The sequence below is a fragment of the Diospyros lotus genome, chromosome 14 (genome assembly GCF_014633365.1).
Source record: "Diospyros lotus cultivar Yz01 chromosome 14, ASM1463336v1, whole genome shotgun sequence".
NCBI classification, from domain to species: Eukaryota; Viridiplantae; Streptophyta; class Magnoliopsida; order Ericales; family Ebenaceae; genus Diospyros; species Diospyros lotus.
Window position 1 is genome coordinate 3,262,163 of NC_068351.1, and position 67,716 is coordinate 3,329,878.

Sequence of the window (67,716 nt, forward strand, 5' to 3'; positions counted from 1 at the left end):
AATTCTTTATTTTGATATTAGAAAACTCTATTAATAAACTTAATTTTTAAAATACCACTTTGCGTATTTTATTTAAAAAGAAATATTGGGCACGATTGTCATTAACAAAGAACACGACAAGCTAAGAACACAAAGTCTGATGCTCAAGAAGATTTTTCTTACGATTTTACGTCATGAGCACAATTAGATACTCATATAGGTAAATTGGACTTTTTATTTCTTAAAAAACACTCACTATGCACAATCGTTGGTAACGAAGAATATGACTAAATCAACAAACAAAAGCTTTTATTCTCGCATTCAAGAAAATCTTTTCACACAATTTTATGCCGCGAGTACAATAAAAGAGGTTGACATGTAAATTTAGCATCTTATACATCCACATACTCTCAATATATATTAATTTTGTATAGGGATTATACATATCCATCATGCATGGGTGCCCAAAATGGTCCTGAAGTTCATTCACAAAGGGCCTTCATATCACCTAAATTGTCTCTAGTAGGTACAATAAATGTTCAGTATTGGGCATTAATATCTTCCCGAAATATGTTACATTAGGGCCAAACGGTTGCCAAACAAGGCCTAATCGCATAAAACGGCGTCGTTCAGGACTAGCCTGGAAAATCAACAAAATTTTATCGGGGAAAAAATTGGGCCACCTGGCATCATAAATTTTAGCGAGCGCAGAAAGAAGGGGAAGAGTTAGAGAGAGAAAGTGGGCAGTAGGGCGATGAAGGAAGGGAGAGAAAGTGTGTGAATTAGCTTCGAGGAGGGGAAATATAAATGGAAAAACAGAGCCTTTTCTACTGGGCTTTTGTTATCTCCTTTTCTCCCCCTGCAGGAAGGCTTGAAGAAAGTTTTCTCTTTTAGAAAGAAATACATACATATATATAGGCATGGATGTACTTGCCATCTCTCTCTTCAGTAGCAGCTGAGAACTCGTTCTCTCACTAGAAATCAATTAAAGTTTGGTGCTTTAAAGACCCTCTGTCTGATCCACTGTGAGAGCAGAGAGATTGCTATAGGCTGGGAATGGAAATACCCTGAAAAAGGAAGGTAACTGCAATATTTTGGGAACCCTAGTTTTAGGCATATAGCATAGGTTATAAGGTACGCACGCATATCTAATACATATATATTTCAGATCCATCAATTCCTTGCGATGGTGGCGGTTGTTTCTGATCTTTTTCAGCAATGGGTCCTTCCCTCTGTTTCTAGGCTTTTGACTCTGTTTCCTTCTGTTTTGGAATGGAACTTTTTTTGTTCTGGGAATTGTTCTCCTGTTGATTTTGTGATGAGATAGCACAGTGTAAGTTCTAGGAGGTGCTTTCTCGCTCACCCCTCTTCAATCTGTGTCCGTCGTTTTCAAGTTTCTGGGTGTTAGTATTTGATAATTTCTGGGTTTTTTTGGGCTGTTTGTTGTAACCATACTGGGTGCTGAATTTCATCTTGTTAGGCTGCTGTTTTAATTTAGTTTCTGGAAGTGAATTTGTAAATTCTTCTGCTGTTGTTTTGTGATGTGAATAGTTCAGTAAAGTCCAAACAGATCTCTCTCTCTCTCTCTCTCTCTCTCTCTCTCTCTCTCTCTCTCTCTCCAGTTTTCTAATTCATATCTGTATAAACATGGTGGCAAAGATTTTTTTTGGCTAATTAAGCAAAGATTGTTTTTAATCTGTAATTATTCATTTTCCTTAGGATAATTGGCAATGCCTTTGTATTTGCATATAAGCCTTTCAAAATTTGACTCTTGTATGCAACTTACTGGACTACTTCTCCATTGTTGACAAAGTCATGAATATGGTGAAATTGGTTGAGTTTGTAATAGCATTGATGAAATTAGTACTGATTTATTTGGGCCTGTTCAATATGTGATGTTTTTAGGTCGGGAATGTATTTCAGTTTGCATTCTACCTGTATGTCAGCATGTTCTGTCTTAAATTCTTTTGGATCTCCTGTGTGCATTTATTGTTGATCATATTACTTTTAGTATTTGACTTGGATTTCCGAGTTTATTTTCTTTATTGTTTGATATGTTTTGTGATCTGTCTTATTGTAGCTGGTATAAGAGTTCAAACTGCAGTTCAATGAGAGTGTTTCACTAACATTTGGCTGTGCGGACCCTGTTTCGTGTTAAACAAATGATTTCCCAGCTGGAGCTACCCTAAAGGAGGCTTGTGCTCTGCATGTTAAAGGAACATTGAGAGTTGCTTTCAAGCCGAACTGTTCTTGAAGTTTTTCCGCGTCAGTAATTACTGTTTACCGAGCAGTAAGTTATTACTAGCCTGTTGGACGTCATTTACCTGAGCAGTTGATTTGTTTATAATCTCCGAAGATGATCAGCATTGTGGCAACATTCTCAAATTTCTGTGTGATTCTGGGTGACTGAAGAATATTGCCATTTCAGCACTGGAAATACATTTGTTATATGCGGCTATGTAATTTTATTGTCCTTGACAAGTGTTACAAGGTGCTTCTGTTATTTGAAGACTTGATTAACTATCAACCATAGTGCTGAATTCCGATCTATTCAACCTGTTTGACAACAACATGGACACTGAAATTCACATATCTAATCATCGGCCAAGCATTGCCCAGCGCTTGCTTCCTGCTATTGTGCCTGTGCTGTTGGTTGCAGTAGGATATGTTGATCCTGGGAAATGGGCTGCAGTTGTTGAAGCAGGAGCTCATTTTGGGTCTGATTTGGCTCTACTAATGTTTGTTTTCAATTTAGCTGCTATACTATGCCAGTACCTTTCGGCTCGTATTGCTCTAGTCACTGGAAGAGATCTGTCCCAGGTAATTCTTTCTTATTTATTTCATTTTTCTGAAGTCCACTTGCTTTTTGCCATTACCAAATAATTATTATGGTTTTCAACTTTAGCATAGGTGTGGTAAAAATTTTGTGTTTCCCCTTATCGAGGGAGAGAGAGGGAAGGGGGGGGGGAGGGGGGTTGTGTAAATTGGGGATGACTTTATTTTTGTAAGGTGATGGCTTGACAGCAGTTCGAAAAACCAACATTTTTCTCAATGAACCCCTATTATTTTCTTTGTAATTAAGCACACATTGTTTTGTTGAGAATTTATATAAATTGTCAATGCATTTATTTGTTAATTGTATAATAGCGTGATATTGGTTAGAAAAACTAGCAAGCTTCTTAATGAACCCCATGTATTTTCTCTTTAGTGAACAACACATTGTTTTGTTGGGTTTGAAGTTTGACAACTTACTATCCATTTGAAGTGATGTTCCTATTTGTTCAGTCCAAGTCTGTAATTTCAACATAGGATATTCATGTTAGATTGCAAAACTATGGCCTAAGTTGTATGGTCTTCGTGTAGCATCAAACACTCTTATGCCTATGCATTGCCACCTTCTTCTATGTGCATTGCCCTGTTGCTATGGATTGCTGAAATATTGTTGCTAGGTGCTTCTGATTTACTTATGTATGTTTGTGCCTGGCTAACTTGTCCTATTGTTTTGCTTCCCCCCTTGTGATGGCAAAGATTTGCAGTGAAGAGTATGACAAGGCTACATGCATCTCCTTGGGAGTTCTAACTGAGATTTCAATGATTGCTTTGGACCTTTCTATGGTAGTTTCTCCCTTCTCTGATGCTATTGTTTATAACTGGTTGATATGCGTGTGCGTGCACACATATATATACATATTTATTGGAATTGAAATCTGTCTGTAATTGCTTTTTTATGATAGGTTCTTGGTACTGCACATGGCCTCAATCTACTTTTTGCTGTGGACCTATTATCTGGTGTCTTTCTAGCTGCTGTTGGTGCAATTCTGTATCCATTTTTTGCCACCCTTCTCGTGAGCCTGCTTATTAATTTCTTTATAATCATTCAACTGCATTGTGACCTGATATTTATAGTATTATACTTATAGGAAAATACATTTTCAGGATAATGGCAAGGCAAAATTTGTGTGCATATTGACAACGAGTTTTATATTGCTGTTTTATGTCCTGGGGGTGCTCTTTAGTCAGCCAGAAATTTCATTCACCACAAGTGGGACTCTAGCAAAGTTAAGTGGGGAAAGTGCATTTGCATTGATGAGCCTTCTTGGAGCAAATATTATGCCTCACAACTTTTATCTCCATTCTTCCATTGTACAGGTCTCTCTCTCTCCCTCTCAATATGTCTACTGCGATGTGTCTGATTTTGGCTGCTTATGATATATCTTGTGTGAGAACGTGCATCCTACTTTGCCTTGAAACTTGCATTATGCATGTAAGTTGGGACTTGCCAACATTTAGATATCAAACTAAGTAGGGGAGAAGACCTTTGGCATAATCAATCTTACACATTTCAAATTGTGCTATATATTGCAAACCAACACATTCTCTCCTCCCCCCACCCCCCCCCCCCCCCCCCCCGCGACCTGTGTCTGCTATCATTTCCATTGGGATAATATTTATGGGCTGTTTATGTTAAACATGCTGTTTTGTGTATTTTTCATAACTTGCTGTTTTGTTTTGGCTTAGCTTCTTCCTCTTTCTTTTTATCTTTCTGCAAATGTCCACTGTCCCAGACTATCTTTCTGCAAATACCATGCCTGACATATTGCTAGGCAGGCATAATGCATTATTTTCAGTACGTAAGTTGAGTCTTCCATCTAGTTTATACCAAATTTTGTTTCACCATTGCAAACACTTACCAAATGTAATATTTTAGCACTGGATATACCATTTACCCGGGGGGGAAGGACAGGAGGAGAAGATCTTCTGAAGGTTCCTTTAGAATCCTAATTGGATTGGGATTATAACTACTAGAATCCTAATTAGAGTAGAATTTCATTTATTAGTTGCTTATATAGTTGTTTAGGATGCAATTCGAAGTAAAGTATTATTGATATTGGTTTGAGAATTTATTTGAGTTCAGGTTTTAGTTAGTTCTTGTGTTCTTGTTCTTGATTCTGCATCAGCAGGTCTGCTGGCTTGAGTTTTTGGCTAAGCAAGGAACATTGCTACCGTAATTGTTACTTGTCCAAGAAAGAAAAAAATTATTGTAGCCGTTGTCTTTGGTTGTTGGCATCATTAAAACCATAACGCAAAATGATGTATTTGTTCATATGCTGTGACGGCCAAGTCATGTGGCTGTTAACATGGTTGAACTCTGTTTGGATCACTGCACAGGGCACAACACTACTTGAATTTGTTATTATCTGTGTTAATTCTACTGAAATTAGGCTCCTAGAAGATACAAATGATCTAGCTTGGTCTTGACTTATAATGGCCCTGGTCAACTTTGATTATGTGCCTCACGATATTGGAAAAAGAAGAAAGAAAGTGAAGAGTGCATGAAGGAACTTTCAGGTTATGTCTAAGATGAGGATTATAAACAATGTTATAAGAGCATAGATAAAGGCTCTCACTAGTACTCATTACCCCTTCTCTCACAAACGAAATAGATTAGGGAATAGCTTGCAAAGTGGTCCATGGTTGCATGAAATATACAACCAAAGCCTGACATTGTCTGCTCCTTCACCTTTGAAGATGAATGCATGAAAGTCATCCCACATCTATAATCCAACCTCATTTGAAGCCCTAAACCTTTATTAATGTTTCAAATCTATTCAAAACGATTGTTCAAAAGCACTTTTAACCAACAGTCTTATGTGTCATTCTTCCACTTCTTTCCCCACCTGCAAGACTGCCACACATTTCTGAAAGATTACTTTTGTCCTATCCATATTTTTGACAAGGCTGGGGAACTTTTATGCCATGTTTGGTGCTGCTATATTTAAAAAGACACCATATGGATGACTACCAAAGGTTTAAGAAGTGGGATTCTTCATGGTGGATAGTTCTTCACATGGTTATAACTAAGGTTATAGGATGCCATCTCATAATTCCATGTAAGAAATGTCTCACCTTATTCGGAGTGGATGCCTTTGTTCTATGAGTTAGAGGAATAAGGGGTGCATTTATATTGATGTGGTGTGGTACTTAAAAAGCTTTGTTGTGTAATCATATATTTTTGGGTAATCTTCATATTATTTTAAGTTAATTTGTTAAAGTATTTTAACTCAAAAAGTTTGATCAGCTATATGCTCGTCAGAAAAAGAAAAATGACATTCAGTCAGATATTTACACACTTAATAGCACAAGCTCAATAAACATGATGTGAGATATTGCATCCTAAGAAGCAAGACAATGTGAATTGCCTGTGGGAAGCTAAGAGTTAGCTTATCCTTCTCATATGCAGTATATGTGTTAGTAAATTTTGAGTGTTAAGCTTGTCCTGCATTTTCTTGCCATACCAAAAGGGGGGAATTTTGTCATTGCGGCTATTTTCAGCTCGCGAATCTAACATTAGTCATCTTTTACTTTCTTTCAGAAAGAACATGGATCCCATAATGTTTCCAAGGGACTCTTGTGCCATGACCACTTTTTTGCCATCCTTTGCATTTTCAGCGGTATTTTCCTGGTGAATTACGTGCTGATGAATGCTGCAGCAGATGTGTTTTATAGTAGAGGCCTTGTTTTGCTTACTTTTCAGGATGCATTGTCTCTAATGGATCAGGTTTGGGTTTCATAAGCGGTTCATTGTGCCATAACTAATTGAATACGTGGTGCCCACAGGGCCATACTGAGTTTGATATGTGCTAAAATACTCCGCAATCCAAATTGTGCAGGTATTTAGGAGTTCGATAGTGCCTTTTGCTTTTCTGCTGGTTCTGTTCATTTCCAATCAAATCACCGCCTTAACTTGGAATCTTGGTAGACAAGCAGTCCTGCATGATTTCTTTGGCTTAGAAATTCCTGGTTGGCTTCGTCATGTAACAATCAGAATTATTGCCATTATCCCGGCCCTCTACTGTGTTTGGAATTCAGGAGCTGAAGGTATATATCAGCTGCTAATATTTATGCAGGTAGTGGTTGCACTTATGCTGCCTTCTTCTGTGATTCCCCTCTTCCGGATTGCCTCTTCAAGATCGGTGATGGGCACCTACAAGATTTCTCAGTTTGTGGAGTTCTTAGCCTTGATCGTATTTTTCGGAATGTTGGGCTTAAAGATTATATTCCTGGTGGAGATGGTATTTGGGAACAGCGAGTGGGTGGGAAATATGAAGTGGACCTTGGGAAGTAGCATGTCTTTGTCTTATGTTGTTCTTCTCGTCGCTGGTTCTGCTTCACTTTGTTTGATGCTTTGGCTTGCAGCCACACCATTGAAATCTGCTAGTTCGGGATTAGATGATCAGGTATGGTATTGCGATGTGAATGATGCTAACCCAGAGTTAGCTGAAGAGAAAGATGAAAGTGATACTGGTGAAACATATGCAAGGGAGGAATCCCTACAAAAAGAAGATGCCCTAGGAGAGCCCATTGAGAGTCATTCTAATATGTCAGTTAAAGGTACTGATCTAAATTTGCCCGAAACACTTCTGGACTCTGATGCCATGCCTCATTTGAAAACTATAGAGGACAGCATTCCTGAAATTGCATATGTTAGTCCCTCTAAGTTCCACCCAGAGGAATCAACTACCACAGTTGAACCAGATTTGGTCACAACTGTTTACAGTGAAGTCCCTGTGAGTGAGTCAGTGGACAGCATGACCTTGAAGAAAGAATCATCTGACATGGTAGAAAAAGCTGAGAGAACGGAGGGGGATTTACAGACTGGGAAGGATGATGAGGGAGATACTTGGGAGCCCGAAGAATCATTTAATGGGGCACCTGCAATTAGCCCGTCTTTAACATCTGATGGCCCTGGATCATATAAGAGCCTCAGTGGGAGAAGTGAGGAAGGTGGCAGTGGTACAGGAAGTCTCTCGAGATTATCTGGATTGGGCCGTGGTGCAAGACGTCAATTAACTACCATTCTGGATGAATTCTGGGTGCAGTTGTTTGATTTCCATGGGAACCCAGTACAGGAAGCGAAAGCTAAAAAACTGGATGTGCTGCTGGGTCTAGATTCAAAAGTTGATTCAAAGCCTACCACTCGTCTGAAAATGGAGGTAAATGCAAAGGAACTCACTGGATATTTTCCATCTGTGGGCGGAAGATCTGATTCACTAATGAAGCCAAGTGTTTACGACTCTCATAGTCTGCTGGGTATGCAAGGCAACATAGAGGCATCTTCCCGCCTCCCAAGGGGGCCATCTTCATCATGGTCCAGCCAATCACAGTTGCTGGATGCATATGCATCAAATTCTAGTTACAGTGCTCTTGACTCTTTTGGTAGGCGTTATTCTAGTGTGCGATATCCACCAGCTTCTGAAGGCAATGACTATCAGCCAGCCACTATTCATGGCTATCAGATGGCATCATATCTCAGTCGGATTGCTAAAGAAAAGAATTCTGAATACTTGAATGGACAAATGGAGGCACTAACTCCAAAATCCCCATCTTTGGGTGCGTCAAACTACAGAAATCCACCCGCTTTTACTTCAGTTCGGAAACCACAGAATGGGTTAAGCACGCCCCCCCCTGGTTTCTCGAAACCTGTTATATCTAGAAATATTTCATTGCAATCTGAAAGATCACTTGACAATGATCTTTGCACTCCTGGTCCTGGACCTGCTGAGAACGTCAATAGTTCAGTCCATGCTAAGAAATTCCATAGTTCACCTGACATATCAAGTCTCTCTCTTCCTTATCGGAACTTATATCTCTCTGACAGAAGTGCTCAATTGGACGGTTCCATTGGATATGGATCATCCTTGCATGCAACTGGTTCACTGAAGGCAGGAGTGCCTTATCCATTTGATCATCTCTCGCCTTCAAAACCATACAGAGACCTGTATGCCTCACGGTTCAGCTTGGGCTTAGACACTGGATCTCTGTGGTCTACACAGCCTTTTGAACAGTTTGGCGTAGCCAATAATACAAATACCGCTGGGAGTGAGGAAGTTCAGAGTAAGCAAAGTTCAATTACGCCAGAAACTGAACCTTTTATGGATGTGGAAGCGAAACTACTTCAGTCTTTCAGACTTGCCATTGTGAAGCTTTTGAAACTGGAAGGATCTGATTGGTTATTTAGACAGAATGATGGTGCTGATGAGGATCTGATAGGTCGTGTTGCTGCAAGGGAGAGATACGTTTATGAACCTGAAACCAGGGAGATGAATCGGGTAGCTCAAATTGGTGAACCTCTGTATTCATTTGACAGGAAACAAGGTTCTGCACTGAAAAATGATGAAATAGATCATGCCAAGTTTTTAGTTTCCTCATTTCCTAATTGTGGAGAGGGCTGTGTTTGGAGACTCAAATTGATAATAAGCTTTGGGGTATGGTGCATTCACCGGATTCTAGAGCTCTCACTTATGGAGAGTAGGCCGGAGTTGTGGGGGAAATACACATATGTGCTCAATCGCCTTCAGGTAAAGTTTTCGGTTTCTGTGCTCTCTCTCTCTCTCTCTCTATTTATTTTTTTAGTCCGTTACATGTAACTAGAGGATATATGGACATATATGGTACATTCTATTTCTTTTGAGCTATGTGTTTTTTCCTTGTTGGCCAAATCGAAAGACAAGTTTTATGCTCCTTTTTATTTCCAGAACCAAAATAGGACTATCGATATGTTTGGTATTGGTCATGGTTTATAAGAATATTACTCTGTAGTATTTGAAGATGAGGAGAGAGAGGTTAGGAATTTACTTGGGGGAGACATCACATTATTTGAGAATCCTTAGATGATGTTGCAGTTGAAGGATTGTCAACTCGTCTCTGAAGATGAATACTTTTTCATCCAAAGGGAAGAACTTGTGAGCAAGAGTATTTTGATTTCTGTCAATACCATATGGCTTAAAATGTTGGGCATTTTGATACTAACATGTGCAAAATATCGGAGTAACTGAGAGATAAGGAGTGCGGACATGTGGTCATACAATACAAGAAAGAAAAAACAAAAGAAGAAAATTATACATAATTTGGTTGGAGCAGCACCTTTCGAAGATAAGATATAGAAGATACAATTAAGATGGTTTGTGAAAAGAAAGCTGATAAACAATGCACACCTATGGATGAACTGGAGGATGTTTGTTGTAGAAGAAAGGGAGAGAAAGACCCAATAAAACTTAGTGGAAAACTCTTAAACATAACAGAGGATATATTTGCCTTATAGAGAATGTGATCATGAATAGAGATGGTTAGAACTCTACAATTCTTGTAGCTAACCCCACTTAGTGGAATTAAAGGGCTTATGATTGTTGTTTGAACGATGAAAGATGATGATTTCTTTGTCTAGAAAAATGTGGTAGAAAGAGACAAATGTGGCACAAACACAAAATATGACATAAAATATCCTCACATGACAAATTTTAAAGAAGTTAGGACATGACATGTGAATAGAAATAAATTCTTAATTATCATTTGTAGAAAACTCCATTATAAACTAGGAAAGTTTTGGTACATCGAATTCTTGGAACCGAAAAGGCTAGGGGATAAAATGACTAATAGATTAAACCTACTTCTCGAAACTTATAATGGCTTTAATTTGTTGACCTTTTAACAACAACAACATATCCAGCCGTTAATTTGTTGACCTTTTATGGACATATTTAATGTTTAGGACATAATATGCTAAGAAACGCTCCTTATTGGGCAATATTTTTGGTTCTTCCCATCTACGTGTCTTCATCGTTTTGCCGTTCGTAGTCCGGTTGTGATCATAGATTGATGCGCACTTTACAAAATGAATGCATGAATGACAGGGAATCATCAATCCGGGTCTTGTGAAGCCCCGCACGCCAATGACCCCCTGCTTGTGCCTGCACATCCCCGCGACACAGCTGAAGTCAAGCCCGCCACCTATTCCAGAAGGAGGATTGCCGCCACCAGCAAAGCAGGGCAGGGGAAAATGCACGACCGCAGCCATGCTCTTCGAGAAAGTCAAGGATGTGGAGACCGCAATATCTTGTCGAAAGGGTAGGTCAGGCACGACAGCAGGAGACGTGGCATTCCCGAAAGGGAAAGAGAATCTGGCGTCTGTTCTCAAGCGCTACAAGCGCCGCCTGTCCGGCAAGCCGGTTGGCGCCCATGAAGGTGGACCAGCCGGATCGCGAAAGGCTCCTTCCTCGGCGCCCTATGGCTCGTAGGGCTGCCCCATGTGGACGACTTCGTGAGTTGCTTGGTTTTGGGAAGCAGCAGCTCATTGTCCATGCTTGCAGTACATCTGGAAGAAGAAGAAATCTCCCTCTCCCTCTCTCTCTCTCTGTATGAAATCTTTTCTGCATAGGATGATAAAGTATATGAACTTGCAGTAGGTTGCGATGCATAATAGGATAAACAACATGAACTTGCAGTAGATTTGCAAGGAAATGCTAGGAAAAAAATTGGCAAGAAATTATCATAATTTTGCATATGGGTTGCTGGCAATTCTCATGCTCTCCCTTCTCTCTTCTCTCTTTTCTAGGCTTTAGACAGCAGTTGATACCAGCTGATCTATTATACATACATACATATTGTGTATAATAATAAAGATAAAAATGGGTGGTATTGCATGGATGCTCATCTTGAGGCAGCTGTTTTCTTTCTCAGTCATAGAAAATTATATGATGAGATAACAAATGGAAGAAAAGTAAATAAACTGTCAGGCACCATTACAGCACTTTTCTTGGGTACCGGGATTTAGGTGTCATAACAAGGGGGCCTCTCTCTAAGAAATGCCCTTTAGTTTTTATAATTTGATTGTTCCAGGGGTTACCCTGGCGGCTCCTTTGGGTATTCTAGAATTGCCCTTTGAATAATCCGATCGTTGGTTCATAGAGAAACAGTTGGATTTGCTCTGAAATGGACCTCACTTACTGTTGCCCTTGCTTATTTACATAAGCCATAATGAGAAGAACAAGAAAAACTTTCATTTTTGTCAAACTATGGAAATTTTTCATGTTAAGGAACGATATATATATATATATGTGTGTGTGTGTGTGTGTGTATATTTTTTACTTCATGATTGATTAATGTACCTGTTCAAAACAAAGGTTCTCATTCCTTGGATAATTGACGCTTGACATTGTAATGTGTGTGTGTGTGTAGATAAAGATAAGTTAAGAGATTAATTTAATATTTTGTTGTGAGAAACAAACTCCAAGTCTTACTCGAAGACTCTTCCAGAGGAAATAGACTTTTACTCGAAGTGACCTTCCACCTATATAAATAGTTATTCTTTATTACCCTTTCTTATATTTTCCTAAGACAACTCAGAAGCAACGCTTAAAGTTATTGGCGGTTGATCCAGGTCAGCTACATTAATTAACTATTAATGATATTTACTAGCATTAATTATTGATTGTTAACTATTAATGATATTTTACATTATCACAAACAATAATTCTTGAAAAGGCGATGAATATTGAAGTCATGCAAAGTTAGCAGCGGGTAACTAACCGGAAGAAAAGAATGCTATCGTCAATGAATCAGTGACTTTAACCATTATTTCTGGTTCTGTGCTCTCTCTCTCTCTCTCTCTCTCTCTCTCTCAATCAATAGCTTTGGGGTAACACAGAACAACCAGGTCATTAAGCGTTGCTTCTTAATTTGTTCCTCTTTCTATATTGAAGCTCTCGCGAGCACTGTATATCAAAGCTAGTAATTAAAAATTGTTGCTTTGCTTGGCGTACGTTGTGTTCTTCGAATTTCTTCTTTGCGACTGAAATCACGGAGTCTCCGGCACTGAACCCGTCTGTTTGGTTACATATATGATGCAGGGGTGGGTGGTCCGGCTGAATTCAAGCTATGATGCACTATTATATGGTAGTATCGCTGCCGGCAATCTTGTTGCTGTTGATCTTGATTTTGGCATGCTACCTCTTCGGAAGAGCAAGGGGCCGGACGGAAGCGGCCAGAGTTCCCCAGTATTACGGGCCTCCGGCGCCGCCGTATGGGACTCAACCTCCTCATCCTCTTGAGAAATAGAGACAGGTTGGATCATAACGCAAACGTATTATTAGTTAAGAGGTAATTTTCGTAAATTTTATCTAGGTAAGTAGTAACATAGTCGATGACTTATTTTGTTTTGAGTATCGAATGTGAGAACAAGTCGTCAGTGGCATGAATTAATACCTTTGGTACAGACATACATACATATATACATGAATACTGTCCTCTTGTGGCATTGAATGTCTTTTGAGGTTTGCATAATGAGTAGTTCGTCCGGGAGGCTGACTGATTGGTTGATAAGATCTAGCCAAAATAATAAAAATGTTCCTAGCCAAAATAATCTCCTCTCTCTCTCCTTCCCATGACCGTCTCTAGCAACCCCTTTCGCCTCGTCGCCTAACCTCGCACCGATTGCGGAGAAGAAGGATATGGTGGCAGTCAGCACAAGGTAAAGAGACGGCAAGGCAAAAGAGATTATTAGAGGCAATCATGAAAAGAAAAGGAACGCAATCTTACAAATAAGTGATATATTTTTATTATTTTAGTCAAATTTTATCAACCCATCAATAACAAAATAGCATTCTCCTTGCATAATTGTGTACTGGGTAGCAAATCCCAATGCCCTGCTATAGCTCTGTGATGAGCAAACTTGAGCCAAGTCTTTTCTAGCAAAGGTAGGTAGGTAGGTGGGTAATTAATAAATCTCACAAATAAACATTAAGATTTATTATGTTGTCACGCACACATTTATATGTCCATGACATGATTGTAGAAACGGCCGAATTAATTTGTTATTAATTAGAATGATGCAACTATGACCGGTTAATGATATTATTTAATATGGTATTAGGTGCAATTTATATAATTGTTTTTTTTTTTTTTTAGATATGTACTTCTTATGGTTGTCTTTATTTAAACCTACGTCACCTCAAATTTTATTTATTGTATGAATTGACCATCTTCCGTATATTAACATTATTTAGTCTTGAAAATTAGAAATAACTTTAAAATTAACTCTTTTAGGTAAAATTTTTAAAATATTCTATGAAACCTACCTTAATACAACAATAATATTTAGAGTCTTTAGCAATTTATCTTCAAACTTACAAATTCCTAAAAGGAAAAACACCGTCAGAGAATTAAATTACTAAATGGCAAGTTGTTGAAAAATTTACAGAGTTCTTGGTCAATTAAGTCTTTATCTATTGTAAATTTTTTCAAATAAACATTGGAGATATATTAAATTGTACTTTTCTTTGTGGAATGTGCCACGACCAGTCACCCAAGGGATTTAGTCGAAAAAGATTTTTTTTTTTTTTTTACTCTTATTGGGATTAAAGATGAAATCTCTCATCTTAAGAGTTTTCTATAACTCAATTCTATAATTTTTGCAAAAGAGATAAATTACGAAACTCAGGGCAAGATTCGAACACTGAACCTGTTATCGACTATATAGCAGTTAAAGTCTCAGCCTCTTGGGACTAACTCGTATACGATCTTAACCGTTAGATTATGCTCGTGGGGACTTAGAGGGCCAATGTTAGGGGTTTTTCTAGAGGCTCTCCCTTACTTGGGAGAGTCTATCACATCTGTTGACATTATATTTTAGTTCTTTTAATTTATTTATTATTTTTGTTCAATTTTTAGCTAAAATGATTAAATCTGAAAGTTGAGCTTTTCTAGAACAAGCTCAAGCCTAAAATCCAAGGCTATTCAAGCCATAAATACAAAATGGGCTCGGGCTTGAGTTCGAGCTCGAGCACGCACCTATATTGTGTAGCCAACTCATCAAGTTCACCTAAGGGATTAGATTTGACCATTTTTGTGGCATAATTTTAATTCTTTAGAAACTCCTCAACACACTATATAAAAGAACAATTTTTCAAAAATCATGTATCTCATTAATTACGCATTGATTATATCATTATTGTATTATTATGTCATATCATTATTGTATTATTATGTCGACTAATTTGAGTCTAAGAAAATCTATATGGGATTGGGCCACTTCTTCCTTCTACTACAAGTAGAGTAATTCCAAACAATTTTGAGCTTGAGATTTACTAGTGGAAAGCAAGACTATTATTTGAATTGGGTGATCATCTATTCTGAAACCCTCACCAAACCCAAATAATTAAAGATAAAATGAAACTTCACAATACTAGCCTTAAATAATGTGAAATATTAGAAATTATCATTACATATATTTCCAAATTAATTATGCACATTAATTATTTGGATTGGGTGATAATTACTTAAAATTTTGTCTTTTGTGATTTTTCATAGTCTTTTGCTTAATTTAGATTCATGGTGATTAACCTTTGTAATGCTTTTATAATTAATATATTAATTTACCAAAAATATATAATTTCTCATTTAATCTTTAGCTATTCTTAAACTAATTAACAATAACTTATCAAAACGTTATTTTTTGAAAAAACATTAAACTTCAAACAAAACATATTAAAGTTTAAACAAAATATAAGGGCATATATGTTTAGTTATATCTCTAATTTTTATTGAATAATTGAATTTTTCATTGGAATATAAAATTTTAATTTTTCTAATTTCTGAACTTAATACTATGAATTAAAAAACATCATTTTTTATATTTAATAAAAATTTTAAGAATAAATGTTATGAATTTTTGAAACATAAAATATTACAACATCTTTAATTATAAAATTGAAGTAAAAAATTAGAAAATATTTTCTAAAACTGAATAAAATTTTAAAAATTTTGAATTTTTCTTAAAAAAACTAAATATGATTGCAACTGTCGACTGTTACCTTGTTTTGGGATGATCGTCATTATGTAATTTTTTGTGTTTGTGTCTTTAATTATATAAGAGGATAAATCGTAAGTTGGGTCTTTGACTCTTGAATAGAGATGAAATCGAGCTCATAATTCATTGGATTACACTAACATATCGCTTATTTTTTTACAATCCTACCTATGCTGTAAGAATTACTGTTACCCTGTCTTACTCTAAGGTATGGTGTGTTGTGGTGCTATGTATTTAATCATTGTATAAGTGTTTCATGAATAATTGAGTTGAGGTGAATTAAAATGACTAAAATATAGGGAAAAATGCGGACTAATGTATTGCTTTTTAGTTATTTTATAAAATATAAAATTATAATTTGATAAAAATGACATTTCATTTGAATCGTCGAAGTGCAAATGGTGGGTTCCACTTGGGGGTGGATTGGGGCAGATGGGCTGTTACCAAACACCTCAATGTGGGCCCAACTAAGTTGTTGCAAACTTGGGTTAAGGATGGAAAGTTTCCCAGTTCCAACCAAATTTATTAAAAAATATTTTTTTTCTATTTTTTCGTAAATTTATTTTCAAGCTTAATTAATAATAACCCTTAAAAATAATACATCTTTACCCCGTAGAAATCGCACTCTTGTTATTTAGTCTTATAAACCCATAAATAATATTAAGCTAATATATATTTTAGAATGAAAATCCGTAGCAGCATTAGATAATTAGAAATAATTTTCTAAATAATGACATATTTATCAAGTATGCATGAATAATGAGCAGCCAACTGTGAATTAGTCAAATGCGTGCAGATTTGATTTTAATGTCCCAAAACACATGCTCCTGGCGAGGTATGTATAGGACAGATTTAAGTGCACCTACCAACGAAGAGTTAAGGGGCGGGTAGTAGTTGGCATGCAAATGTGTGTTGTGGACCTCGTGGTCATCCCCAGGAATGGCTACCAGTCCTCGTTGGGCCTCCCTTGATGACGACGAAGATGGGCTAGCTTAGTAGAATGACAGGCTTCCTATGCCTTATGATAGAGGCACACGCAAATGTGCATATATTGCGTGACAACAAAATAAATAACTCTTATGTCAAACGTCACTATTAAGTGTCAATTAGCAATGTCTAAATAATATCTTCACATTTATAGTCCGAACTTATCAAAATGACATTATTTGGATTATTCTCCTCTTCTTCTAATCTATTTTCTTCTTTACTCTTCTTCTCTTTTTGCAATCTAGAATGGGAAGATGAAGCACCAACAATGTCGATAAGTAGAACAAGTGACATAGGCGATGGCAAAATATATAGTCGATGGGAAGAAATGACCCAAGTGTTGGCGCAAGCATATATAGTTTGCACATTTGCAAATAAATAGAGAAAGATGATCCATTAACAGCGAATGAAGGACGTCGACACAAAATCCAAATATGTAAACTGTGACTGTGTAGTTTGTATTTTGGTAATTTAGTTAAAATTATTAATGAGTTCTATTGTTGTTATTGGAAATATAATTGAATACATTTTTATAGCAATAATTCTCTAGATAAATTGTATTAAACGTACAATTATGTTAAATAATTAGAAACATGATTATCATTATTATAATTTATCGAATAAGAAATAAAAGGGAAGAAAATTACAAGAAAACCCATTTGGAAACTTTGTTTATTTTTGTTAAAGTAAAGAATGAAAACTACAAGGATCTTTAGAGACAAAAATGAGATTTCCAAAACAAACGGGTCTAAAGGCAATTTGCACTAAATTATATAACAACTATATTTATTTGTTATTTTTAATTTTGCAAAATTTCTTTTTATTGATGAAAATCCACAACCAATATTACTTTTTCTTGTGTTGCCATAAATAATCAGTGAGAGTATTCGAACACAATCAATAATTTATATTAAATTAATTGTTCATAGATGAACACGTGTAAATATATGAGTAGGATAGTTTCAAAACTATTATAATCATTTATTAATTAAACCAAATATCTTAGGGTAATTAAGTTCTGCAAATCTTAGGGCAACTATACTCGATCTTAGTCTCAAAATATTTCTAATTCTAGAGATTTTGTTTTATTTTAGAATGAGAAACAATGTTACTTCTTGCATAAGCATGCCCCACAAGTGATTGCATTTTTTATAATAGTACGTATAATTGACACAATTAATCTCAGCTGCCATTGATTATGCAATATCCACCGGTCCATATTGCTCTAGCACCAATACCAACCCCCCTATCCCCGCCACCAACACCACCAGCACCCTTGTGCCCACCTACCCAACCCCCAATCTACATATCCATCCACTCTCCAAACCTCAACTCTCTATATAAACCACAAGCTTCGGCCGGCCATCTCTACAGCCAAAATTAGTCAATTAGCCACCAGCATTTCTGGCTTCCTTCTTTTGTCTGCTTTTTCTCGGCGTCTGACGATGGGTGAAATCGGGCACGCAAACGGCGTCCACGTCTCGGGTTTCTGCGTGAAGGACCCACTGAACTGGGGCGTGGCGGCGGAGGCGGTGAAGGGGAGCCATTTGGACGAGGTGAAGGAGATGGTGGCGGAGTTCCGGCAGCCGGTGGTGAAGCTGGGTGGGGAGAACCTCACGATTGCTCAGGTGGCGGCGGTGGCGGCGCGCGGCAGCGACGTGGAGGTGGAACTCGCGGAGGCTGCTAGGGAAAGGGTGAGGGCCAGCAGTGAGTGGGTGATGGAGAGCATGAACAAAGGGACTGATAGCTACGGCGTCACCACTGGTTTTGGGGCCACCTCCCATAGGAGGACCAAGCAAGGTGGCGCCCTTCAGAATGAGCTTATTAGGTAATTTTGTGTTTTTGAAAAATAAAAAAAGACATTGTTAAATATCAATAAATACACTTTCTTTTTAAATAAAATATATTTATTATATTTTATTTTTAATATTTAAATATTTTTTAATTAATTAAATAGTCGATCGTCAAATTCTATTAATCAAAATTAGCTTGATATACATTAATATAAATTAAATAATTAATATTAAAATTAACATAAATTTAATTAATAAAATTTGACAAAAACTCAAAACAGAAACTAAATTGTAATAAGCTTTAAAATTTAATAATTATGGTAATAAAAATTAAAATATAATAATTAATTTATTAGGAAAAACTAAAGAGTAAATTTCCCCAACTGACCATTAATTGCAAATTCTTGCAGGTTCTTGAACGCGGGAATATTTGGTAATGGATCATCGGAGTCTTGCCACACGCTGCCGCCGTCGGCCACAAGGGCCGCCATGCTTGTAAGAATCAACACTCTCCTTCAAGGCTACTCCGGCATCAGATTCCAAGTCCTGGAAGCCATCGCCAAATTCCTCAACCACAACATCACCCCATGCCTGCCCCTTCGAGGCACCATCACCGCCTCCGGCGACCTTGTCCCCCTATCCTACGTCGCCGGCCTTCTCACAGGTCGTCCCAATTCCACCGCCACCGGGCCCGCCGGCGAAACCCTCACCCCCGACCAAGCCTTCCGCCTGGCCGGAATAGATTCCGGGTTCTTCGAGCTGCAACCCAAGGAAGGCCTCGCGCTTGTCAATGGCACTGCCGTCGGCTCCGGCCTTGCCTCCATGGCCCTCTTTGAGGCCAACATTCTTGCTGTTTTGGCTGAGGTTTTGTCGGCGGTCTTCGCCGAGGTTATGCAAGGAAAGCCTGAATTTACCGACCATTTGACCCACAAATTGAAGCACCATCCTGGCCAGATTGAGGCCGCAGCCATTATGGAACACATACTGGATGGAAGCTCTTACGTTAAAGCTGCACAAAAACTCCATGAAATGGATCCGCTGCAGAAGCCAAAGCAAGATCGATACGCCCTTAGAACATCGCCCCAGTGGCTCGGCCCATTGGTTGAAGTAATTCGATTTTCGAAGAAATCCATCGAAAGGGAGATAAATTCCGTAAACGACAACCCTTTGATCGATGTTTCAAGAAACAAAGCCCTACATGGCGGCAATTTTCAGGGTACCCCAATCGGAACCTCCATGGACAATACCCGACTAGCAATCGCGTCGATCGGGAAGCTCATGTTCGCCCAATTTTCAGAGCTCGTAAATGACTTCTACAACAATGGGTTGCCGTCAAATCTCTCCGGTGGGCGGAATCCAAGCTTGGACTATGGCTTCAAGGGCGCCGAGATCGCCATGGCAGCCTACTGCTCGGAACTCCAATTTCTGGCCAACCCGGTGACCAACCACGTCCAAAGCGCCGAGCAACACAACCAAGATATCAACTCCTTGGGCCTCATTTCATCAAGAAAAACGGCAGAAGCCATAGATATCTTGAAGCTCATGAGCTCTACTTATTTGGTGGCATTATGCCAAGCCATAGATTTGAGGCATTTGGAGGAGAATTTAAAGAGCGCCGTCAAGAACACGGTCAGCCAAGTAGCAAAGAAAATTCTGGTCATCGGCGTTGATGGGTACGTATTTTTCTCTTCAATCTGTTCATTATTACGTATTTATATTAGCCACATAACCTATATATATATATTAAAGTCCTGCTTCTTCTACCAGGAAGCTTCACCCGGCGAGATTCTGCGAGAAGGACTTGATCCGAGTGGTGGACCGGGAGTTCGTCTTCGCCTACGTCGACGATCCCTGCAACTCCGTCTACCCATTGATGCAGAAGCTGCGGCAAGTCCTCGTCGATCACGCCCTGAAAAACGGCGAAAACGAGAGGAATTCAAACGCTTCAATCTTCCACAAGATTGAAGCTTTTGAGGAGGAGCTGAGGGCCGTTCTGCCGAAAGAGGTGGAGGCTGCGAGAGCGGCGGTTGAGAGTGGGAATCCGGCGATTCCTAACAGGATCAAAGAGTGCCGGTCCTACCCATTGTATAAGTTTGTGAGGGAGGAACTCGGAACCGGGCTGCTGACAGGAGAAATGGTCCGGTCGCCGGGGGAGGAGTTCGAGAAGGTGTTCGCCGCCATCTGCAAGGGGCAGATGATTGATCCCTTGTTGGATTGCCTCAGAGATTGGAATGGAGCTCCTCTTCCAATCTGCTAGGTCTCTGTTTATTCTCTCTGTCATCTTCTTCTTAATTGAGATTAATTGTCTTTTATTAATCTCATTACATACATATATATATATATATAAAGTTGTATTTGGCGCAAGATTTTCTACCTGTGTATCAGGCAATAAAATTTCAAATTTGGCATTTTAAATTATTTTATTTGCTTTTTTTAAATTATCAAATAAACTAATAATATACTTAATTAGATTTTTATTGCAATATATATATATATATATATTCCTTGTGTCTAAAAATAAGTCCAATGTCAAATTAAATCTAAGATGAAGAGGTTTGCAAAGGGAAGCTTCGAAAGCCTTCTCGATAGAATTGTCCTCACGAGACTCTTGTGGAGACTTTTCTTATGTACTCTTGGAATACACTCTTATAGATCTCGCTTAAAAGTCTTTCTAAGATCTAAAAATGTGTCAAACCCACATTTGAGATCTCTAAGAGTGTTCAAAAATATTGCTAAATAATGAAAACCTACCACACCACGCGATTTTATTGGGGGAATGGTTTGAGAAATTCACAAACCGTGCGGTTTGCGATTTGATAAAAAAAAATTAGTTTTTAATCGAATCTCTTGCATCGTACCATAATATATAAAAATTAAAAAAATAAAATCTTAACTTTTCAGTTGAATCTAGCAATTTTTTATTTACTCATCAAACATGTTTATTATTTTATTTATATTAACTTTAATATTTTAATTTTTTAACTTTATTGCTTCTCTTAATATTGCAGATAAGTCTACTATAACAACAGATTTTGTAAACTTTTATTAGTTATGAAGTTAAAGTTGGAGCATGCTTGTTTGACCATAAATTATATTGTGGACTTTTGTGTTATTTTTATGTTATGAATTTCTGATGGTGTTGTAAATTTTGAACTTTTAATTTGCATTTTGATTGAATTGTAACTTGAAGGCACATTTGTTTACCATCATGTATCTAACCGTTGACTATTGTCAATAATGATTGATTTAAAGGCACACTTGTTTTGCCTTACAATCACAAACTCCTCATCATTTGTCTCACACTCCTCAAATTAGCTGTCATCACTTTTAGGTTCATCTCCATTGTATCAATATTGAAATCTTATCCCTTTTGTTATCCTCATCACTTGTGTCAAGAGCATTAGGTGTATCTTTTGTTATTACCTCAATTGGTGATTTGTAATTAACACCAATCTCATAATTCGAATCTACTTTATCAACATGAATATCGTATCCTTCGAGGTCCACACCTACCTCCCATACCCTATTGTCGCATACCTCGTTTATTCTCTCATTCACACTGATCTCACATACATTCTTTTTACTTGACTCATCTCTTTACTTTTAATGTAAATTTCCAGAAAACCAAACTCTATTCCATCTTCTTACATCTTGAAGACTTCAACATCAATATAGCCTAAGGTTAGATAATCCCACTCTCTTATCAATTTGTAGTACCCTAATTTATATAATTTATCATAATATTCTTCCTTACACTTCATCACAATATTCTTATAAGACATTTGAATACAATTCTTTCACCCATCCAATAAATAGGTATCGCCAACGTACTTATGCCATAAAAATTTAGTGAATTTTCCATCAATCCATATTTTTACATAACAATTGCTAACAAATTAAATTAAACCATAATTTAATTCAATTTTACTTAAAGAAAATATCCTAATTAAATGAGTCTCATAATTTCAATAACACCATAATACATATCATTGAAACCCTAATTACTATTTTTCCAAATATTATGGCCACAATCCTCAATCATTGAAATCTTTATGCATAATGATGAAAACATACAAGAGTATTATAATTAAATTTAATTTAATTTAAATATCCACCTAATGCATTTCAATGAAACTCTAATTACTATTTCCTCCATTCCTGTTTCCCCAATTTCAATATAACAATTTTATGTCCAAATAACAAAAGGATTAAAAAAAAGGGGCATATTCTGAGAAAGGAATTTTGTATCCGAAAAAAATAATAAAATAATGAAAGAAGAGTCCACTCCCTCTCATATTATGTTTTCCCATTTCTCTGTAAGAATTTTCCGGTTAGGGCTCGGCAAATCGTACTTCTATGGCTTCCAAATTCGGGAGACGTCTCCTTGGGAGCCGTCCGGCCGAGCTTGTCTCGGCGACGAACCTTGCTACCCCGGCGGCGACTGTTTTCTCCCGTTTCTTCGACCGGGGCTTCTCCTCCTCCACCGCCGCCGGCTCCGAGCTGATCCGAGCCACTCTCTTCCCCGGCGACGGCATCGGTCCCGAGATTGCCGAATCCGTCAAAGAGGTGCTCCTCTCCCTATCTGTGATTAAAGTCTTGAATTCTTTTGAATCGTAGCAAGGTTTTCCGGATTGTTGGTTTTGTTTCCCGAATTGAATTTGACTTTGGTGTTTTTGTGTCGAAATTTTGGCCTTTTCAGTATTGTTTACTTTGCAGCTGTTTTTAGTTAGAGCTAGGTTTGTTTGCTTTTGATTTGAGTTGGAAAATGCTAAAATTTATGTACCTTTTATTGAGTTATGAAATGAGAAGCAACTGAATCTCTCAAAATGATCTCTCTCTCAGCTCTCTCGTGCGCGCTATTTTATCCATGAAGACATGTATCGACATGTGATATGATTAGGGATATCTTGGGGGAACTGGCAAAAGGAGAAGAAATGATGTTTAGATTGATTTCATAGTTGCGGATTCACTTAATTATTCTTAAAAACGGTCATATACGGGTGCATGTTACTACGATAATCCTGAATTTTAACTAGTGTTAGTGTCAGGGCTTCTGAAATAATCATATCTACTTAGAATTTCTATACCGATGTGGCACTGTAGAAGTTGTGGTGAATAAATGCGGAGATATTTGGTTCTTGTAAACCAAGTCAATTTTCCTAACTGTCATCACCAATATCTTTTGGTCCTTTTTGAATCTGTTGCTGATACTTATTTTAATTACACCATTTTAGCAACAGACAGTGTAACTATTTTCTTCATTGCAGGTATTCAAAGCAGCTGAAGTGCCGATTGAATGGGAGGAGCACTATGTTGGGCAGGAAATTGATCCTAGAACACAGAGTTTTCTGACATGGGAAAGCTTGGAATCAGTAAGACGAAACAAGGTTGGCTTGAAAGGGCCAATGGCTACACCCATTGGAAAGGGTCACAGATCACTGAACCTTACTTTAAGGAAAGAACTTAATTTGTATGCGAATGTGAGACCTTGCTACAGTCTTCCTGGCTACAAAACTCGGTATGATGATGTTAATCTCATTACTATCCGTGAAAACACAGAAGGGGAGTACAGTGGCCTTGAACATCAAGTAAGTTTATTTAACAATGTATAATTGCATACTGAAAATTTTTCCCTTCATGTCAACTCGATGTAGTTCCTCTATTTGTTATTAGGTGGTAAGGGGTGTAGTTGAAAGTCTGAAGATCATCACTCGACATGCTAGTCTTAGAGTGGCTGAATATGCCTTTCACTATGCCAAGACCCATGGGAGAGGGAGAGTATCCGCAATACACAAAGCCAACATCATGCAGAAAACTGATGGTCTTTTCCTTAAGGTCTGACTGTTGAAAATTTGAACTGTATAAAGTATATTGTTTATCTATATGGCACCTGATCAACTCCCAGTCTTGTGTTCTGAATACAGCAGAAACAGGTTTCCGAAGTTTGTTTTATTCCTATATGAATCTCTTTGATGGGTTTGTTTGTTCTTGTGCAGTGTTGTCGTGAGGTTGCAGAGAAGTACCCTGAAATAAACTACGAGGAAGTCATCATAGATAACTGCTGTATGATGGTATGCCCAATTCTCAAATTATATGTATATTTATCATTTGTTTATGGGAATGATATAGGCATACACATCTGTTAATTAATCCATACTGCCCTGGTGGTATTAGTATATATTCCACCGTGCTTGTTTGTGTTTTCTTTCTTGTAATATTGTTAAGCAGTATATTATCATTGTAAAGGCCACAATGTTTTGTTCTTGAAACAACAGGATGCCATAACGAAGATGTGTTGGCTAACAGTCATTAATGTCCTTTCTTCATACAGCTTGTGAAGAATCCAAATCTTTTTGATGTTCTAGTGATGCCCAATCTTTATGGTGACATTGTCAGTGACCTTTGTGCTGGGTTGATTGGGGGCTTGGGCTTAACACCGAGGTATCCTTCTTTCATCATACATAACTTTTAATGTATGCTTATATTTTGTAGGCTTAATACCAGTGTTCTAAAACGTGGCCTAAGTGGCCGCCTAGGCGTTTGGCGGACCTTTGCCGCCCTGAATATATGCAAATCGGCATCCTAGGCGTCGGGCCTGATTAATCGGGTCTAGGCGGCCAAAACGCCAAAATACAAAACAATACCTTGGCACCATTTATATATATATAAATATATTGTTTCTTATTTATATATATATAAATCTCTCTGTCAACCAGTACATCTAATCTGTTTATATAAGTTTCATTTGTCTTTAACTTTGGTTTATCTAAAACTAACATGAAATTACATCAAAAACCAAAAAAAAAAAAAAAATAGTCTGCCTAGGCGTCCTAGGCACTAGGCCCCGCCCCAGTCTGGCGCCTGACTAGTGCCTAGCATGTTTTAGAACACTGCTTAATACTTACGATGGTCCCTCAATAATTAAAAAATATGGCGTTTGGTCCTTGAAGTGCAAAATGTCAAGATTCGATATCTCAATTATTAAAAATTATTTTTTTAAGTTCTTACCGTGACTAAGAGTAAATAAAGCCATTATCTACACCACGTAGGATGTCACGTCACATAAAAAAAATCACATCAATGTGACACATCAGATTATGCTTAATACATAAATACGATATTTGGTCCCTAATATGAAAAAAAGATCGAATTTGATAAAAAAAAAAAAAAATCCTAAATTTCATAAGAAAAACTTAAAATTTTCATAAAAAGACCTAAAAATATTTAAAAAAAAAACCTAAATTTCATAAAAAAAAAATACGTAAAATAAAATATTTAGGTCTTTTTTTATGAAATTTAGGTTTTTTTAAAAATATTTTTAGGTCTTTTTTATTAAATTTTTAGGTCTTTTATGAAATTTAGGTGTTTTTTGGATTTTTTAGGTCTTTTTAATGAAATTTTTAGTTCTTTTTATAAAATTTAGATAAATTTTTATTATTTTTAGGTCTTTATGAAATTTAGGTCTTTTTTTGGATTATTTTAGGTATTTTTTTATGAAATTTAAGTTTTTTTGGAATATTTTAGGTCTTTTTTATGAAAACTTTGTCTTTTATGAAATTTAGATTTTTTTTATTATCAAATTTAGTTTTTTTTTTTTTTCATATCAGAGACCAAATGTCAAATTTTTTAATAGTTGAAGGACCAAATGTCAAATTTTTTAATAGTTGAAGGACCAAATGTCATATTTGTGTATTAAGTTTAATCTAATATGTCTCGTTGACGTAGCTTTTGTATGTGATGTGATAACTTACATGGCGTAAATAATGGCTCGATTTAGTCTCAGTCACGGTAAGAATTTAAAACAATAATTTTTAATAGTTGAGATATTAAATCTTGATATTTTGCACTTCAAGGACCAAATGCCATATTTTTTAATTGTTGATAGGGCGTGTTATGTATTAAGCCTGTTTTGTATTTACCAAAAAAGTATCTATCCCAATATACATTCATCTTCAATGTTCAACACAAATTTTTATCTTGTCACCTCATTTAACCTCTTGGACAGCTGCAATATTGGTGAAGGAGGCATTGCTCTTGCTGAGGCTGTACATGGTTCAGCGCCTGATATTGCTGGAAAGGTTTGTGATCATAACCATGTGATTCTTCTGCTTTTTCATTAGATGATTGTCCTATATGAATCAATATTTGAGGTATGTTTTTAGATTATCTGAAACTTCCATTTCTCCCAGCATTTTGTTATGCATATATGTAAATTGTACTTGTTAAGCTTTTCTACATGCTGGCCAGACCTGGGATGAGAATTAGAGTGATGGAACTACCTTCCTTTCTAAGGTCCAAGTTCCTTTTTTAATGTAAAGCACATCCTGGTGTGCCAGAACGTAGACATGGCTGCAAGTAGATATCTAAGAAGAAATATTTTGTCTCTAACTGTGGATGACCTTGGAGGGAAAGATTGCTCCATTAATCTGGTGTGAACTCGTAGGTCAAGTTTGTATCACTAAACCATACATTAACACTACGGGGGGCCCAGCAACATTGTGCACTAGGTTCCTTTTTTTTTTTTTCCTTATATGTTGTCAGCAATTGACTTGTATCTGTAGGGAACCTGCAATTTTGGCTCTCATGCTAATTGACCAAGGGCTGTTCTTTCTGAAATTTTCTGACCCAACAGAGTCTCTTGGATGATTGTGTATGATTCACTTGCTATGTCTGAATTCTTGCTTTTGTTTCCTGTTATGCCACTTTCTTTGTTTTTTCCCTCCCTTTTGAGGAATTCATGTTTCTCTTAAGTTGCATGACCTAACAATAACTTGTTAATGAGTTCTTTTTTCTGCTGGTGGATGTTTGCAGAATCTGGCAAATCCAACAGCATTGTTGTTGAGTGCTGTCACAATGCTTCACCACCTGGAGATGCATGATAAGGCTGAAAGGATCCAAGAGGCTATCCTCAAAACAATTGCCGAAGGAAAGTACCGAACTGCTGACCTTGGTGGCAGTTCATCAACTTCTGACTTTACAAAGGCAATTATTGGTCATCTTTGAAGAATGCACTTGGCACATATGACTCTGATTCTGGAAGAAGCCGTTCCTTGTTATATTCTTTTGCAAACATCTTAAGTATTCTCTTGTACTTTCTTGAGGGAATAAGGCCACCTGCACTTGTGGAGAAACCGGATATGGCTTCACGCACACGCTCAGTGGCCTTCGCCATGCTAAGCAAGCAACAGAAACTTCCAAAGAGCATGGTAGAGAGGATAAATTTGTCCCTCTATGTCCCGATTTGGTTTGTTATTTGATATCACCTTTCTAGCTTACCTTGGATGAACTAAAGCATCCAGATGTTTCTTTTTCCATCGTCATATGTTCTCCTTGTATTCATCTATGTAGGAGGGCTAGATCTCTGCGATTTGTTTTTTCTTCCCCCTGTTTTAACTATTTAGTAATATAGCCACAAGGTTATTCTTCTTTTGAGCTAAATACAAGTTTTGAGCTGACAAAGTCTCTGTTTCAGGTCCTAGCATTTGCAGCCTAAGGAGTTAAATTGTTTATCGCTGCATGATTCATGTATTAGTTTCTGCCCAGGGAACTAACTGTGCATATTTAGACAAAGACAAAAGAAGAGGCAAGTTAAATTGATGATTCGTAACTTGGCAGGCAGCATGAGGTATTCTTTCTTTATCTTCCATCAATGAGATTTTGGTCCAAACAAACTGTGAAATGGTTGTTGTTTCTTTCTGTTGGAACGTTTGGGCAATTTTTCTTGGCTTTATTCAAGTGTCTATTCCATTGTATACATACTTTAGCAAGTGTGGGGCACTGTTTGTCAGGACTCAGGGTCTCAAGTGCGTTTCATTTAGTATTGTCACATGAGTAGTATACAATGTTGTTGGGGTTGGGGCGGCCTTTAATTGAAATATCTAAATTCTTGCCTCGTTCTTTTCAATAACCGACCAAATGATTTGGTATTATTTTATCAAGTTAAGTGTGGGTTGGGTCAGTTCATGTTGTACAAGCAAAATTTCTAACGAAAAATAAAAGATATAATAGTTATTCATAAGTATAAAACTATCATGATATTATTTTTAGATATATAGGATTATGTTTAAAGGTCTTTTTTAAGGGGGGAAAGAGGCACAAGCTCTCATTGATTTGTCATTCGAAGGAATAAAGAGAAATCTTTATATAGATTTAGTGTATTTAGTGAAAGATAAGATAAATCGAGTCAATTAAAAATGTTTTATATTTATTTTTATTTTCTTCACCTGGTAAATGGAGTCCATGGGGAGGGAGGGCGTAGTGGTGTTTTTTGTTTTTTTTATTTGAAAATAATAAACTGAATATTGAATTGTATAAAATATAAGTTGTTGGTTGGCCAAGGGACTGGTCAAGGTGGCGGGGTGGATCCAATTGGTGGTCAAGACGTATCTATATGATTTGTCCAAGCTGAGGTATTTCCGCGACTTTTTGGTTTATATTTTCAAAATTTTGGTTCTTTGATTTGATTCGGATAGTGCAAGCTTTCACAGATTAACCTTAACTTAATTCTTAAAAAAAAAAAAACCCTAAAATTTGACTGGTTAGTTGGGTGGTTTACTAAAATTGCACGCCACCTTAAAATACATAAACCATATTTAGCTCCATTCTTGTTCGGTTGCTTTAAAATTTGACTAAAAAAAAAACAATCCTAAAATGCTTAATAATATTATATTTGAGTTTAATTGTGTTCCAAACTCATCATTTTAAACACTTGTTTTTCGTTTTTCAATAAAACAAAATTACCAAGCATCCCAATATATATATAGGGACAGTTGTACCTAAGCTACAAACATCAAATAATTATACCAATTTTTGTATACAAATTTGAGCTTATACATTTTGATAAGATTATAATCTCTTGTTATTAATTAATAAAAAATGATAATTTTTATTTAATTTAAAAGATATATGATAAATCTAGCATATGTCATGTGTTCTTAGAAGTTATTAGTAGTAATGACTTCTAATATTATTTTATAAGTATATGAATAAATATATATATATTAATATACTTAGTCAATAAATACATAAATATTAATAATGGAATGTTCAAAATGTGTGATATGATAGCTGACAAGGGATCGGCTCCGTCTAAACCCTATCATTATTCGACTAGACGACACTAATTTGGAATTAACGGAAGGGTTGCAAAAAAGAATAAGGTAGAAAATAGGATCCGCCACTCTGTAGTTGGAAGGGGAGAATAGAAAGAAAGAATTGGTAGGGGACAGCGACCAGCAACAACCACAAACCACCGCCACCGCCTCCGCTTTCCCCGCCTCTCTATATATACTCACTCTCACAGGCACCTCTCTCTCTCTCTCTCTCTCGGATCTGAATCTGGTAGCCATCGCCAATCCCTCTCTCTATCTCTCTCTCTCTCTCTCCCAGTGCTTCCAATCGTCTGCACAACGGCCAAATGGAGTGCGAAGGCATCCTCTTGGGCATGGGCAACCCGCTCCTCGACATCTCCGCCGTCGTCGACCAGGACTTCTTGAGCAAGTATATCCTCCTTTCTCTGTCTCTTGTTTTCCGTCCTTATTCTTGTTTCGGCTCGGATCTGGATCCTCGATCTGTTGTCGGTGTGTACTCGTCTGTTTGTCGAATTGCCTCTGTGCTGAAGTGTCTTCGATTTGGAGGTATTTACGTGATTTTGGAAAGTCCTTATGTTCAGCTTATCTTGTTCTGCTGTTTGTTTCTGGAGATCTGATTTGAGTGGTGATGTGTGGGTGGAATTTCTGAATCCGTTCTGTTTTCGGATCTTAGAGATTTGCACTGTTTTGGAACTTGCATCTGCGCCAGGGAGAACAAAATAACTAGATATGTAACTTGAAGAAAATGAAGGGATGTTTTGTTTAAAGATTCATGAGATTTATATGTCTATTTATGAGATTTTGCTTTCCTTGATTTTGAAGATAGCAGTAATGGAATCGTGTGAACGTATATTGTTAATTTGTTTTATGTAGTGCATGCTGTGTATACAATGAGTTTTTATGCGCATTTATGGTTACTTCTTGTGCATCATGCATACCATGCATATGCGTATGTATGCATATATATATGACGTCTATACAGACAGACAGATGGCTCTTGTTTGGAGGTCATTTTGGTTGTCGGTTGTCCCTTAAGGCTGGCTGCTGCGTAGATCACATACCCTGATGATTTAAATCTCATTGTTCAAATTTCAATTCTGCTAAGGCGAAATCACTGCCAGTGTAATTTCCGAGCTTGGTTGTTTTTTATGATTGAGTCTGGCACTGTAAATCAAAGTTCATGTGCAAAAATGTAGATGCTTTCTGTTAAATGTTCTCTTGTTTGCTTTTTTAACATCCCCATACTTCTACACCCGCCTGAATAAACCCTATCTTGTTTCTTGCATTATAGTTGCTTCATGAATTCATTCCAGAAATATCATGGACCTTCATTTCTTTATACAGCTTATTGTTTGCCGCTGAATTGATGGGTTAAATTTTCTGGTCTGATCTATTTAAGAAGATAAAGAGGAAATAGTTTACATACATACATGTATATATGAACTGTAGTTGGTAGTGCAAGTTTTTGGTGCTTTTCTGTCACTTGAATGTTTCCCATTTCCTCAATATTTTTGCATGTGATGTGCAGCTCCCTTAGATATGCTGTGAATATACGACCGCACACTGCCCCTCCCCCCTCTTCCCTGGCCCCATCCTAGCCTACATTGAGCAGTGTGCATCATTATAGGCAAATCATTTTGTCTCGTCTTGATTTTTAAATATGAATATGTTTTTTTGTGCAGTTGGTTAATCTTATTCAAAATAGTTACCATTGAAATTAGTGATTTCTAACTTTGACTGATATCTTGGCATAACAGATATGACATCAAGTTGAATAATGCGATTCTTGCTGAGGAAAAGCACTTGCCAATGTATGTAATTCTTTTCAGATTTCATAAAGAATGACAATGAGCTGCAGCACTATAATTTTGGTTATTCTTGTTATCATATAGCATGTTGGTCATACAACGATATAATCTTGTATCTTCTCCGTAAATATGCACTCAATAAGTTTTTGATGACCTGCCATTTTGAAATAGTGAAGAAAAATGGTTAACTTCATCAGTTTATTTAATCCATCTATGCAGTCTCATCATACGTATTTCTTAGGTAAAATTTCGTTCATGGTCTTGGTGGTCTACTTCAACAATATAAACAGTGAAGTATGATGTGTCTGAAGTGATAGATCATCATAAGTCAAATAGGAATCAAATGGAGAAAGATCAAGAAAAATCTCACAATCACAAATATCAAACTGTTACCTGTCTCTACAAATCAGTTAAAAAAATTCTGGCATTGCTTGGATGTACAAAATTATTTTATTCACCCTGACTTATGATACATTGACCATAAAAGCACATAGCTTGTTGCATTTACATCATGTTACTGACTTCATTATTATTGAATTAATAGTAGACTGATGCTTCTCTTAGGTATGATGAAATGACATCCAAATACAACGTGGAGTACATTGCTGGAGGTGAGGTTATCTTTGCATTTGTACAGTTTCAGTAATGTCTTTGTTTATTATGATTATCAACAATCAATAAGTAATTTTATCATGTGCAGGTGCTACTCAAAATTCTATTAGAGTTGCTCAGGTACGGTTGAGATTTATATGATGTTCCTGGCAATGCAGCAGGATGATCTAATTAGACAATAGATTGACCTGTTCCTTTGTCTTTTGCAGTGGATGCTACAAATTCCTGGTGCTACCAGTTATATTGGTTGCATTGGAAAGGACAAGTTTGGGGAGGAAATGAAGAAAAACTCAAAACTTGCTGGTGTTAATGTAGGTTCTTTGTTATTCCTCAACCTTATCTATCACTATCATCCTAATTATGATCATTTTCTTCTGCATTCAACCTGGAGCAGTAATTAAACAACACCATCTATCATGTGCTGACATTCAGGTTCACTATTATGAGGATGAGTCTGCATCAACAGGTACCTGTGCTGTTTGTGTAGTGGGTGGTGAAAGGTTAGCCCTATGCAAACTTGCTCCAAAACTTCTTTTACTGGCGAACACGAATATTAGTATGAAACCGTGCCACTACTTTTGCAATGTGCTTTATGCTGCACTTTGTGCCTTCTGAACTGAGACTATGGTATTGGTAATACTTGTACTCAGAATCAAACCTTTCATGTCATGGGCATGCAATGGCTTTAAAGTCTTGCATCTTTTGTAGTAGAAATAATTTTAGTTCATATATTACATGAATACAAGTCTAACTCAATAATATAGATGGATGGCTTTTTTTTTTTTTTTTTTAAATGAGGATTCCTGTTTGAAATATTTGAGTCCTCGTCATGAACTCAATTTTGATGACTGCTTCAGAAATCATGATTTTGCCATATTGGATTGCTATAAGTCAATGCATAGTCCCTCCCCTGCTATGCTGTCCTGATATATATCACCTTTTGATACCCCTTGTTCTTATTTCTTTTCAAATTCATACAAACCAGTGCAATACACTCTGAAAATGTATCATGTCTTCCATGCTAGTCTTTTCCTTTACAATTTAGCTGGGGTACTGCTGCATACCTACACTGTTCTTGTATGTCAGTTTTGCAATTGTTGTAGTCCTATCAGACATTACTCCAATTCTTCTTTAGTTGGGGGTTTGACATTATCCAAATGAAGTAATGGAAAGCTACATGATTTGCATCCACTAGTGATGGAATTTAGTGGATCCTATTCAAAACTGGCATGCACAACAAACATAATGTCTTGGCATAATTTGTGGAAGTGTCAATGTTTTTCCATGGTTTGGGGACCATATACCTCCACCTTTTGGTGAATATGGATATCTTGCTTGGTACTTTGCAGAGATGAATCCTGTAAGGCCATCTCTTCAGGAATTTCTATGTGGGCTGTATGTGCTGGAGCTTCTTTTAAAATTCAGGAAACTGGATTTGCTGAATATTTATAGCTGGATTAACACCATTGTGTTAAACAAATTTGCAGATCACTTGTTGCCAACTTGTCTGCTGCAAATTGTTACAAATCTGAACATCTGAAGAGACCAGAAAATTGGGAATTGGGTATTATTTTTGCACTGTGTTATTCATAGAAATGGGCCTTATTGTCCTTGCATATTCTTTAATGTGAACTTGATGATGCTTGGACAGTTAAGAAAGCCAAGTACATCTACATTGCTGGCTTCTTTCTCACCGTTTCCCCAGAGTCTATTCTACTTGTTGCTGAACATGCAGCTGCAAACAACAAGGTGTGGCATGCGATTTATAATTGAAACATACTGCTTATGTTCTTTTATGCAATAGCTTCAGCATGATAAAATCACTGGCATTTTGTTTCATCTGCAGTTCTTCATGATGAACCTTTCAGCACCATTTATCTGTGAGTTCTTCAGGGATGCACAAGAGAAAGCTTTACCGTAAGTCCAATTTCCTGTTCTATGTGAGTCAATTTAGTTGGGATTAAAATTATTTATTCATGCCATTCCTTTTCTCATTTTAGGTATATGGACTTCGTTTTTGGAAATGAGACAGAAGCAAGAACTTTTTCAAAAGTTCATGGATGGGAGGTAATGTTTGTAAGATAAAGAGATAATAGATTGCTTGAAAAACGTTATCTAATTGGAGCATTTTAAATTTTCAGACGGAGAATGTGGAGGAGATCGCTTTAAAAATTTCTCAATGGCCAAAGGCATCTGGCACACACAAGAGGATTACGGTTATTACTCAGGGTCCAGATCCAGTCGTTGTTGCTGAAGATGGGAAGGTCAAACTGTTCCCTGTGATATTGTTACCTAAAGAGAAACTTGTTGATACCAATGGAGCAGGTATGAATCAAATACGAGAAGATGCAAGTATACCATCCAAATGCATGTTTATGACAAAACTTCAAACATTTTCCAACATCTTTTATGTCAATATATGCCCAGTTCTCCAAGCCACAGATCTGTGTATGTTCTGAATAACCTTGAAAGTGAAAGCTTGGATCTAAAAGCCACCACGTCCAAATTATCATGGTCTTTATTGTATACCTCAGACGTTCAAAAACTAAGACAGCCAAAACAAATCACTAGGAGCTAAAGAGAGATTTGTGGCCCCTTGGGATTAAAGGCACTCATTAAGCTTGTATGATGAGATACACTAGTAATACTGTTATGAGGGTGAATTAGGCCGTGGTCTCCACAATTTAGTAATTAGCTAACAGAAGCAAAAATATGCAGTTTTTCTAAATCTTTGAGTTGATTGGTTGGGTTTTTATTCTGAAATTAACTGGTGACAAAATGTCAAGATTTTCCTTTAGTGCTTTTAGTTAATTTTCATGATTTAATTTGAACGTCAGTAGCTAAGATTTTCAATGCACTTTCGAGTTCAAATGTTCTATGATTTATTCCTCAGTAAATATAAATTTTATTTTCTCCAGTTTCCATGATGGGAATCTTTTTATCTCAGCATATATTATTTGAACTTTTTTATTAAATTGAATTTTCAACCAAGATTAGAATGTATCTCTTTTTGTCAAAGATATATTTCCCTACACAAGCTTGAGTTCTTTTTGTAATATTATAAGATTTCTCAGTTAGAGATCTGTTAGTGCTCTATTACCCTCCAGGTAGCCCTTTTGAGCTGGAGCAGCTCTAATTAGCTTCATTGATGACCTTTACGATCCCCTTTTTCATTTGATTGAGTGCCCTTGAAATACCATACCATTTCACTTTTTTTGTTCTTTGAGTCGGTAAACACATGTTCTCGCGAAGCATGGTTTTGGTAAAATACACGTTTTCAATCTGATATATTTACTCTTCCTTGTAGGTGATGCGTTTGTTGGAGGATTTCTGTCTCAGTTGGTTCAGCAGAAACCTATGGAGGACTGCGTGAGAGCTGCTTGTTACGCAGCCAATGTTATCATCCAAAGGTCTGGCTGCACATACCCAGAGAAGCCCCATTTTAAATAAGCTCTTCCTCGTCTTCCCCCGGTCTCCCTTCTATATGATATCATTTTTATTGCTGAGAAACCCATTGTTGGTACTATGATATTTTGTGTTCCTGCCAATTCCTTGTTAAGTCATTTTTGCTGCTAAGAAATAGTCCTCAGAACCCCCAGTTATTTGGCGGAGGGGTTTGATCTCCTCCGCGTTTATCTTATCCTGTCATGTATTACATCATAATCAATTTGAATCGATTTTGTCATCATCATATATTTTTGGCTCATATATATAGCGCACTCTATAAACATCGGAATTTTTTACGATCCCAAGGGTTGAGACCTGAATAGAAAGAACTTTAGAATTATCAGATGATGCATATTGCGTTCTGTGCACCAGACATCTCTAGTTTTCCTAAATTAAACAGAGATATTTGCACTCTTGATGTAGAGTTTTCTGAACTGAACAGGGAATTGATAACGTTTGAATTGGTCCCATGATCTGATTGTTGTGTTGATATTGCATTTAAGAAAGATGTTTGCGTACGTCAAAAAGACATTTAAAGTAGTAGATGCTAGATGGGTGGCACAATTAATTAACGCTAACAGACTAAAAGAGGCGCTTAACTGTAGGCATGTAGGGGCTTGCCCTTTGGCACCATTGTGGCGAGAAGGATCATAATTTTTTTTCTCGGATCAGAGGAGTATTTGAGATATTTGATCCATTTGATTGGGCATCAATCTAAAATTTTATTTAATGGAGTAGATATGAACGCAGAAAAAAAAAAAACTTGCAGTTGCAGACTAAGTATATTATTTAAAGTAGGAATAATTCGTACAAGTACAATAATATCTTATGAGAATTAGTTTAAAAAAAATAAAAGGCACCGATAATCCATATTCAATTCAGTAGTATTCTTGTAGTTGTGGGCACAAATGCTCCCTCCAGATAGATTGATAATATCTTAAAATGGGACAGTACAAGTCATGTCAGGGTAGAAAGAATTTTAAATTAATTCAAGATTCAAAAACGAAAGTAGCGCATGAGACGATGAGGTGTGATTAAAATACTTTTTACTCAAGGCGGTGAGACGACGTGAGACGTATTTTTATCATTTATAATATATTATATAGTTTAAAATGTAGTTTAATGGATATCAATAGTATAATCCTTTTGAAACCATAACTACAGTGAAAACTTACGCGATTCATATATACAAATTAATCTATATAAATTTGTAAAAGATTAATAAAATAAAACTTACAACTTCAGTATTAAAAAAAAAAATATTTGAGAATGATTGTTTTGTAAAACGAAAAGAAATATGAAATGCAATTGGCATATATTTATGTATGTGTGTGTAGTATGCATGGGACAGGGGTCTTTGGAGTTGTCCATTCCAATTCCATTCAACCACATGACATGAATAAATGGAGAGGCTGAGTCATGGGGAGTGCGATTTTGTTTACTTTGGGTGATTTTAGCTTGAGGGTAAAAATATCATTTTGAATATTTTTTTTTTATTCATCCAATTTCTCTCTCTTTTCTTTTCTTCTTTTTGTCACCGTCTCGTTGTTGTCTTGCATCACTGCTATTCGTTGCTTCACCTCATCAACTTATTACTTCATCGTCTCGCTTCACTGATTCACTATCTAGATATTATGCATGGCAACGACGAGATGATGATATAATGAGTTGAGGAGACAATAATGCAACGGCCGACAATGAGAGAAATGAGAGAGAGTAGTGAAAAATGGGATGGATAAAATAAAAGACTCAAAATAACTTTTTTACGCTCAAAGTAAAGTCACCCCAAAGTGAACAAAATCACACTCACTAGTGGGGCTTGTCACCCACTATGGTCAATTATTACCTAAAACTCTAAACTAAGACTCTTTGACCTTTAAATTATCAGACACACACAAACAAAATAAATAAATACTTTTTAGCCATCATTTCTAGACATCTTACTGACCTTTACATTTACATTTACATTCTTGTTGTGTACGTAGAAAAATAAAATTTAAAAAGACAATATTAATTGAATATAGAGGAAGACTCACTTTTGTATACAATTTTTTTTTTTAAGATAGTGTTTATTAAAATAAATAAGATAAATTTATATTAAGATAAAGTTTAAATAGTTTTTAAATAAAAATATGAAATGATCAAAATAAGATTAAAAAATATTTTAAGATTTTTATTAAATTATTTATTAAATTTTTTAAAACACACTAGAAGATATATGTATTATTTTTTTTTTTTATAAAGTTCAAGATACGCTTATCTTGAGGGAGGGGAGATAAGTATATCTAAAAAATAATAGATAAGAAGTTATGTGATTTTTTTTTATAAAGAGTTTCAGATAAATTTAACAAATACATTAAAAAAAATAAAAATTTATAATATTTTTTATATTTTATATTTTTTGATCTATACAATCTTGATTAATAAAGATTACCTAATTATTTTAAAACGATAAAAGCTTTACCTTCACTACTTGAGATACTAACCTTCATTTGATATCAATTAAATAAATAAAATAAAATAATTAATTAATTTCAAAGTGTAAAATAGGCCATGTTGAATAGGCCTGCAGGCCTTCGCACATGGGCCAGCCTGACTGGCCCACTATCTTCAATTTAAAAATGAAAAAGGTATTATTAATAATATTTAAAATGTTTCACTAAATTATTTTTAATTATTTATTGAAAAATCTTGCATAAGATAATATAATGTAATTTCTTTAATTAAATATTATTTTAAGAACTAAGAATATACTTTTATAAAAAATAGAGAAATACTGTATATTTTTTTATTTTGTCTCTAATCTATTCGTACTTTTGTTTCGGTCGTTGTTGCAGTCGACAACAGTACAGCAAATCCATCTTATAGCCCCGTGCAAACCCACGCCCGTTCCGTCCACGCGATGCCGGCGCGTGAAAGCTAATCTCTTATCCCAAATTTTCATACCTGCATATCGACCCCTAACTTATGATTTATTACATTTATTTAATTTATAAAAATTAAATTAGCCTTTCAAGCTAATTTAAACTAATTATGTCCATTTTTCCTGCTGCTATAACAATAGTAATGTCAAAATAACGGTCTCTTATTCAAACAATTATTAAAATTTTCTTTGAGTTTAATTATAATGGTTTGATAAAATACTTAAACTCAATAGTACAACAAAGCATTTAACTTGAATTTGTATTTTTAATACATCTAATGTGAGTTGAGTTGAAAAACTCATAAATTCAATGCTAGGTATGGCTTAACTTTTAAAACAAATAATATTAAAACAAATGGGATGGATTAATGAATATTTATTAAGCTATTGTTTGTTAACAAATATATGGGTCAAAAAAATAAGATATGAAAATTATTTTAGATAAAAATATTTTTTTAATATATTTGTTAAATTTATCTGACAATCAACTGAAAAGAAATCACTTGACTTCTTATCTAAATCATTTAATACATTTATCTCTTTAGATAAATTTATCTAAAATTTTATAAATAAAAAAATTACACATATATTCCTAATGCATTTTAATAAATTTAACAAACAGTATAATATAAATTTTATAATATTTCTTAACTTTATTTTGATCATTTTATATTTTAGTTTATAAAATATTATAATCTTATCTTGATATAATCTTTTATATTATTTATTTTAAAAATCTTATCTTGATATAATCTTTTATATTATTCATTTTAAGAAATGGTATTTAAGATGGTTAAGTTAAATAGGGGAAGGAATGTATTTATTTGTTAGTCAAGGGATGTTAACAGGAAATATGTGATAGTTGAGTGGTTTAGAGTAATTTATTTGCAAAACTCGACTTCGCGGGGTGGTCATTGACGTTTTTGGCCCCTCTGTACGCCTTTCACGTCGATCAATCAAAATTGAGAGAGAGAGAGAGAGAGAGAGGTAAAATCGATAGATCGTTGATTCCTAAACCGCCATGAACAGTCAGCGCGACAACCACGCGTCGCCGCCGCCGCCGCCGGAGCTCGAGTCGAGCACGGCGGCGCAAGTTCTGAAACACTCGAGCTCGATCTTCTGGTCTCAGCTCCTTGCATTCGCTCTTCTAGGATTGCTCATCCTCACCTTCCGCTCCAACGTCGAGAATGGCACTCACCTCCTCACCGCCTTCATCGACCGCGACCCCTCCCTCAGATCTCTACTCTCCCGCCTCGACATGGCCGGGAAACCCCTCCACTCTTCCCAAGTCTCCGCCGTCCGCCGTCGCCGCCGCCCCTTCCTCCACCTTACTCGCGTCGGCACACTCGGCGACGACTTTTTCTCAGGTGATGACGACGCCGAGCGCTCTGTCAACCCCAAGACCCCTCCTAATGGAAGTTTCGTGCTTCTCGGCAACTTCGACCCCCGGTTGGGGTTTTCCGATTTTGTCGCTGATAATGGAATTAGGGTTTCCGAAATCTTCCGCTCGGGTTTGTTTTTCAAATTGCGTTCCATAGAAGACGAAAGCAACAACGATGAGTTGAGTAAAGTGAAGCATTCAATGAAGAATGGTGAAGATGAGGCGGAGGAGAGGGTTGTGGATTTGCAGTTCTTGATCAAGGGTTTGGAGCTCAGGCAGCGCGACGCATCGGCTTTATTCTTTCTTGTATGTTTGTTGTCTTGTGCATATGGTTATGTAATTCTAGGGTTTCTAGTTACCTATTCTTGGGTTATTGGGATCGTTTTTCTTGTAGTTGTAAACCATATATTAGGGAGGTACCGCTCGTTGGCTGGGACAATTTGGGATGGTTCAAATTTGGGCCTCAAAAGGCTGTCTGGGTTGATTCTTATGAGGTGGGCGGTGAAGGACGCGCTTACCCAGCTTCTTGGTCTTTGGTACTTTGGTGAAATTGAAGATCAGTATTCATTTTTTAAGATTTTTGTGAGGTTAAAGTTGATGCCTTTCTCAATTATGTCTACATGGATTCGGGGGTTTGAGAAGGAGACTGCCGGGTTTTTGTATGCGTGGTTTTTGTTAGACCTGATTGTGGAGTTTGTTTTTGCTGTGGATTCATGGGTTGCAATTGTGGACACAAGGAGGACTGGAAGAGAAATTGTGAAGGAAGGGTGTTATTTGTTATCAACAATGTTTAAGCAGGCTGTCATCATTAAATGTTTGGAGTCAATGCTTTGTGGATCGCTCACAAGATGGATTTTGGCCCGATATTTTGGGAAGCTATTTGCAACAGCTTTCCAATCAATGATGGAGGTTTATTTCATGGTAGCTTGGCTGATATTTTACTTTGCCGTGAGATCTAAGGATGCAACATCTCTTGGAGGGACGTTTGGGAGGAGGGAGTTGGAGGGTTTCATCCAAGGCCGTAGATGATCGTTGAATGGGAATTGATTAAGGGGTTGCTGCCAAACTTCAATTACAATGGCACAATAGCGGTAATCTTTTGGTGCTCATTGTGTTGCTTGCAGTCGATATGTGATTCAGAACTGCCATCATTTTCTGATGATTACAAGCAATGTACTCTGTTTACTTTGTCCCACAACAATGCTTCATGTGTATAATTTTGTAGCCATCTTGGTTCCCATGCAACTCTTACCCTGCAGTAAATGTATTACTGGGTGATTATATTGTAAGGGAATAGTCGCCTTTCACCTTTGGTGTTGCTTATGCTGTTAATGGCATAGAATAGGGAACCAATGTTCAAAGTGATGGAATATAGTTTTCTAAAAACCAACATGCAAAATACTTTCTGGCCATTTCTATTTTTTTGCTTTATTATTCTTTTGACATTTTATTACTGCTGTAACTTGTGATGTTGATGGAATAGACTGCACATAAATCAAGAGATGCTTCTTTCTTTTATGGCAGAGTGATGTCATATACTAAATGAAACTAATCAGCAACTTTTTCTGACAACTTGTATTATCTCTTCTTGTTGCTGTACTTGTGACACCTGTTATTTCTTCTTCTTCTTGTGCTTTCAGCGTTCCCATATTTTTATCTTAGAATTGTCTGGTATAAGCTTTGTGCTGCGAACTCCTTTAATGATTTTGGTTTCCTGTATCACCCACACTAGAAGTTTTAGGATGCTCTGCTTCAAAGGCATTTCCTTTTTTATAAAAAGTTTTGGTAGGTAAAGGAATCTAAAGGAATTATTCCTCTCCTTGTGTGCTAAACTGAGCTGAGGAAGATTGTCTCGTGTCATATGTTTTCCAGATGGGATTGTAAATCCAAGTATTATTCAATCTTGGTTTATGGAAATCAGGAACTACTGGTCCAACTAACAGCTCCTCGTTGTTTATTCTGGTTCAGATTACTGCTCTGAAATGCCTGCAAGTTGTTTACTCCATGTTTGGGCATCTATTTATACAAGTAAGGATAGTGGCAATGGTACAATTTTTTCCATCTCCATGATTGATCAGGGGCAGTAAACACCAAAAATACCTCCTATTTCCCATTTAATAAGATGTGAAATGATGTCTGTTTGGTGTGTAAAGGGCCTCCCCAATACCTGAAGCTTTCTGCTTTTTGAGGACTGGGGGCGGGTTGTTTTTGTACACACCTTACTTTTGTTTTACAAAAAGGCTTTTTCCACAACTTGAATCCGTAACCTTTTAGTTACAAAAGAACAACCTTATTTTGTTGTTACCAAGTCTCACCCTTATACATACACATATACATGTGTGTGTGTGTCATGGGCAAATCAACTGGTTATGGCTACTGGCTGATGTGGCACCAAACTTGGCCATCACACATGGCCACTATACTACTCTAAATGAAAGAAAATTTCTTCAAAAAAAAAACTTTCTGTGAGAAGAAATCTATCACAACATCCATCATATGCCTGTGATGATTGACACTAAATTCCTGTGTTATCTAGCAACAATACAAGAAGATGTATTTTGGGGTATACACCAAGAAATGGTTGTGCTGTTGGGGGAAAACCAGAGTCAAATCAGTCTTTTGTTCCCATATTGTGCTCCTTTGGTTTATCTGGATGAACAATAACCCTTCTCCCATGGGATTGTATTGCTATATGTGTGCTCTGTTGAATTAAGTATTCCTGCTGGGAACCATAGTCTTATGTGCATTTAGTGCCAGCATGTACTGGATAATCTGCTGATAATATAATTATGCTTGAATACTCCTGGACAAACATAGCTTTAATTTACTCTTGTTTGAATAATCCTAGAGACAGATACAGTCTTTAAGAAACGAACCATATCTGACAACCGTGTTTAGACTGTTAACAACCACAAACTTTAGCAGGGTCTACATGCCCTTAGTGAGCCCACCTAATGAGATACTCTGTCAAGATTTGACCCATTTTACATAAATCACATTCTCAATGTCCTATAATCTCAACCCCTACTAAATATGAATGACATAGATAGCATAATGCAGTTGGGAGCTTGGGCTTTTCCATTCTATCTTGTTCTTAAATGTGATCTTCAAACAGAACGTGAAGATACTTGGACAGCTTCTACTATCCATGGGCCTAAACTATATACCCTTTCAAGGTTTCACCAAGTCTAAATATTATTAGGATAATAGTTCTTTCATAAAGCCTGGTCAATCTGTTATATTACAAGTTTTTTTGTTAAAAAAGTCATGCTAGTAATGGTATAGTATAGATTACAATAAAGAATAAATATTGAAACATAAATCAGAATTTGATCCTGGAAATTGTACATGATATCTTGCAAAAACCACATCTGCAATTTTGTTGTATCAACTTTCTATGCACCTTGCAAGGAACACAAGTTACACAACTATCTTGCATGAATGCTTCATAAACTTCTGAAATCCATACTGGTAAGCCCTAACACCTGCCTCCAGCCTAAGACCCTCAGATTTCTCATCACCTGGTGATATTTGAAGTCTTAAACCCATCTCTAATCATGCTGAGGATTTTCCTTTCAAGCTTCTCCAACTTTTTAACTGACAAGAAAACAAAATTAGACACGAGAAGTGTGAAGTTAGGTTGAGTACTCTTCATCAAATTAAGTCATCTTGTTTAGCTATTTCCATCCTTCTAATGTCTTTAAGAAATGCTCAATCATTGCTTCAGAATATCAATTAAGCAATATCACCTATTAGGAGGCCAATAAAAATTTATTGAGTTGCCCAATGCCTTAATCTCTCTCTGATGGTTAATTTATGAATATGGACCAACTTCAGTCTTCAGAACACTAGGAACTCTGGAAAGTGGGTAAATAGCAACCAAAAACTGAAACACTTTTACAGGAATAACCATTTGTGGAATGTCAAATTGAAGCATGGGGACAATGACTTACATTTAATGCACATTACTGGTGGCATTGATGCTGGTGACTATATAGTAAGAATATTTTCTGAATCACATTTGCATTAGAGCCAGGCATTAATGGCTCTAAGTTTGCTCCATTGCACACTGGAAGTCCACAGTTTGAAGCTGGAAACAACCTTGTTAGTAGGGGTAAGGCCATGTAAATCTGATATTTCCACCCTGCGATGGTGGGACCTTTACTGTCTTGGTCTGTTCCACCTATGACGGCCAATTAGTTGGAAACACATCCGGTAACTATTTGGTTGCTTTTGACTCCTGCAGAATTATGGTTGATTCCATGCAAATTTATGATTCATCCACCAACAAAATTTCAGTTTTCCAGACTCAAATCTAGCCTGTAGCTGAATGCACAGTAGTGGTAACAAGGTAACATATAATTGCAAATCTGTTCTCGTTTGTTTTTGTTGGTATGGATGCTGCATGAAAAATCATGTCAATTCTATTCATCTGCAACTCTTCAAATGAATTGTTCAGCTCCTTTTATCTTTGAGTTCTCCAAGGCACACCATCTGTATATGTATTTATATTTAGATTATAGTTCAATTTCCTTTTATCTCTGCAGCCTGTGCTAATACAACTGCTGCTGAAAAGTAACAGTTAAACATGTGCATTTGTGGTCTTCAGGTAAGCAAGAACCATGCCAACTGATCAGGGCCGAGACATAATGGTTGATTGGCTCAAGCTCACATGGCTTCTTTGTTAACAGTTATCCTATTGAGCCGTCTAAATGTTCAAGTATGAAAATGTTTTATGGATGGTTTAAGAAGCCTGGAATGGCCAAAGGCACCAAGAGCAAACGAGAGGATTTCTTTATCACTACTCATGGTGCTAAATCTGGTGATTGTTGGAAAGGATGTGAAGTTATCGCCTTACCTGTAAGGTTGAATCTAAAGAAACTTGTTGGTGCCAATGGGGTTTGTATATGTTCTCTTATCTGCTCTTGGCCCCTGAAATATTTAGTAGATGAGCCTGTGCATCCAAGTGCATGCACATGGCAAAAATGGAATTCCTTAAAATGACATGGGAATTAATTAGAGCTGTGTTACTGGTTCCCCGGTATCATTACATTGTATTCCTTTAGATTAGTAAATTATATGTAAAAGTTCACTGGTAACCTCTTTGGAGCAGCTAATGGATAATACTTTCTTTACAATGATTTGTCCTCCTCATTCTAATATGATTGTGGATGCATCTGATGAATGTCAAATGCTCTAGTTTCTCTTTATTTTTTTGGTCCTCAAGTTTGAACCAATTTCCTTTTTTGCTCATTTTCTGGATGAGCCTGGGTGGTTTTGGTTTGTTTTATTTTGTTGCGCAAGATTTCTCCCCTTTGTGCATTGACCTCACCTGTTACGGGCAATCAAGATTTGCATTTGCTTTATGGCTTTCCATGGGAAAGCATGTGTTTGTTCAGGCCTTTCTTGTAGCCAGAGGATATACTCCCAAGTTTGCATCCTCGTCAGAGACACAGTAATTACAATGATAATTTGTTTCTCATTTACAGCTTTATGCTAGACTTGAGGTTTTATGCCATGTTGAATTGTAACCTTCAGAAGCAGCCAAGGGGTTGGAGCTGAAAATGCTCTAGTTATCGTCACATTAAGAGCAAGTTCTTTCTGCAGGAAGGTTAAGTTCCTTTTCTAGTTTGGGTTTGGCAATGACTATGACGAATAAGATTCTTATTCACATTGACATCTCAAGTGGGTTTGTGGGAGGTAAGAATGTTAATGACATGCATCTTGGAGGTATATGCACTTTTAGTGTTCCACATGTCATCTTTTCAAAATTTTTTGGTCAACCATTTCCCCATCAGTTGGCTTGGAATTGTCTTACTATTATCTGGTACCCATTTCCTTTATCCATCTTGGGGTGTGCCTCCTGGGAAGCTTTATAACTGAAGCTCCCATCTATGATGCAATGAGGGAAAAAGGATGCTATGGTGGGAGGCGCCCTTTGCCAATTTAGGTTAAAGGCTGAATATGAGAGGAAACTGAAGGGCCGGGGTGAGGCCCACTGTGCCAATCTAAGATCAAAGATTGCATATTAGGTATTTAGGTTTATATATATTCATTGTTGTGGATGATCTATTTGTGACAAGATCTTGTCACTCCCCTGGAGAATAGCTGGTTTTTATGCATCAAATTATCATCTCAAGGTTTCACCTACTCGTACATGGAAGTGCTTGGTTTTCTACTAATTGCCTATGTCTTTTGCTGACTTGCTCCTGGTTTAGGATTATCATCTCAAGGTTTTCTACTAATTCACTCCATAAACCCAAAGTAAGGTCCTATCATTACACTTCGGCTGGTAATCCTAATATTTTAACTAAATAATCAATCGTGTGATATATTATGTTAAATATGATTACTATTGCACAATTTTGAGGGAAAATCCGAATCGAATGCAATTGTTTAGATGATTCTGCCCTTTTTTCAGGTTGTTCGTTCAATGTTGGGCTTTAACTAAGCTCTAGGTTTGATTGTCAAGGATGTATAGTTCTAGGCTTCTATCCATGTAAGCTAGGCTGTAATTGAAGGATTCATGCAACCATAATTAGTGACTATAGGTATAAGCCTCAGTAGCATTCTTCAACCTTTGGGCTGGGAAAAATTGGACACTTTTTGCTTGGCTATTACTTAGTTGCATTTCACTTTTCAGCAAGCGTTGGAAACGGGAAAATGAATAAGAACAGCATTCCCTTCTTCTGGGGCCGAAATACATTGATAAGATTAGATAGTAAAATATACTACAATTTGATGAGTATGAACAGGTTATATATGGCTGGCTACATACATGGTCATCCTAATTTATGAGGTGCGCGTCATAGAACAAATGAATCAAGAGATCCATCATAGGCACAAAAAGATTCTTCGATCCTGCGAAGATGCAGCGCACCTGACCACGCTGAGAAAGATGTTCTCATCACAAGGTATGCAGAGTTTTGAGGCAGCATTGAAATCGTATTCGTCCCTGGCTTGATCCAACAATGCCTTGAAGAGTGGGTGCTTCAGTAAGCTGATGTTGATCACATATCTTTTGTAATCTTCTCCTACATACACAACCAAGTGGCCTTTTGGAACATCTCTTGGAATACACTTCTCTTCCTGCATGGAAGGCCACAGAGCCCATTGGTGGCAGCATTCACAGCCTCCAGAAGGTATGACTCTACTGCTCATCTTTTGCCATTTCTTTAGGCATATCTTTGGAAACTTGCCCTTCGTGATCTTCATTCGCAAGAAGAGAGATACGTGGAATTGTGGTGAACAAGAAAGTGAATGAGGTCTTACATATATATAGAAGAGTTGTTTTGAAAGCATTAAATGGTTGACATGATAGCTAGCTAAGGGTAGAGTGTTATATTAATGTGAATGCGATATCTCATTTATGCTTGATTTCTGCGCGTTGCCATCCTGTACGTCCTTCCCCCTTTTATTATTATTTTGCTTCTTGATATGACTATACGAAATTGTACGAACATGCATGGGATGATCATTTTTCTTTTTAGAATTATAGTTTTACAAGGCTAGTCACTGATCTTTGAAAGTTTTCAGAGAGACGGAGACCCCACAAGATGAGACTGAAATTGATAAAATATGAAAGAGGGATGGGATGAACTCCTTGGGCAAAGTGCAACCCCCACTCATAATTGGTAATGTAATTCCCATGTACATGGATATTGTAAAATATAATGTACAATAAACTTAAACGGGGTTTTGGAGCACTTAAAAAAGGAGATGCACTTCAGCTGAAATATCCAAACAGCCAACTAGTTTGATTAATTTATTCATCTAAGTTTATGCAAATTGCATTTAATCATCTCATTTAGGGAATTGGCAGAGCTGGAGAACATATTTATGGTTGTGGGGATGAGGGATGAGATTAGCCATCAACTAATGAATATATTGTGTTCTAACGATATGTGCAAGCTCTATGGGTTATTAACCTGGACTGTACTATATCCTAAATGTGTAGTCCGTACCATTGTTATTTGCGTAGGGATCAGTACAGTTCCCTTCCATCTTGGATTGGAACAAGTCCTGATTTCTGTGCTCTCTGACCACTGATAGTACATGAATGAAAGAGAGATGAGTGGTATCAAATGGGGAAAAGAGATTGATGCTTTGACTGCAGAGGATATGGGAGGGGAGAAGAATAAGATTAAACCCTTTACAGTACATAGATATGTCTAGTCTTCCATAGTCAACACAACTGGCATGGAGTTGAAATCAAATAGATGAAATGGATTCAGAATAGGGGAAAAGAAGAATAGCCTGCTCATGCTCATGTATTAAACATTTAAACATGTGCTCTCTGACCACTGATAGTACATGAATGAAAGAGAGATGAGCGGTATCAAATGGGGAAAAGAGATTGATGCTTTGACTGCAGAGAGGATATGCGAGGGGAGAAGAATAAGATTAAACCCTTTACATTACATAGATATGTCTAGTCTAACATGGTCAATACAACTGGCATGGAGTTGAAATCGAATAGATGAAATGGATTCAGAATAGGGGAAAAGAAGAAGAGCCTGCTCATGCTCATGTTTTAAACATTTAAACATTTTCTATGGGCTTTCAATTGTGCATCTAGTAGCATTTTTCTCGTGAAAACTCTGCAAGAATATCCTTTCCTGTTATTATTTTTATGATGTGGGTTCCATGTCTTATGCTAATTACACATAGAGAGATAAAGACTTGATATGTTATTAAGCTGTGTGTAATAATGAATAAAAACTTGGGCTTAGTTTGTTTAATATAAAAAAATATTTTTCTTGTTTTTTCCACCCCTTCTCTAGTCAGGATAAAATGGGAGGGTTGCATAAACAAACTGAAAACTAGCGAAAAATTTGTTTGATCTTTTATCAATAACTTTAAAATAAAATAATAATTAAAGAGTTAAGGTTCATATAATCATCCCCCATTGCGGATTAAAACGCAAAATGTTATTGTTGTTTTGTTTCATGTACGTTCTTGTGTGTTGTGACTAGTATTCTAACTCTTAACCCAGCATTTGGGTTTTCTTATTAAACTAGTTGTGAGTGAATAGTGTGTTTCTCATTTAGTACAACCATATATGTCAGATGAGTTGCACTGTTTCTGATCACTTCCAATTTTCTGGTGGGGAGTTGTGTTTATGCCGACACATTTGCAGAGAGATGCTTGAATCCCAGGGGACAAATTAGTGCTGTAACTGGTTGGCTGAAGCAAAGAGATCCTTGAGTTTGACATCTCACTTCTGAAGTTTTGCCGGCAGTTATATATGCACACACTCATTCACACACGCATTTAGCTGCTTCATGGTCAAATTCTGGAGTGGATTAGCTGGTTGATGGGTGAAATGAACACCACAAATCAGTAAAGGTTATATATAATAAAAAAATATTTTCCACATTATTTAGAGTAGCATGTGCCGTAAGATCATACATGCACAAGTGATAAGACACCAACAGGAGAAAGCTCGGCTTGATGATTTCGAGGAAAGAAGCTTCTTGGAAGATTAGAGCCACAGAGAGAGAGAGAGAGAGAGAGAGAGTTGTGAGAGAATGGGGAGCACATGAGGTTTGGGCCCCTCAACTGAGAGACAGCTGGTTGGTGACACCACCATTCACCTCAGCCTACTGGCCAGCATTATGTATATGTATATATATATCTATATGTCTCTGTATTTGCATCAACTGGTTGCCCCCTTTTTTAATAGAAAAAAATTAAAGAAAATCCAAGTAATAAGAACATAGTGTGCTGCATCTTAACTTAGTAGAAATCAGCATATTAGTTATTCAAAATATTTGTAAAAAAAAATATGAAAAATTCATACTTTCATACTCTTGGAAGAAATGGCTGACTTAGAACATGTGCAACTACTCTTGTTGTATATAAATTTCAGTCGACCAATGCTTTGATTGGGGGCTGAAACCAGGCTTTCCGCACGTGCATATTGCAGGTTCCTATTAGCTGGAAGCTAAGCTAAGCTAAGCTGCCACACACACACACACACACACACACACATATATAAGACTTTGGCCCCTACCCTCCACCACCTATTAATTCTCTCCCATGCTTCCTCTTGGGTGGCATGCATGAATCCATGGCTCAGACCCGACGCACTTCGGATGGGTACTAATTTTGTTGTTTGGAAACAACCATCAAGACAAAAAGAGAGAATTCATGCTTTCAAGGCATAAGTCGAGTTGTTAGATGAATAATATGTTAATATCAATTCAGTGAGTTATAAGTTCGATTCTCGCCCTACGTAAGGTCAAAGACCCAACATGTAATTTATCTTTTCTAGCATAATCGAGAGCACAAGTATCGGGGGCCGCGCAATAGCGGTCATTTCAAAAAAGAGAATTCAGTTCATATAAATATAATATCAAGCATCAATGTATATTAAATAGAGTATAGTTCAGAGTGAATATTATGATAAATATGTGTTTATTTGGAGAAGATAAATAAAAAAAATCATAAAGATTGATAGAAGTTCATTTACGTAAATGAGACCGGGGAAATTTGTAATAAAAGAGAGAAAAAATAAAATTTGGTTAAAACTGCTTAGATGTGAGATTATTATTGTTAAACTATACACAGAATATAATCAAAGATATTAACAATAAGCGTAGGGCTTTTGTCTGGGTTTGGTAACTTGTTCCCATGGGCTGGCCCAAGCCCATAATGGGTTGAACCAATTAGGCCAGCTCTCAATTTCCATTTCAAGTCCACTAATAATCAAAATTTAATTTATACCTTGGCTATCTCTGCACCTTGGGCTTTGGAGCAGCGCCAGCTACAAAATGACATCCCCACCTGCAATTGGATCCATCTTCCGTGTACTTTCCTCTGGTCGGAATTCCACTTTACTTTTCAGTCACAATTCGGGATGCCAAGTCAAAGTCAAGATGGGTAGTTGGGCTGGGCAAAAGTGCAAGTCAATAATAAAGACAAAATACAGTTGACCAGATACATCTCTCCCTTAATTTTATGTATTCTTATAATTATAATCATTACTTTACTATGATCAAGTAATACCTTACTTTAGATTAAAAAAGTGTTACATTTATTCTCTCATCAGTTCATATGTACACATGCACATGCACAGTATTATAGGTGCACTCACCATTCTAGGGAATAAAAGTTATACCCATTTTTATTTTTATTTTTGGCACAAGAATACATACATACATACACATATATATGTATGTATATATATAATTAACAACGAAACCAAAAAGCACAAGAACCAGGGTGAGAGAAGCTATATCCTATAATAATGGCCTTACTGACAACATAACAACCTCATTAAATTCTCATCATCACCAAAGCTAGCTAATTTCCATGTTCTTTTGACCCTAAAACCAAAGCCTCGTTTTTCCGAAACCACTAAATTCATCTTCTAATGTTTCAGATGTCCCAACTTTCATCTTTTAACGAGTCAAAAGGAAAAAGAAAGGATTATGTTGTATGATCAGATGAAGTTCTCGAATCTGTTGATCGGATAAAAAGAACTTCAGTCATTGTCAGTGAATGCTTCGCCGATCCTTCCTCTCCTTCAAAGCTTGACTATGTCAACTATTGCCAGCTGGGTTTGGGCCAATCTTATTTTTCAATTCCGGTGATTTTGACCTCAGGATTCTCATTTTCTCTGTTTCCCTGAGACTTTCTCGCCCAGATATCATTCTTTTTCATTTTAAGTATTCAAATTCAGTGTTGTAACTTTCCTGTGATTGTGCTTGTACAAGGATTTTCAGCCTCTTCTATAATATATATATATATATATTTCTTCTTTTTTGCTTTTTCTACATGGTCTTCTTTCACATTTTGTTGGTAAGCTGACCTCCGGACGCCGTGTGAGGACTTCTCCTCTTGTTTCTGCTTTTGGGGTCTTTCTATTTTCTGGGTTTCTTCTTGTAGATTCTCAAGAATTGGGATTTTCCATCCGCAGACAAGGGGGGTGAAACCAATTTCTGATACCAGATTAGGAAACTCTGAGGTGGGTTTTATTTTTCCTTTTTCTTTTTCGAATTTATGTTTCTGGCACATCACATGATTTGTGTACAGAAACAGTGAATCTCTTTGCTGTATATACATGAAGAAGTTTGATTTTTGGCTCTACTTTTGGTTGTGATGATTTTAGGAAACTTTGATTGACAAATACGTCCAGTACTAAAATTTGTGTGCCCTTTACCTTTCTTGGCCTCGTTTTACTTACTTTTGATCTCAGCAATCAATGAAATCAAAATTAGGTTATCTAGATAATCGACTGTTTTGTGGGTTTCTTCAGCCAGCCTAATAAATACTGCCTTTTGGGTTCCTCCTGGGCTTTTTGTCAATTCTTGTTGGGATGACTGAAAGTAAGATTTGAGTTTGAATTTGATACACCATAATTTCTCGTTTCTGGACTAGCTCCTGATTCTTTTGTTGTTGCTGGTTCGATTCTTGATATGTTGGTGATTTGTAAATTTTCCTCGCTCATCATGCCTTTCTTAACTTGCCATGATGTCATAGTATCAGTCTGCCTTTCTGTTTCAGTTCACTGATGATGATTCGATATTATTCCCTTGTTCTACATCTGGATTTGTAGTGGTTGTTTATGTGGCCTTTGTCGGAGGCTATGAAGTGTTTCCATTTCTCCACTGGACAGAAGAAGGAAGAACAGAAGAAGGATGAAACTAAGAACACAAAGTCCATGTCAGTTCAGTCCTCAAACTCTACATTTACTGAGTTTGAGATGAAGGGCTCCAGCTCTGAGTTCAATTCCCAAAATGCATCAGACATGAGTGCAGATTCCGTGGTGAGGAGCACTTTCCCGACCTTGTCTCAGAGGCCCAGCAATCTCTCAGTGTTCACAGTTTCCGAGCTTAAGGCGGCCACGAAGAACTTCAGCCGCACTGTCAAAATCGGAGAAGGCGGCTTCGGTTGTGTTTATAAGGGTGTCATCAAGAGCTCTGAAAATCCAGAGGACAAACTTGATGTTGCTGTGAAACAGCTAGGAAGACGCGGACTGCAGGCAAGGGCAAGCCCTTTCATACTTCTCTTATATAACATGATAACTGGAATGTGGAATCTTTCTTTTAATTAGAACAACATAGAATAAGCATTGGAACTAACATATGAAGGAGATGAACAATTAATGGAACTATGCTAGCTGAGATTAAACCTTAATGAGCAGCACATGGATGGTGTAGTAACTGAGGACCAAGTCTTCTGCAAGCAGAATTAGAGCATCTATTCTGTAGAACCATAGCTAGGAGCTAAAGGGACTGAAGTCTTTGCCTCATTATTCATTACATAAGTAACTTTCTTTAGAGTGATGATTTGCTCTTACACTTGTATGGTTTATACCTTCTGTTGCCGCCGGCAGGGGCACAAGGAATGGGTTGCAGAAGTAAACGTTCTTGGGGTGGTTGAGCATCCAAATCTTGTCAAACTGCTGGGTTACTGCGCTGAAGATGACGAAAGGGGCATGCAGCGGCTCCTGGTTTACGAATATATGCCCAATGGAAGTGTTGAGAGCCATCTGTCCGCTCGATCATCGACACCTCTTCCGTGGGCCCAGAGGCTGAAAATAGCTCAAGATGCTGCTCGTGGCTTAGCATATCTGCATGAAGGAATGGAATTCCAGGTAGATTCTTTTCACTCTAAAGCTTGATTACGTTTTCCGTATTCTTTTCATGGATGTGGATTATTCATAGAGAACAACCACTTCATAAAGTTTAATATAACATGACTGTAATGCATTCTATTCTATTTGTCTGTTAGTGTATATTATCTCAGATGATTTATTAACTTCAAACTGATGTTTTTGTTACTTTGCTCTTAGATAATCTTCAGAGATTTTAAATCGTCAAACATCCTGCTGGATGACCAATGGAACGCCAAGCTGTCAGATTTTGGATTGGCTAGATTGGGCCCTGAAGAAGGACTAACCCATGTTTCAACAGCGGTATGCTTAACCAAAACTCATGCTTCAATTGAACCTATATTTCCTAGTAGTAACTGTAGTTTTTAAATTAGCTCTTGAAACAATAATGCATCGCTGAAATGAATGTACGTGAGAAGATGATGAGGATGCTAAAGTGGATGTGTGGAAGTTGAGTAAGATAGCTTAGGAATGAATGGATCTTTGAGATTATGCAGGTAGCATCTGTTGAAGTTGAAATGAGAGAAAATCAATGGGATGATTAAGGACATGCATGCACAACAGAGACCCACTGATAATCCTCATTAGGAAATTCATAACATCCGTGTGGTAATGGTAGATCAAGATTAAATTGAGTTGAAAATTTATCCATAGTCAGAGCCCATAAACAAAGATAAGACATCCTGTGGTTTGGCTGGATTATGGTCCTTATAGGGCAGAACAGAGAAAGATTATCAATAGTCAGAGCCCATAAAGTTGGGGAATAAGCCTTTATTTGAGTTTGGTTGTGCATCTTAAAATCTAGTATATGGAATGTAAGTTTAGTAGAAATAGAAGTGTGGATGTTATAGTTGGATTTGAAGATCAAATTATTCCTAAAAAAGTTTAGTTTATGAGATAAAATCTCAGTTCAATATCCAAAAAGAAGATGAGATTATTGAAGACATTACCCACCTAATCCAGACAATATGATTAAAGTGTAAATATTCATACATTTTACACTATTGTAAAATCCTTTTAAAGCCAAAAGGGAAGTTATATCAAATGGTCATAAGTGCATATTTATTATGTGACGCAAAACATTGGGCAATTAAGTATCAAGATGTGCAAAGTGTGTGTGTGTGTTTTTTTTGTAGTAGCAAAATTTGAGTGTAAATAAAATGAAGATGTTAAAGTGGATATGCAATCATATAAGAAAAGAAAGAACTAAAATTGAAATTATTTGTAACAAGGTTAAAGTGGTGGCAACTATTGAAAATAAGATATATAATACGCGATTAAATATGTGAGAAGAAGACCAATAGTTAATGATAAAATAAGATCAGTAGATGCATTTGTGAGATGAATGGATGGATTGGAGGAAGTTTATGGTAAAAGAGGTGGGTTGTTAAAGACTAAAGAAAATTTGTTGAATTCATTTTTGGCCTTTGATTTTTAAGTAGAAGCTGCTTAGAGCTCTAGACCTTCATTGTACTCTTTCTGCACTTTAATGAGTGTGTGTGTCAGACTAAAAGTTGTTGAACCATTTATATGCTCAACCATTTGGGCTACCATGGATTTGACATCAATAATTTACTTTCCATTTACATGTTACATTAACAAGGGTAGTCTGTTCTTCTGGACCCTTGTTTCAATCATGTACTCTGGTCTTTCGATCTGTTTATTTGTTATTTATTGGACACGGGACAGGCCTCCCATTGTGTGAGTGTCAAGAGACGATCGTATTATTTATGTACAGCATTTCCCTTGTTTTATTTAAAGGAAAACAAATTGTTAAGAGGCTGCTTCTACAACTTAAACCCCTTAAGGACCTTATCCATATAGACTGATGTATTCTTCAGGGGATGTAAATAAGAGAACGATCTCTCTCGTCTATAATTTTTTATTTTTTTTTGTTGGACAATGCTTCATGTATAATTTTCTTTTAATTGCTTCAGTATTAAAGTCTTTAGTCTTTAGTCGTTAAAGCTCAATTTGAAAATTTCATCAGGTTGTAGGAACTTTCGGATACGCAGCTCCTGAATACGTTCAGACGGGGCATCTAACATACAAAAGTGATGTATGGAGCTATGGGGTGTTCATTTATGAGCTCATCACAGGTAGACGCCCATTTGACCAAAACCGGCCCAAGCATGAGCAGAAGCTATTGGATTGGATAAGGCCATACGTCTCAGATTCAAAGAAGTTTCCACAGATATTGGATCCTAGGATTGACTGGACTGGCTCTCTCAAGTCGGTAAAAAAACTAGTTTCTATTGCCAACCGGTGCTTGACCAGACATGCTAAGTCGCGCCCAAAGATGAGCGAGGTATTGGCGATGGTGAACCGGATTGTTGACGCACCAGCAGAGATGGGCAGTCCTCAACCGGCTGTAAGAACCTCCTCTGGGGAGACCAAAACAAAGGAGGCTAAGAGAAGGATTATGGACAACAGAATGAAAGAAAGTAGTTGGCTTCTTCGGGCATTGTCATCTAAGCTTATAAAGACAAAATAAGTTTTTTGAGCTGAGGAATTGGCTAGCTTTTCTGGTACACACAGAAGCTCATGTGATGTGAGATATAAACAGAACAAAATCCAGTGAATTTGTATATAGGTTTGAATGCAAATTGCACAAGACCATGCATGCTTTATGCAATAGAACTGCCTTTGTGCACTAAACTCGTTTGACTACTGATGTGAGTAAGCAGACTTCCATGCAATTTTGCTTCAATAATTCATTGTCTTGGTAGTGTGTTTTTGTAGTTGGGTATTGTGTTTTATACATGATGGAAAGCTTTTCTAGCCTCCCTTTTATCGATTCTACCCTATGAATCAATACAAGTTAATCATCATATCCCCAACACCAGACATTCGGATAAGAACAATCCCCAACAGATTATATAAGAATAATCAGTTGCTATATTGGCAGATATTTAGGTCACAAGAACTCTACATGCTCCAAGTATCTACCATTTGGAAAATTTCACATGAAGAAAGACAGCAGTGTCAACCGGCTTACCAGCAGCCTCAACCAGTTCGGTTTAAGATTACTTTGTTTCACTATGATAATAAAGTTGCAGTGGCATCCGTTGAAGATAAGTTGTGGGAGTCACAAATAAAATAGTCCAGACACATGACAAGACAAGAAGACTGATAGATGCACAATTGAGGCAAATGAATAAAAAGAAAGCGGCTTGTAGGAAAATAAAGACAGGAAGACTACATAAAACTTGATGGGAACCTTTAAACACTATGGCATATATCCTACGTGGTGACTACAAGTGAGGCGTATACAAGTGAGGATATATAGCCATGGATAGAGATAACTGCAAGTTTAAAATTTATGTAGCCAACCCCACCACATGGGATTAAGGCTTCGTGATTGCTGTTGTAATTTCCCCAACGACGAGAAAATCTGATACAAGACTAAGAAAACAGAACCACTTCAGATGAAGATTCTCTGTTGTCATTGCTTTTCTATCAAAGGTGGAAGAACATGAATTTGTGGTTACTACACATGCTTGTCAATAAACAAGAAGCAACATGACAAACTAGAATAAGGTGTCTTCTTGTAAACTCAAAGCCTCCTACACTAGAAGTTCAGCTCCTTTTTGGTTAAGTAGACTGCACCTGGGAGAATAACACCTCCCCCCATTCGTTAAGCACGAAACTTCAAGCAGAGCTCACAGGTTGGCATATATAATGAATACTGGATGTACAGGTGACATGAATCAGCAATATCATACCAAATCGACAGATAAATATCTCTGTGGCAGAGGCAAGAAATGGCGTGCACTTCGCAGTTGGAATTGCTTGAAGCTAAGGCATTACTTCATGAAGGCTGCCCACAAGTGAGGAGTATACTGTGTCATCGGGAGTAAGGCCCGTGCCCTTCATCTCATCAAACAATCTGAAAGCTTCATCCGATCTCCCTTCTTTTGACAAGCCCGAAATCATAGCCGTGTAAGCCACTACATTGGGGGATAACCCCTTTGCTGGCATTTCATTGAATATTTTAAAAGCCTCATCTACCTTGCCATATATGCATTCTCCATGCACAAGGGATGTGTATGTATAAATATCTGGCTTAAAGCCCTTCTCTTCCATTTCATCTCTTAGCTTATGAGCTTCTTTCATCTTCCCCTTCTTACTATACCCATCTATTAGAGCGTTATATGTGACTATATTAGGTTCGGCACCCTTATTCTTCATCTCCCTCAACAGCCTCTTAGCTTCAACAAAATTTCCCTCCTTGCAGTATATATCAATCAATGTAGTGAAACTCATTGTGTTTGGAGCCACTCCCTTGTCTACCATCGTACACAATAACATCTTCGCTTCCTCATGTCGGCTCAAGTTACAAAGTTCCGAAGCTATTATGTTATAAGTAACCACATCAGCCTTTAGTCCCTTTTTCTCCATTAACACCTGCAGCTTGAACGCTTGGTCTATCATCCCTGTCCTACAGTACCCGTCCATTAATGTGTTAAATATCACTTGGTTCACATCAATTCCCTTGCGCTGCATCTCTTGTAATAAAACTCCCACGGCCTCCATCTGTCCAGCCTTGCACAGACCATTAATCAGAGCTCCATAAGTGTGAACATTAGGAATAAGCCCTCTCTCAGTCAATTCATCAAATAATAAAAAAGCCCTTTTCATATTTCCCGCCTTACTGTGCCAACTTATCAAAGATGTGTAAACATGAACATCAGGCTCTATACCCCTCTCAAGCATTTCATTGAACAGCTTCTCTGCCTCTTCCATCTTGCCCGAGCCTGACCACCCATGAATCAAAACAGTATAGGTTATCGCATTGTAGGCCACTCCTTCCTTCTCCATCTCATTCAACACCTCCTTAACTTTCCCAAAATCCAAACTTCCCATATAAGCGGCCAATAATGTGTTATAAGTATATGCATTGGGTTTAATCCCTTGGCCAACCATTTCTTTCACCAGTTTCCTGGCCTTCTCAACCCTTCCAACCTTACTCAAGCAATCAACCACAATGGCCATTGAATACACAGTAATTATTACACCAGATTCAAGCATCCTCTGAAAGAAATCAAGCAATGGCTCCACTTGATCGTGTCTCTTCAGTGCAACCAAATAAACCATACAAGACCTCTCGTCCAACTCAAACCCATGATTTTTCATGTACTCAAACACGTCTAGACCCTCTTTAAACCTTTGATTATCAGCATAAACCCTAAAAAGCATATCAAATAGCTTCGAAACAATTTTGGGTGCTTGGCAATCTTGTGCCAGTAAGGAGGCAATCTCTGAAACTGGGCGTCTGAGATCGTCATCAAGGGCGACATTGTTTAGTACATTCTTGGCTTCAATGAAGTTCCGGGCTTTTAGTAAGCGCCAAACCAAAGTCACATGAGCCTGAAGATTTGGTTCATTGGAAGTCAGAGATGGTTTGTTTTGGAGGAACTTGAAGAAGCGTACACAGGATTTAGCCGGCACTTGAGGGTTTGCGAGCACAAGGTGGGTTGTGTGAGAATTAAGATTGGAAAGGAGAGAGGGGGGGATAGGGAGGGTTTTCGAGGCTGAGTTGACTAGGAATTTAGAGATCAAATTGGCAATTTCTTGGCTTGATTTTGAAGCGTGGCTTGTGGGGAAGACCTGCTTGACAGTTTTGAAGAACGCTGATGACATTTTTGCAAAGGTTTCAACTTTGCATTGATTTCAACCACAGGGGGACCCCTGCAAAAACTGTGTTAAGTACACCAAAAGATATAATATAGTAGTGCATCCCACTTTGTTTTTTTACCTAATCTCCAGCCTCCAAATAAGAAAAAAAGACTAATCCTTGAATTCAAGAGTAGAATCTTCATTGATAAATTCAAATATTTCAGTCAATATTTCAGCAGCATCTTGCTAGAGTCTGATGAATGTGGTTCCCATGTATTAATGACAAGACTTCTTTCTAGATCATTAAACAACACCTTGATTATAGTCGAAACATACACTAAGGAAATATTGTAAAACAATTGACATGCTTGCAGCACAAGACTTCTTCCTTTTTTCCATCTATGAGTTAGATAAAGATAGATAAATCCATGGGTAATAAAAAATTTTGAATTTTAAAATTCTTGAAATAAAAAAAAGGGGCTATAGGAGAAGTTACCAACAGTTTTACATTCGTATTTTTTTCTTTTTTTTAAGTTTATAATTGATCCCCAACTTACTCTAAGAAACTTATATAGATCAGCCACCCACACTTCCACATATGGACAATTGCAGTTTTGGTCCCCAAAGGCAAAGACAGCATACCAGAACATACAGTTAAACTTATAACATTAACTTATTTAACTAAAGAGCATTCTATTCTTTTCATGGAATTGGACATTCGCAAAGTGTCAATAAGTATTTTTTTTGAAACTGGATTATAAAATAGCAGGACGTGTTTGAACAAGAGTGATAAGCATCTGCCCACCAAGTGTCAAGCCCAACATTATGGGATTGCAGCCACAAAATGATGGTACTGTGAGTTGAAGAGACAGCAAAATAAGTGCAGAATTAGAGCAAAGCAGTGTAAGTTCACAGATGAAATAATAGTATTAAATTTAGGTTTAATAAAAGCTCAAACGTTGAGTTAGAAAATAAGGCTGTCATAAGTTCTAATAGTTGATCACAAAGGCTGCTTTCTAGTCTTAGCAATCCATCTATATTTAAAAAGTCACATGACAACTTACTAAAGTTAAAAATACAAATACTAACCATAAGCTAAACAAATAAGGAAAATAAAAACAGTACTAATAAATCAAAGAATATGCTCCTGCATCACAAAAACTGTCAGAGATAGGCATAGGCATATGGGACAACACACACAAAGGCAGACTACCTTCAATTCAACGAGAGCATTTTAGTACCTTCTCTTTGATAATGCACAAACCAAAAATTCCAAGAGTTTTATGAATATCTTATATTAATTTGTTTCGATCAGAGGGCCAAATCCAGAAGAGGAGGGTGACTCTTAAATTCCTGTGAAGAAAATTTGAAAAGAGTCTTAAATCCTCAGTTTTCTATTTCTTGTATTGTCTTGTTAAGAAAATTATATTAAATGATTGGAGGCTCAAGGTTGGAACTTGAATTGCAAGGAGAAATCAACGAAATTCTTCAATCTAGTATCCTGGCCTTTACATAATGAGTATTGGTGGTACTTTTGTTCCACTCAAAACATACATTTATAATTTTGATTGGTCTTTCAGGGTTGAAATCAATCAATCAATCCCAGATTTCATGATTTGCAAACTAGCAGATGTTCCATTCCATTCGAACACAGATATAGGATACGACAAGGCCCATATTAACACTTAGCATATACCTACAAGGATTAAAACTCTCAACTGGAATGCTTTGTATGGAACATTTTCTACAAGAAATAATAGATGAACAAGCATTTCACTGACCTGGCAACTTTAACAGAGACCTCTTTATGAATAAACATTTCACAAATGGAAACTTTTACTTTCTTTTTAACAGGAATAAACACATTTCACCCAAATGGCATTGGTAAGCTAATTCCATGGTTCCACGTGGATGAGAAGTTCATGTGACCTTTGCACAATTAAAGTCCCTTAAACATCCTTCTTGAGGGAAAAAAAAGGAAAAGGTTATATATATTTCCCAAATCAAGATGGAACAAAGACAAAAATCTTAACCAAGGATAAGGACCAACCAATTCTTGCCTCGTTGCTCAAATCCATTATTTGTGTGAATGGCAGACCCACTAAAATCCCACCCACAACATGAAGCACTGTAACGTTCAAAACATTAACTAATAGATGGCCCAGAGGTTAAGAAGTTGAACATAAGATCTCCACTACTAGCCTGCAGGTCTAAAGGTTCGTTCCTACAGGTCATAAAACACCAGAGATTAACTAAAATCTCCGAGTCCAAACTCCAAATGCAGCTACGCGGCCTACGCCAAATAGGTAACTTTCAATTCTTCTCCCACTTTGCTAGATGGACTACTAATTCAGAAAAAAATAAAGAAATAATAATAAAAGTCATTAGAAAACAGGAAAATAGCTAAAAGATAATAGAATAAGGATTTTGGAATAGAATGGAAAGGAAAACGAAAAGAAAATGAAATTACTAGTCTCTGTGTTTCCACACCAAACCCCTTTCCTTCTTTTCTTTTCTTCCCTGGAATCGTAATTCCAAACGTCGCAGTGGCATTTTAGTCTCATTTCCAGATAAGTATCAACACTTTAATTAGGAACAGAAAACATAGCAACCCAACACTAAAAACCCTGAAACTTAAAATCAGCTACATATCACCACACAAAACAGAGCAAGACATCTCCAGAAAACAACACAACCAGGACTTAACAAGCCCACCACCAAGCAAACCCACGAGAGCAAACAATCAAAAATGGCAACAACAAAACAGGCCATCCAAAAAAAACCGCGTATCAGAAATCCACAAAGAAATAGGAAAATGGACCAAAAGTAAATGACGCACACAGATTCAAATGCATAGAGAGAGAGAGAGAGAGAGAGAGTCTTACCCAAAGATTTGATGGCAAGGAGCAAGAAAATGGTAGGGAGAAGCACCAACGGCGAGGGCGGGAACGGCAGAGATGATGCAGTGTCGGCGGCAGGACTGGTCGGACAGTCATTCGTTCTCTCTCTCTCTCTCTCTCTGTGGTCGGCAGCCCTACCGTTCTAGGGATTTGGGACAGTTTTCGGCTCCATTGGGAGATTTTGCATTTTGCAGTCCCGCTACTTTACTACTTCATTTTTTTTTTTAATTTGTATTAATTAATTTTATTTTTTTATATTCCTTTTTAATTCTAGTTAATAATTTTTTTAATAACTACAAAAAAAAAATAGTATTTACCGTAATAATTTTAATCCATCCCTAAAATTTAAATCATAATATTTTATTATCGCTAATATTATTTAAATCACAATAATTGATATCGCTTGTCATTATGATTAATGCTCTTTTTTTAAAAAAAACAATTACTAAATTTAAATCTTAAAAAAACAATTTAAGAGAATTTAATTTTTTTTTTCATTTTTTGTACATTATGTGATTTTATAAGACCAGCATAATAAAAGTTTCTCACTAAAATTTTCTTATTTTTTCTACCCATTATGGTAAATACTTATTTATTTTATTCAATTTTTTTACAATATTTTCGATTAATCTTCTTCTCACACGACTAATAAACGGAATCATTCTAATTTAACTTATTTTTCTTAATAATATGAAAAATAAAATTCAATAAAATACTAGTGTTTTTTTAAAATTCCTATTTTCTTCCACTTTAAAATAAATTATGAACCATAAAACATAAAAAAATAATCAAAGGGATTTATTCAGCATTCTGTGCACAAAGTGTCAAAGAGTACTAGTAACTCCTTTGAGCAATACCTCTCACTATTCAATAATTCACTTCCGAGGAAGAAGACCAAGCTTGGCGCCTAACCCACAAACCCTAGATTTGTCCCCATCAGATTCTCAGTTTTTATGCAAAAATGTAGTGAAAATAACATGAACCCAGATCATATATAAATATTACTGCAAATGGGTAAGAACCAATTATAAATATAAAAGAATATATATATATGTGTGTGTGTGTGTGTGTGCATCATCATGTTCAGCTTCAGGTAACTTTTAATTACCAGAAAACAGGAGGCCACTCTCTTTACTGCTGGGTACAATTATTTAAGTGACAGCTTGTGTTGATAGCAATGGTCGCCATTTGTATCCATCTCAAGCCACCTCTATATAGTACTGCCACTGCACATGCAAGCTACCCCTAATGAAGAAGCAAAGCTAAGCCATGACTAAATTAAAACCCTAATGAGAATTTGAAAGCAAAATAAATATATTTATATATATGGACCCCTCTCAGCTCGGGGACTGCTATACATATATATATACATATATACGCTGGCCACTGCGGGCAGAGGGAATTACTGAAACTCTCTCAGTGGCGCTGGTGGTGGTGGCTGCAATGGAGGAAAGCAAGAGAAGCTTCAATGGCGAGCACGTGCAGGACACGTGCAAGTCATCATGTCTCGGCGAGAGATGCAGCCATCTGGCGAAGAAGCAGCGGGCCAGATTCTACATCATCCGGCGCTGCATTGCAATGCTGGTGTGCTGGCACGAGCGCGGTGATCCTTAAGAAAACAATATCCATGTTTTGATCTTCTAGATATATATTTATTTATATATATAGAGAGAGAGAGAGAGAGATTTTTAAGACTAACATTGAGTCCTTTGATAATACCAGGAAGTGGATGTACTTTTGTTCTCAATCGAGACGGTCTGTGAAAATTAATGGTTATCTGGGTTTGAAGGTCTAGTTCAGATCTGGGTCTTGCTGGTCAATTACTTTCTTGTTGGTCCTGTTTTTTATCTGCACTTTCCCAGCAGCCAAACAGACCTCATTCCTGAGATGTACAGTATATAGTTTTTTCTTTCTTGAACCAGGAAGCTCATGTGTCTGACGATCTCATGTACGGTTTGGGGAGCTTGCAGTTCTCTTAATCAATTCCCCCTTTTTTGAGCACTTTTTTTTTTTTTTTCCTGGATTTCATATATATATATATATATATATATATTAATATATAACCAAAAGTTATAGCTTTGGATATATATATATATATATTTGTGTGTGTATACATATATAAATATATATTATCTTCTTCAAGACTAGATGTATAGATCAAGGTGATTTGAATAACATTAAAATCCTCATTTAATTTCCATTCTTTCTCGATGCCATCCATTTATAATGTTTCTTCTTCATTCCATCCCACACTATTCTAATTGATCATAGCAAACCCCTTCCTCTTCACTCTCAAAGAACCTCTCAAACAACCAGAGACTTCATGTTCATCTAACTCTAAAACCAAGGAGAAGACAATAGAAAGAATTCAACAGCTAAATGATAAAAGTTCAAGATCCTTTCTTCTAATTTCTCATCCAATTAGTGCTTGACTGTGACTGCGTCGCCACCTTAATATCAAACAACCCCTTCCGAGAATCATTTGCCAATGCATGGGCAAGATATATCCTTCAATAATTATACTATATAAAGTATGACTTGTAAGAGTGTAATCTCACTTTTGTTAAAACCTATTAGTACTTATGCTTTCAAAGCGGACCAAGCAAGAAAAAACACTAGCGCATTCAATGCGGAGTTGAAATGATAATGATTTCTACTGTATAGCTTGGTTCTCCTTTAATGGCTACCATCTGCAGCACAGACATAAACGGTTTAATTTTTCTCTTTTAGTTTCCTCTTCTTGGGGGGCAAAATTTGGAATAACATTAAATGATTGAAATGGAAAGGCATATGCCTATAATGTATTGAGGATGATGCCCCCCCCCCCCCCCCCACCCCCAAATCGTACCCGATTTGTCAATTCAGACAACCTAATCACTAGTAGTTATGCCTCCGAAACATCAGACAACAGTTTTTGAATTAATTATTTTCTTGGACTTTCCCAAGTCTCTATTTTCTTCATCAATGTTCTTGCGTCCTCAATCCCATCAACAATCCATCTTCATGAGCAAAAGCATGCTTCTCCTTATGCAACCAAAAGGGTGGTTTGTCTGGCCATTAACGAACCAGCTTTGGCAGCTATAAGTGCAAAATAATTTACCATCGATTATTCTTATTGTACAGTGGCATTTTATTTGAATTGGAAACTAAAAGTAATCAAGTTTTTCTTGTATTTTAACTTAAAATATAATGTATAACAATTCAAAAAAATGTGTTTTATATTGTTGATTTAATGATCTTAATTTGATCAATCTGCAACCAGTTTAGAGGTAAGTAAAAAAAAAAGACCCTCTCCCAAAGAAAGACTTCTTTTAAAAAAAAAAAAAATCAAAGAGAGACTAGCTAATAGCAGGATTTTATCTTCTGGTGTCTGAAAGGACAAAGCAACAGCCTTCTTCTTTGACTCGTTCTCCTTCATGGAATTTCTTGAACCCATTAAGCTCCTCCATTGTATTTTATGTTCTCTTTAATAATTAATCCATCTGATGAACAAAATCCCATGCAGACCACCGTGCTATTTTAGTTGCATTTCTCTAATTAGCTTCTAATTAAGTGCAAACATATATATATATACACGTTCTTCAGAAGTTATTTTCATTTATATATAAATTCTAACACAGAAGATAAATAAGATATATATATATACATGTCTGTCAATGCTACACAAAAGGAATATTTTTAACAAAAAGTAATATAATTAAAATGATTTATCTTTGTTATATCCAATTGCTAAATTAAGAAGTAGAAATCAAATTATAATGAACTTATATTAATCACTATTTCATTTTATACCCCAACTTTGGTTACAAAAGTTACACACCATAGACGAAGCTGTGAATCTTGTGATGCTACGTACACTTTCACCCTTGCATATGCCATATCTGCAAATATGTGTCATACATGTACTTGTACCCATATCAGATACATATATATATATATACAAATATACCTACATACATACATATATATAGGGAGAGGGAAAAAGAGGCAGAGAGAATCCTCTATTGGAGAGCGCGACCATATTAATTTATAAATTTTATTTCTGTACAAAAATGAAAGCCATATATAGTGGGCTGCAGCTGCAGGTTTCAGTCTCCTCCTCCCCCCTCGTGCGGCCTATCTTCCACTGCTTTCCCCTCTTCATCCTACCTGTACCTGTACCTTAAATTAATCGATTTCTGACCACCCCACAAACTCCCACTCTCTCTCTCTCTCTCTCACACACACACACACACACACATATATATCATAAATCCTTTTATGATTTATAAGTTTTTTAGAATATGATATGAATTACAAAAGTTTAATTACAAAATAAAACGAACTCATATAGCAAAATTACTGACTTGACATGTGTTGTGTGTGTGTGCGTGCGCGCGGTAATTGCCTGCTGTGTTGAAACAGTGCGACGTTCATGAAAACGACCACCCGGAGACCATAATGTTGTCGATGTCCAGCAGTGGCATTGAATTGTGCCTTTCGGCAGATGATGCAGATGAGCCAAAGGCCGGTGAAATCTGTTTGTGTGTGTGCGCGTATTCATCTCATCTGCTGGCAGCTGCAGCTACATATTCTAATCATCTAATGTGACTAGATCGAACACATTTGAATTGAACAGGCTGTGAGAGACAGTTAAAAAGGTAAATGGCAAAACAAAGGTGGATGGGACCCATTTAAATTGTTGACACGTGCATCACTGCAAACTTGAAATACATATAGATATAGATTGATGCTACATCTTGTGGGCTAACCTGGAAAAAGGTCCACACCCACGATTGTTTGGTTGAATTTTGATTGCTGCGCCTTGGACAACCTTTCACACGTGTGGGGACACAAGAGAAAATGATGGAGAGGGCCTCACTTCTGAAACCCTTTGAAAAAGAAGCATCAGGGATGGAACATAAAAAGCAGGAGGCTACCCTACCCACGTAGTGAGAGTAAAAAAAAGAAAAACTCATAATTGTAATTAAAGGGTTAATCCCCTCCTCCAATCAGCCAAACACGGGTCGAGAACGGATTATATTCGCTTGATATTCCTGCCTCCTCGTGCGTATATATCATGAAATGGTTAAATAGTTATAAATCACCATAACATCAATGACTATAGAACATGTGGGTTCAAAATCTAGGGTTTAGCAAAGCATTGTGGGAGGGAGCACAAAGGGTCTGAACCGCTGGGCCAATGCTGATTCATGATCAGGACCCAATTTGGGGCTGTCTTATAAGTTGCTGAGAGAGCGCAATGGTATTGGTTGTGGGGGGCCTGGTGCAAGAGTATGGCCATGGACATGATTGACATTAAGTCCATGACATGATGTGGTGCTTTATCTTGTGGCCATGATATGATTTTTGATGCGTTTACTGCCCCATTATGGTGCAATGAAATTGATCACTGCCAACTAACTCTGTCCCCTTATCAGCATCAGAATCCCAATGCCATGTTTGTGAGGGTGTGGCGTTTGGGTTTGCTTCATCAGAGGTTCTAAAATGCCTTCCTACCACATCTCCTAGTTCTAGAGATGGATTTGGCAGCCACATTTGTAGTACAGCCAAACAACCTCTCCAAGAGCCATATTAATTGACTGCATAATTCCATGTTAAAAGATATCACGGAAACAAAACATAGAACATAGGACACGCAATGGATATGGCTAAAACCAAAGCCCAACTTGAATCTTGAAATATGGAGCTTTCAACACATCAGGATTGGGGAGAACCACGTAAGTTAAGAATCTAAAAATACCAAAGAAGCTGTTACATGACATAATACAAACTCAAAAGAAATTAATCTAGCTATATAGGTTATCTTCATCAGAGCCCCACCAGCAGAGGCTGCAAAAGGATCAGAGATCCAACAGACCCTCTCATAAAGATGTAAAAAAATACCAAGAAGTGTCTGACCAGGAACAGAGG

General features: G+C 36.9%; 10 protein-coding genes and 1 long non-coding RNA gene across 17 annotated transcripts in view; 8 read left to right on the forward strand and 3 right to left on the reverse strand.

Moving 5' to 3' along the window:
* Positions 1-692: 692 nt before the first annotated feature.
* Positions 693-11,311, forward strand: LOC127789894 (ethylene-insensitive protein 2-like). 3 transcript variants are annotated; one of them, XM_052318972.1, is made up of 9 exons: positions 693-1,059; positions 1,148-1,312; positions 2,060-2,799; positions 3,508-3,594; positions 3,714-3,824; positions 3,916-4,128; positions 6,353-6,538; positions 6,651-9,338; positions 10,671-11,311. In XM_052318972.1, exons 3-9 carry the CDS (start codon positions 2,551-2,553, stop codon positions 11,052-11,054), a joined length of 3,918 nt encoding a protein of 1,305 aa, XP_052174932.1. In that variant the 5' UTR covers positions 693-1,059; positions 1,148-1,312; positions 2,060-2,550; the 3' UTR covers positions 11,055-11,311. The 3 variants fall into 3 exon arrangements, with proteins under 3 accessions (XP_052174932.1, XP_052174930.1, XP_052174929.1); XM_052318970.1 differs by lacking the exon at positions 1,148-1,312 and having other exon boundaries at positions 693-1,113; XM_052318969.1 differs by lacking the exon at positions 1,148-1,312.
* A 1,020-nt stretch (positions 11,312-12,331) lies between these two features.
* Positions 12,332-13,072, forward strand: LOC127789898 (uncharacterized). Its single transcript, XR_008020685.1, has 2 exons — positions 12,332-12,472; positions 12,666-13,072. It is a non-coding gene; the product is annotated as an uncharacterized LOC127789898 (long non-coding RNA).
* Positions 13,073-17,956: 4,884 nt separating this feature from the next.
* Positions 17,957-20,810, forward strand: LOC127789895 (phenylalanine ammonia-lyase-like). The gene is made up of 3 exons (XM_052318973.1): positions 17,957-18,437; positions 18,813-20,075; positions 20,170-20,810. The coding sequence occupies exons 1-3, from the start codon at positions 18,055-18,057 to the stop codon at positions 20,657-20,659; spliced, it is 2,136 nt and encodes a 711-aa protein (XP_052174933.1). The 5' UTR covers positions 17,957-18,054; the 3' UTR covers positions 20,660-20,810.
* A 1,879-nt stretch (positions 20,811-22,689) lies between these two features.
* On the forward strand, positions 22,690-27,861 carry LOC127789896 (3-isopropylmalate dehydrogenase, chloroplastic-like). The gene is made up of 7 exons (XM_052318974.1): positions 22,690-22,968; positions 23,670-23,990; positions 24,076-24,237; positions 24,399-24,473; positions 24,734-24,843; positions 26,408-26,480; positions 27,214-27,861. The coding sequence occupies exons 1-7, from the start codon at positions 22,759-22,761 to the stop codon at positions 27,403-27,405; spliced, it is 1,143 nt and encodes a 380-aa protein (XP_052174934.1). The 5' UTR covers positions 22,690-22,758; the 3' UTR covers positions 27,406-27,861.
* Positions 27,862-29,594: 1,733 nt separating this feature from the next.
* Positions 29,595-35,605, forward strand: LOC127789897 (adenosine kinase 2). Its single transcript, XM_052318975.1, has 12 exons — positions 29,595-29,901; positions 31,250-31,303; positions 31,865-31,911; positions 32,001-32,032; positions 32,122-32,223; positions 32,345-32,412; positions 33,400-33,476; positions 33,564-33,661; positions 33,759-33,829; positions 33,913-33,979; positions 34,054-34,237; positions 35,220-35,605. Exons 1-12 carry the CDS (start codon positions 29,819-29,821, stop codon positions 35,360-35,362), a joined length of 1,026 nt encoding a protein of 341 aa, XP_052174935.1. The 5' UTR covers positions 29,595-29,818; the 3' UTR covers positions 35,363-35,605.
* Positions 35,606-39,212: 3,607 nt separating this feature from the next.
* LOC127789899 (uncharacterized) lies at positions 39,213-44,801 on the forward strand. Of its 4 annotated transcripts, none has more exons than XM_052318980.1 (4): positions 39,213-40,754; positions 41,632-41,691; positions 43,910-44,014; positions 44,273-44,801. In XM_052318980.1, exon 1 carries the CDS (start codon positions 39,304-39,306, stop codon positions 40,690-40,692), a length of 1,389 nt encoding a protein of 462 aa, XP_052174940.1. In that variant the 5' UTR covers positions 39,213-39,303; the 3' UTR covers positions 40,693-40,754; positions 41,632-41,691; positions 43,910-44,014; positions 44,273-44,801. The 4 variants fall into 4 exon arrangements, with proteins under 4 accessions (XP_052174940.1, XP_052174938.1, XP_052174936.1 ...); XM_052318978.1 differs by lacking the exon at positions 41,632-41,691 and adding an exon at positions 43,567-43,777; XM_052318976.1 differs by lacking the exon at positions 41,632-41,691.
* Positions 44,802-46,261: 1,460 nt separating this feature from the next.
* Positions 46,262-47,013, reverse strand: LOC127790700 (uncharacterized). The gene has a single exon (XM_052320315.1). It carries the CDS (start codon positions 46,963-46,965, stop codon positions 46,498-46,500), a length of 468 nt encoding a protein of 155 aa, XP_052176275.1. The 5' UTR covers positions 46,966-47,013; the 3' UTR covers positions 46,262-46,497.
* A 4,002-nt stretch (positions 47,014-51,015) lies between these two features.
* LOC127789905 (serine/threonine-protein kinase PCRK1-like) lies at positions 51,016-56,065 on the forward strand. 2 transcript variants are annotated; one of them, XM_052318991.1, is made up of 5 exons: positions 51,016-51,634; positions 52,174-52,651; positions 53,006-53,266; positions 53,465-53,587; positions 55,275-56,065. In XM_052318991.1, the coding sequence occupies exons 2-5, from the start codon at positions 52,235-52,237 to the stop codon at positions 55,776-55,778; spliced, it is 1,305 nt and encodes a 434-aa protein (XP_052174951.1). In that variant the 5' UTR covers positions 51,016-51,634; positions 52,174-52,234; the 3' UTR covers positions 55,779-56,065. The 2 variants fall into 2 exon arrangements, with proteins under 2 accessions (XP_052174951.1, XP_052174950.1); XM_052318990.1 differs by having other exon boundaries at positions 51,018-51,634; positions 52,226-52,651.
* A 515-nt stretch (positions 56,066-56,580) lies between these two features.
* LOC127789904 (pentatricopeptide repeat-containing protein At2g32630) lies at positions 56,581-61,988 on the reverse strand. Its single transcript, XM_052318989.1, has 2 exons — positions 61,789-61,988; positions 56,581-58,975 (listed from the first exon to the last, which is right to left on the reverse strand). The coding sequence occupies exon 2, from the start codon at positions 58,925-58,927 to the stop codon at positions 57,083-57,085; it is 1,845 nt and encodes a 614-aa protein (XP_052174949.1). The 5' UTR covers positions 58,928-58,975; positions 61,789-61,988; the 3' UTR covers positions 56,581-57,082.
* A 1,218-nt stretch (positions 61,989-63,206) lies between these two features.
* On the forward strand, positions 63,207-63,439 carry LOC127791205 (small polypeptide DEVIL 16). Its single transcript, XM_052321055.1, has one exon. The coding sequence runs from the start codon at positions 63,247-63,249 to the stop codon at positions 63,415-63,417; it is 171 nt and encodes a 56-aa protein (XP_052177015.1). The 5' UTR covers positions 63,207-63,246; the 3' UTR covers positions 63,418-63,439.
* Positions 63,440-67,449: 4,010 nt separating this feature from the next.
* LOC127790267 (cell division cycle protein 48 homolog) overlaps positions 67,450-67,716 on the reverse strand; it is a 5,913-nt gene continuing 5,646 nt past the window's right edge. Inside the window, exon 9 of the mRNA XM_052319647.1 lies at positions 67,450-67,716. This exon is cut by the window's right edge and continues 301 nt beyond it. The gene's annotated coding sequence lies outside the window, so the exon portion shown is untranslated.

What these genes read in the sequence shown, in the direction of transcription:
- LOC127789894 (XM_052318970.1), top strand. Translation starts at nt 2,551, where the DNA reads ATGGACACTGAAATTCACATATCTAATCATCGGCCAAGCATTGCCCAG. An exon ending in TTGCTTTGGACCTTTCTATG is followed by an intron (nt 3,595 to 3,713) that starts GTAGTTTCTCCC and finishes TTTTTATGATAG; the next exon opens with GTTCTTGGTACTGCACATGG. An exon ending in CATTGTCTCTAATGGATCAG is followed by an intron (nt 6,539 to 6,650) that starts GTTTGGGTTTCA and finishes CAAATTGTGCAG; the next exon opens with GTATTTAGGAGTTCGATAGT.
- LOC127789895 (XM_052318973.1), top strand. Translation starts at nt 18,055, where the DNA reads ATGGGTGAAATCGGGCACGCAAACGGCGTCCACGTCTCGGGTTTCTGC. An exon ending in CTTCAGAATGAGCTTATTAG is followed by an intron (nt 18,438 to 18,812) that starts GTAATTTTGTGT and finishes AAATTCTTGCAG; the next exon opens with GTTCTTGAACGCGGGAATAT. An exon ending in CTGGTCATCGGCGTTGATGG is followed by an intron (nt 20,076 to 20,169) that starts GTACGTATTTTT and finishes TTCTTCTACCAG; the next exon opens with GAAGCTTCACCCGGCGAGAT.
- LOC127789896 (XM_052318974.1), top strand. Translation starts at nt 22,759, where the DNA reads ATGGCTTCCAAATTCGGGAGACGTCTCCTTGGGAGCCGTCCGGCCGAG. An exon ending in TAGATAACTGCTGTATGATG is followed by an intron (nt 24,474 to 24,733) that starts GTATGCCCAATT and finishes TTCTTCATACAG; the next exon opens with CTTGTGAAGAATCCAAATCT. An exon ending in GGCTTGGGCTTAACACCGAG is followed by an intron (nt 24,844 to 26,407) that starts GTATCCTTCTTT and finishes CCTCTTGGACAG; the next exon opens with CTGCAATATTGGTGAAGGAG.
- LOC127789897 (XM_052318975.1), top strand. Translation starts at nt 29,819, where the DNA reads ATGGAGTGCGAAGGCATCCTCTTGGGCATGGGCAACCCGCTCCTCGAC. An exon ending in GACCAGGACTTCTTGAGCAA is followed by an intron (nt 29,902 to 31,249) that starts GTATATCCTCCT and finishes TTGGCATAACAG; the next exon opens with ATATGACATCAAGTTGAATA. An exon ending in ATGCAGCTGCAAACAACAAG is followed by an intron (nt 33,662 to 33,758) that starts GTGTGGCATGCG and finishes TTTCATCTGCAG; the next exon opens with TTCTTCATGATGAACCTTTC.
- LOC127789899 (XM_052318980.1), top strand. Translation starts at nt 39,304, where the DNA reads ATGAACAGTCAGCGCGACAACCACGCGTCGCCGCCGCCGCCGCCGGAG.
- LOC127790700 (XM_052320315.1), bottom strand. Translation starts at nt 46,965, where the DNA reads ATGCTTTCAAAACAACTCTTCTATATATATGTAAGACCTCATTCACTT.
- LOC127789905 (XM_052318991.1), top strand. Translation starts at nt 52,235, where the DNA reads ATGTGGCCTTTGTCGGAGGCTATGAAGTGTTTCCATTTCTCCACTGGA. An exon ending in TAGGAAGACGCGGACTGCAG is followed by an intron (nt 52,652 to 53,005) that starts GCAAGGGCAAGC and finishes TGCCGCCGGCAG; the next exon opens with GGGCACAAGGAATGGGTTGC. An exon ending in ATGAAGGAATGGAATTCCAG is followed by an intron (nt 53,267 to 53,464) that starts GTAGATTCTTTT and finishes CTTTGCTCTTAG; the next exon opens with ATAATCTTCAGAGATTTTAA.
- LOC127789904 (XM_052318989.1), bottom strand. Translation starts at nt 58,927, where the DNA reads ATGTCATCAGCGTTCTTCAAAACTGTCAAGCAGGTCTTCCCCACAAGC.
- LOC127791205 (XM_052321055.1), top strand. Translation starts at nt 63,247, where the DNA reads ATGGAGGAAAGCAAGAGAAGCTTCAATGGCGAGCACGTGCAGGACACG.